Here is a 65,355-nt window from a genome sequence, read left to right as displayed (position 1 = left end):
GGCCCAGCGCCGCCCCGCGGCGGGAGGTCGGGAGTGCAGCGCTGAGGGGAGCGACTCCCCCGGGAGCGGCAGCGTTCGTCTGGGAGCGCGAAACCTGCGCCGAGGAACCACCGTCATCCCGGTCTCCAACGCGTTGGCGTTCTAGTCTCGCTTTCCTCCGGTCCGGTGTGCCTTTCCAAAACTGTATTGGGCTTTCTCGTTGACAGGGGACTTTAGAGTCATGTGTCACTTTTTGCTGGACCATGCTACTTCAGTAAGGAAATATCCCAAATCTACACCTTCCCCAAACCTCTCACAAAAGTATCTGGAAGTATCTTTTTCTAACAGAAGATAGAGAAGGACAAATTTGTTGTGCAAAACTCCAGCCATGTGGGAATCGGAGTCACTGGTTTCACTCCCAAAAATGGGAGCTGACTTGGTCTGTAGGCCAAATAAAACCCAAACCCCCCCCCAAAAAACACAAAAAAAAACCCAAACAAACCCCCACAAAAAAAAACAAACCACCCCAAAACCACTCAAGTATGTTAGATTATAGAATGGTTTGAGTTAAAAGAGGCCATCTTAAAGATCATCTACTTCCGACCTCACTTCCATTGCCAGGGATGCATTCCACCAGACCAGTTTGTGAAGCCCCTCCAACCTGGCCTTGAACACTTCCAGAGTTGGTGCATTCCCACCTTCTCTGGGCCACCTGTGCCTCACCACCCTCACAGTGAAGAATTTCTTCCTAATATCTGATCTAGCCTCTCTTTCATTTTAAAGCCATTCCCCCTTACCCTATCACTATATGCCTTTGTATCAAGTTCCTCTCCAGCTTTCTTGTAGGCTGCTCTAAGGACCCTCAGAGCATTGTCTTCTCCAGCTGAACAGCCTCAAAATGCTGCAGCTGAACCATACACAGGGCAATGGCACAGTGGAGATGTTCCAGCAGCAGCAGTGTGATGTCCCTGCATGTGACACCATGCTCTTCATCCATCTCTGCTCTCTGGGCTGAAACCCTGTCTACATTCAGCACCACCGAGGTGGAAACAGGGCTGACTTTGTATCTCTCACTTGTAAACAATTTTCAGCTGTTAGGACTGTAACTGTTTCAACTGTTACAGTTTAATCAATAAACTTTTCAACAATTACATCCTGCCACAAAAAGTTCCGCTGCAGCCTTTTCAGCCACCTGATCTCTGAGCCAGAAGCATTTCCAGTCTCGCCCCAAGGGATACAATGCAGGCCAGCTCTGCTTCTCATAATCCTTGGTGGTTTAAAAGACTCTTACCATGTTTATCTCATGACAGTGTCAGCTCTTGCTGGCCAGAAATGTATTTTTCCCCTTTTCAATTTTTCCTGTAGCCATTTTTACAGATTTTTATCTTATGTACATTGATGATGTGACGGTGTACTATTCTATAATGGGTGTTTGTGAAAGGATAAGGGTTTGCACCTATCCCTGCTCTAAGTCTCTGAACTGAATCTCTGTCACACACAGTGAGTACAGTGTCCTTAAACAGCCTTGACTGTCAGCAATAGATTAGTTCTCTTTCACTTCACCTGCCCTTGGGAAAACAACTCTCTGCAAAGCCATCCACATGCACGCACAGAGACAGCTCGGCACTCCCACAAAAAAGGCAAACTGCAGTGCTTTCTCTTCTTTCTTTCGACTTCTCCTCACACACGTGGCATTGCAGGTGATGTAGCATTCTCCTCAGACTCACTGCCTCCTTCATCTTGTCCGTGACATTCAAACCAACAACAGACAGCACTCACAGAACTTAAAGCATCCTTCTGAACGCCGGTACCGGCTTTTTCCTCTGGTACTGCCTTGTTCCTCCTCACAAATATAAATCACCGAGCTCATAATGTTTCTGGGTGTAACCCATCAGCTTGCAATTGCTGCAAGCTGCCCCATTCATAAATCAGAGGCAGGAACCCTCCTTCAGGAGGATGGTTGGACCGTGGCTGATTTTTTGTGAATTGGAAGGCACCCCATTCACTTGCTAGGGCTGCTCGGACGAGCACTGGCTCTCTGCGGTCATGGGATTCACCAGTATGAGCAGAGCCTGCATGTGCCTGAGCCAAGGAGAGGGGTTTCCAGCGCTGTCGCCTGACAGGGACACTGGCTGGTCCACGTGCAGCTGCGGGCAGGAGGGGAGGGGGTCACCGAACGCCGCCTGCGCCAGCCCAGGCAGCGCCCGCAGGCGCTTCCTCTGCCTCCCTGCTCTGCCAGCGAGAAGAAAGCGCACCCAATCAATTGCAGCTGAAATATTCACGGAGACTTGATGATCCTTTCATCCCTGTAGGAAAATGTGAAAATCACTGCAATTTCATTAAAAGCTAGTATTAAACAAATGCAAGAGGCATCAGCTATTTTATTTCAAAATATAGCAAGAAAAATGGAGGATGTAGTCTGTCTTGATAGAGATTTCCCTGAAACCACACCAGGGAGCCTGTTTATATTCTAGTGAGGTAGCTAAGCCAGACAAGTCTGCAGCAGTCTATTTTTAGACTCCAGGTTGCCATTTATAGCTTGTGAAAATATTCATCAGCATCTGGATAACCGGCTATCAATTTTTATAAATGCACAGGAGAAATCAGATATTTCACTTCTCTTTGCTCTGCCCTTCTATGTCCTGCCTTATGTGGCTCTTTGGGAGTCATTTGGAATTTGTTTTTAAGGGCTTTACCATGACACCATACATTTGCCTGCTGTCGCATGCAGCATCCTGCATTTTCTGCTGGGATGATCAGGGTACAGAGGAGAAAATCTTTTGCTAGCTACTGTGTCTCCACATGTAAAGAAGCTGCATGTGAGATTATGGTGCACCTTATGCAGTCAGTGATGGAAGCAGCACATTCTGAAAACACCTTTATAATAAAAGGAGGTAATTTTAGAAGGCAAATATGAAGAGGAAATCTAATGGTTTGTGGACATCTTATCGACCTTATTTTCCACCTATGGCATAGCATAACTAAAAACTCATAGCTCAGTTTATTCTTCTGAAAATTTTGTTGTTGGCTATTGCCGATATATATAAGGTACTGAATGAAATTAAAGAGTTTCTGTTATAAGAGAAAGAAGAATATTGTAACAGCCTGATCCTTGCTTTGGTTCACTGTTCTGGTTTAAGTCTTACAACCAAATGGTACCCTCATACCCTCATTTATATCAGTGAAGTTTTAACTAGTCTGATCAATAGACTATCTAGCAGCCAATTGCATGGTTTTCTCCCTTGATCTAGTCCATCATACATTTCCAATGCTTCTGGTTTGTGATGGATGGCACTGATCAAAAGAGTAATTTAACTTATGTCTGTATCTCTTACTTCCTCTACTGCCTTCCTGAACTGAAAGAAAAAAGAAGTGCAAACATAGAAGGGGTGCTGCAATAACTCCCACTGGGGGATATGAGACACGAGGAAATTCAGTTAGGCAAGAGTTCCCTTCAAAGAAACTATTAATCTGGCAGAAAAATGCAGATAGAAACAATCTGTCAGTGTGTTCCCCCCTTCCCTAAAGCTTTCAGCTGTCACGGTCTGCAGAGGCATTAATCTTTAATCAATTGAATGCCTTCTGCAGTGAGGCATCCAGGGAAAGGACAGGTCATAACAAGCATTCGCCTAGAATAACTAAGCAGTCGTGCATGAGCTGTGCCATCAGACCTTGCTGGATAGCAGCAGGGAATAGATGAAGAGCTAAAAATAGCCTTTCCTTGCAGTGTTTTTCCAGACTATTTTTGATTCTTCATTTTGATAAGGTCGACTGGCTATTTGCTAAAAATAACCAATCCCGGCAATCTGAGGACAAAAAGTAGAGTATTTATAACCTCCTCAGACTCTTTAGTACATTTGTTGGCTGCAGATAATCTAGGATCATGTCATCAGTCAGTTGCCAGTGTTTTATGTAAGTCAGTAATAAATAAAGCATTAATTGGAATGGAAAATGAGTCTGTCTTGCCACTCTGCTTTTCTCAGATGGAACACATATCCTTTTGTATATAACCCTTGTAGGTTACCTTGCCCTGTTCTTCACAATGTGGTCTGAATTGCTTCAGAAATAACCAAAACAACCTCATGTTAGGTCAGCCAATCTTACAAAAATAGCTGCACATGTAATTAAAAGTGCAAAAGCGGTTTTGTATGCCTGATATTTCAGATGCAGAATTTTTCAGGCGTGTGATTCATATAGCTTCCTCCATGAGAAGTTTTTTATCATAGAGCCTCTGTGTGCCACTGTCTCTCTGATGAAATGAAACCACCAATCTGCCAGCAGGATGAGAGCAACAGAGGGATTCTGTAACCAAGTAACTGGAGGAGGACTGCAGAGAAATCGCCAATATAAATGATAATTTGACCCCAAGGCAGGTTTCAAGAAACTGGGTCATTATGGGGATGGGGGACACAGCAGTCAGCCCAACTGTGTGACCTGTTGGATATTCCAAGGAAGAAATATAACAATTAAAGGATTAATATTTATTTTTTTAAAAATAGAGTCTATCACAGTACATTTGAGCAACTGCCTTTCTTCAGTTAGGGGGGAAAACTCTTAGGTTATCAGTGAATATTTTCCCTTACAGATATTTTGCTTAGGAACTATTAAATTTCTGTAAGGGAAAACTCATCTTCACAGATTATTTCTTTAAGTACACATGATTCTTCATAAATACTCATCTTGAATAGGCTCCACTTATGCTGTCTGCTTAACTGCAATGTAACACAGGTTAATAATGTGGAGATTTACAGATTTTTCCTTCCTACAAACATGAATATATCAAGTGTATGCCTGATTTGTATGTTATGGAAGTTTCTATGACCAGGAGCAGTGCTGCACAGGAAATTCCCACCTCTACACTAAAAGGCTTAGCTGATTATTTCTCTGGAGAAGAGAGAATGGGGGAGAGTCCTGCATGATTACAATGAGTACAAGCAATGAAGGCACAGTATTGTACTAATTTTGATGGCATTTCTTATTTTAGATGAAATGCAGAAGCTTTAAAAACATAGATCTGACTGGCTTCCTTTGAGGTGCTGCTCTGTTTTCCTATCACTTGACAAACAGATCAAAGGAAATGTGAGGGCAGGGACAGCATGGGAGAGTTCTTAATCTTTTCTCTATACTTTTTTCTGTAGACATTTGCCACATAGAGAAAGAAAAGGCCATTAATAAGAACTACAAGATACATCAAGTAGAGAAAACATCTAACATGAAGGCAGCAGAAAGAATAAACAATTTGTACAGGCAGAACCTATGTTTTTCCTCTCAGGGGTATCCTTAGAGCAAATAGGAATTGATTTAGCTTCTATATATATATACACAGGACTTTCTACATGTTTACTATTTCTTGTAAACCACTTAAGGCCATTTACAAAATTTATGGGGTTTGTACAGTCAAAAAAACCCATTAGTTTTTTCCAACAACAGACTCACGACCACGTTTCTCTCTTGCCTCATTTCCAGTTGAATTTTTATTTTCTGTGACCAAGCTAACATTCCTCAGTGGAGAGATCCTCAGGCAGGTGTTTAACTTGAAACACCCATAGAAAATACTCCATGCAACAAAGTGTGTGTGTGTTCTGTTGAGTTACAGCAAGCTCAGATGTAACTGTGGGCCATACTACATTAGCTGTGAGGATTCTGAAAGCATATTACACCCTCTTTCCTGCAGAGGTGTGATTTACTGGCTGAATCCACACAGAAACAGTACAATAAACCTGCCTTCTGAGCAGTAAATATATATGGGCAAAAAATATTATATTATTTTATTATATTAGAGGAGCCAATGAGGCCCCTGCCCCAGAAGTAGACTCAGGTATGGGAGTGATGTTTTTCTTTAACACAAACTGCGCGCTTCTTCTTCCCCCTCTCTTGCTCTCAAAGCCAATCTTAAAGGTGCAGAACTTAATATATAACATAAACCAGACGATTTGGGATACCAGTATCATAAAGTCACCCCAGGACATTGTTACTACTGTATATTCATATACTCCAACTGTAAGAATTAATAGAACAAAAGAAAATTAGGAGTAATTAATGGGTTCAATTTGTTATAGGGATCCCCTAAAATAACACTTTAACTAATGTCGTACCTGGTTCTTGATTTCAAAGAGCTTGCTCCCTAAAATTTTGTTGTTCAGGTCTTCCTTGGGGTACATAAATAAGGAGGGGTCAATCAGGAAGTCCATTTGTAATTTGGCTGTACATCTCACCTCCCATTCCATTAAGGAGACCTGTCTTCTGCTATAGCTTGCTTTGTGGACTTTAAAATATTGTCCATGGACAAATGCCAAACTAGTTAGCAAACATTATGTTTATAGCTATCCCTTATACTGATCTTACCAATCACCTCACCAACCTTGGCCTCATCACTGAAGGAGGAACTGGTTACTGCTCACAGCAGCCACAACCAGCACCATCTTCTCTTCAGCCACTGCTCAGACTTTCCTTTTCACTGTTCAAGCAGTTCTCTGCCATCACCCCAAAGCAAATTGTGGGTGCATCAATTATTTGTTGCCTATGCTTTGGTAATTTGGTTTATGATGCAGATGTGCTTTTGTCACTCATGCCCATATGCCAAAATCTATGAGGAGGGGAAAAGTGCACTTCTATTCAGTTTTCATGGGCAATTTCCTTCAACTCTTGATTAATATATATACAGGAAAACCAACTCAAATTCCTTTAGGATACCTAAATTTTATAGTACCAGGAGTTAAAGAGCTTTTTATCGGTGAAAAAAGCTTTCCAGTTGAAATACTCTACCACCAGCATATAGAAAACAGTTTCTTAAAATGGGAAATAGAAGAAGGAGACAGAAGAATACCATTTAGTAAAAAAAAATTACCCTGCAAATTGAGAACCAAAGAAAAAAAATTGCATTAATTATTGTGATGATGGTGGAAGGTGCATCCTTGGATGCCTGTGCTAGGTGACAGAAGCAGCTGTACCTGCAGGTACAACTAGCACAGTGGCAGAAGCATTCTCTGCACTCTTTTGCCAATATATGTCATTGTTAACCACAAGGGATGGACTTCCAGGAATAGAAAAAATGCAAAAAGAACATCAGCTTACTATTGCCTCTCCCTTTGTAGCTCTTTTCTGGACATTCTGCCAAGAGGCCAATGGATACAGTTTATTTATGTGAATATGAAAAAGAAGAGTAGAAACAAAACCAGGCATTTCACCAACTGAGGGTGGTGGATACTGTCTGATCTGAGGTCAGACTGGAAACCAACTCAAAATGAAAAGATTTATAGAACTCAGTTAGATGGCCATGATCCTAAGACCTCAATAATGAAGACGAATCTATGCACATGTTTTTTTACCCTTAGGTAGGGCTAAGTTAGGGCTGACACTAGATTCTATCTCCCAAAAACACCTCTTTGAGACAGCTGGCTGCAGAACAGTTGCACCTGATCATCATTTAAGAAGCGGGGAAACTTCACATAACTTATCAATCTATAGTCTCTTTTTGGAAAGTGTGAAGAAGAATAAAAAATTACACCACAGGACCTTATAAGAGAGTTAAGAGCATATTCATTAGAAATGAAATATAAAATACAATGATGCCGCAGAACAGACAGCAGCACATAAACAAGACACCCCCCTGCCCCATTCCCTACCCTCACCCCAATCCAAGAAAACACACCTATATAGTACAAATTAGAGATCTCAAATAGAGGGGAGAGGAGGGGGCCTACAAAGTAATTTTCTTGCTATACAGAAAATATATTATTTGCTGGAAGTCACTGCTGAGTTGTTAGGGGGCCAGGGCCAGTCCCTGCTCAGGAATGCCCCTGAAGGCACACTGACCCCTATTGCTTCCCCACCAGTTTGCTGAACACATCATAGATCTCTGGCTTTTCCTGGGCAAACTGCTCGGCTGTATTTTTCTGTAGCCAGTCAGATGAACGCATCTGTTGCTGCAGGAGGCCAATGAGGTCACCAAGGCTGGAGCTACTGGCACAGGTGGAGTCCTGGTGGCGGGATAAAAAAATGACTTCATCTGTGCTATCTGCTTTGCCATCCTGATCTGATTGACAAGGCTGCTCCTTCTCCTCAGCCAGTATCTCCTGCTCACGTTCTTCCAAAACCTTGCGTATCCGTTGCATACCTGCAGTAGTATAAGGAGGAGAAACACTAGTGGATTAGTTTAAGCCACAAGTGTCTCCAAAGCCATCAGATCCAGAAAAGGATAATGGAGAAAGGGAGAAAAAACAGAGAAGAGGAGAGGATAATAATAGGCTAAATTTAGGATTAAGAAGAGAAGGGAACAGTGCTGCAGAAATTGTGGTGGGAGGAAAAAGAACATTACTCACCTAACTGCAGCCGGTGGGTCTTGTCAGCAAAGATGATGCGGAACCATCCAGGTTCACTGCACTCAAAGGCTTTTCCACAGGACAGAAGGACCTTATTATCCAGAAAACGCTTCCAGAGCAGCAACTCCTCCTCAAATGTGCCTGTCTTAAGGTACTAGGAGAGTCATCAGAAGGGCCAGAGGTTAGTATCATATAGACTACATCACTGAGATCCTCATGAATTTGGGATTCCCATGAGGTCTGCAAAGGCCAAGGGAGACACCTTTTACCTCTGAAGTATGACAGTTGTGATACAAAGGAAGAAATGGGGAGGGAAGTGGCTTGAGAGTAGTAAGATTCCTGCAAGGAGGGAAGTTCACAGACTGACGAAAGGAAAAGAATAGACTGAAACATCTGTCAGTCCCTCCCTCTCATCAGATGACAGATTTATTAAAACAAAATGCTTGTCACTATATTAACCTTTCCCCTAGATGCAGTTGCATTATATTCCTGCCCTCATTCCAGGAGAAGCCTCACTTCCTAAGACTACCAACCTTTCGGAAATCAATCCAGACAAAGAAGCCTGCGTTGCGGTTGAGAAAAGGAACCCCAAGCGTCTTCAGCTCATCTGTCACATACGTATGGGCCGCTTTCAGGCGGGCATGGTTGGCCCTCAGGTACACTTGGTTGATCCAGTCTGCCCAGAAGAAGATAAAGAAAAGAATCACAAACTGAGGAAGTATTCAGATCTGTTCAAGCTTCCAAAACACTCAGTGTCTTTTTCTGCTTCACATTTCACCTCCTTTTGTTTTCTGTTTCCTCAAATAACAAAAAGACAGCCAAGAAGTATTTTGCAGTTGCATGTCTGTGGAGAAGAGTATCTCCTTGACCTTCCTGAGGAAGTTTCCCTACATTTATAGTTCTCAGTCATCATGGACTGTCAGCATTCCACCCTGGGCAGAGTTAGAAGGCATTTCCATTTCCCTTGTCCCATAAGCCTGTATTCCTTATTTCTGCTCATCTGGTTCTAGATAACACTGGAAATTTCTGTACAAATAGCTACCACACTTCTTCCAAGATGCTCCTCTAACTTCTGCTATGCAGAAATGGTCCTTTTCTGCAGAGCTGTCAGCCTTGCATTGCATGGGCAGCTTCAGGGTAATGGAAGACTGTCAATTAAGGTGTACAAAGAGGAGCTCACCAGGGAACATAAGGGGAGGGGAGATCTTCCAGGTACCAAGACACACAGAATGGCAGAGGATTGTACATGGAGTACTGACTCACCTCTGTCTCTAAGCAGCTGTGCAACCTTGTGCTGGACAGGTCCACAAACCCCATGGAAATAACACAAAGAAGCCACTGCATTGACAACATCTTGGTTCTCTGTATATAAGGTACCAAAACGAATTCCAGAAACAGCAAAATCCTGCAGAAGACACAGAAAGATTATTTTATTACACTGAACAGCTGAGATCCTATTACTACTAACTTGATCTTTCCAGCATGAGGAACCTGAGGAGGCCAGACCAAAACCTACAAGTCACAAAGGCACAGCACAGTAACAAGCAGCACTCACCTTGGTTATGCCCCACATCACGTGAGTCCGCTGTGGATCAGGCAATCTGTATGTAGAAGGATGCAGATGGGCAGTTAGTGTCATAGGTGCTGAAGCTTTTGGATCACCAGTGCAGCATTGCAGAAACAGAGAGGCAGCATTACACAATGATAGACAGCGCACCACCAAACAGCAGTCAAGCAGGGAAAATTCAAATGCAACCTAACTTCAGAAGCTAGGAACCCCTTGGAAGAATTTTTAAATATTTCAAAGACACAGGTGCTTACAAGTGCTACATTTGACATGCAGATTGTCGCTAGAGGACACAAAGTATTGGGCGAGAGTCCGAGTCAGATCATCACATGCAACCAGCCTTCCTGTAGCTGAAAAGCCTTGTGGTTGAAAAGCCTTTATTTGGGGTTTTTTCAACCCTTATATAGTTTTTCCAACCAGGTTACCCTGACTGGTAGAAGGAACAACACCCCCTTTGGTCTCATTGGTGGGACCAGAGAAAACACACCAAGGACATCTGTTCAGTATTGTTTTGAGAAATATTATCTATTTACAGTAACATAATTCTGGAGAGAAACTGCTCCCAGGAACTTTCCTCTGGGAACAGATGAGCCCCTGACAGGCCAAAACCCTCTCAGGCTCAGAAATCCTGTCCACAGCAGATTTCCTGATATATGAAACTCATACATTTAATGTTAGAAATCAGGCTTCTGCCAATGTATTTGCCAAGAATCAAAAGCCATGTTCTTTTACATCTAAGCCCGGAAACACTGAGCCAGGACTCAACTGAGTATATTTTATTTCTTTGCAACTGAGCACAAAAAGATATCTAGCACCACTGGTGAAAACTAGAAATTAAAAAAAAATTAAAAAAGAAAAAAAAACCTCAACACCCCACCATATTTTAAGAAATATTTTAAAAGTTTTTCATCTCATTAAGACAATACCTAATAAAAGCCATTATCTAGTCTGTAACACTACTGTAATCTGGAACTACTCCATGGAAAATTAGGAAGTAAACAGCAATAGAAAGCCTTTAAAAGCATCAACAGAAACATGGGAAAAAGATGTTTAGATAGGAGAAAAGAATCACCTTCAACAAATGAAAAAACCTATTTTCAGTTTTGGGGACTGTCATAACCCAATATTGATGCACACATTGAGAAGTATACCACAATAAAAATCTAGCTACCATTTTTTTATTTTCTAGATTGTATTTGACAAAATGTATTTGCCATTCAGAAATATAAATAAATAAATAAATAATAAATGTAAGGTGGATTCAGAATCTGCTAGCTTATGACTTAACTTCCAGTCACAAGTTCTCAGCAAGGCATCATGTTGAATTGTCATTGGAAGATGGCCAGGGAAGTAGGAGCTGCTTTTACCTGTCCATGCTTAGGACACTGTGAAACGTTGCTGATTCATCAAAAACTGACAGCATGTAGATCTCATCTACTATCACATGCAATTCATGTCTGAAAAAGGACAAAATGGAGATTACAGAAGAAGGGTGCTTCTGATTTAACACAGATAAATTCAGGCCTGCAAATACTTGCTTTATACAAAGAAGAGGGGATGCCAAATTTTTCAGAAACAAAGCAATTTTTCTCAACTTAGATCTATTTTGTGTATATTTAAATAATTTGAGGTATGTCTACTTAACTGTCACCCACTGTAACCACGTAACAAGACAAAGATTCTATAATTGTTCTTCTATATTTCACCAATTAAAAATTAATTCCTATACGTACTACCCATCCACTCAGCATCTCATAGAATCTGAATCTCAAAGAGCATTATGATCTATGATGAAACTGGGAACCCATATTCATATACTACGTCTTTACAGATACAGAGAAACTGAGGGGAAAAGAACTCAGCTTCCTATCAGGGAAGCACAGTGCCATAGTGTTTTCTTGGATTACTGAAAAATAAAACTTGCATTCCTTAATGCAAGTTGCTTTGCCACCCCAGATGACTGCATGGTCCATGATCCCAGCACTACCTTCTCCTTTCTTAAGCCCACCAATGTGTGTGAAGAGCAGACTAATTGCCTGACTTAAAAGATATTCACAGATAAATTCAGGGACAGTAAGTACTCCACCAGATTCTGAAGGCTGTATCTGACTCAGGATATCTCAGCCTTCCAAATTGACATACCTTTTAGCAAATTCCAGGTAATCCCGTAGCTCTGTCAAGGAGTAGATGTCCCCAAGGGGATTTTGGGGATTCAGAAGAATTAAGGCCCTTACAGTGACACCCTGCAGAATACAAATATCATAGCATTAAGAGGGTGCCTATCATGGGATGAATTTTTAGTTCCTCTACTTAAGTAGTCTCTCACTTAAGTGTGACACAGGATTCTCCTGAAGCTTCCACCGTGACTTTTCACCTCAAAGGTTAGATTTGCATGTGAAAACTTTCAGCCACAAATTAAGATTTTTCTTTTTACTATTAAATCATTTGCAAAGTGAAATGAGCAAAATATTATAGAATTAATCTATGATTTTGAAAAGATGGAACTGCTACCACCCAGTAATAGGTTGCCATCTGGCCATCCAATTAATGAGAAAGATGGTCTCACATGCTCTCAGTATGGAAGTACTTTTTCTGAGCCACATTAGTAATTGGGAAGTAATAAATTACTGAAGACTGCCATGAATGTGGCGAGAAAGATGAGAATTTGAGTTAGGTGGATGCAAATACTTATTTAGAACACACTTGGCTGGAGATGTCCGAGCTAGTAACAATTCAAAGATGCAACTAAACATATATGGGATTTAGGACAATGCCAAACTTACAGACTAACCCTTCAGAAAAGTCATATTCACGTACATTTTATCCTCTAGAGTTCCCTCCTGAAAAAACTCTCAGCATTCTTAGTGTATTCATCTGCCCTGCTGTGTAGAGCAGTCAGTTTTCAGGTAACTCAGCTGGCCTTTCTGAAGGAGAATCCAGGGTAGTCCCAAATTTTAGTGCATGCCCAAGTACATTTTTTTTTGGGTGACATGAATGGGTTCCAGTGCTTTGTGAAAGGTCTGGTTTATCCTTTCTGCTGTTACCAAAACTGGACAGATACAACACTGAGGGATTCCCCCTAGAACTGCCCCTGACTTTTCAAGCCATCATCTCAGATGTCTACAAGGACAACCAGAAAGCCAGGTGCTAGGTTTTGATAATGCCTTGATCTTTAGGCCACTTCTGGGATGTGACATCTCCAATACATTGTAAACTTAGGTGATAATGTGAAGCTCAGCTCACCTCTGCCCGGGCATCCTGCAAGGCTTTTTCCAGTTTTTCCACCGTAAGCTGAAAAGGCCGAGTGCTTGTTCCAGTAATCTGAAAGACATAAAAAAGATTTAAAAGGCAAAGATATTTCAATAGAGACTCCCTTGAGCCAATCTACTGAGAAATGTTCCCTGAAAGAAACTAAACCCCCAGCAATAATGACCTAGCAACCATCTTCTTATCCTTTTATACTACAGAGAATAAACAAATCAGTAAGTAAAATCAAAGAAAAGGCCATCATAGGCTGGCCAAAACCAGAATTTTCTTGCTATCCTTGAATAACTAAAGCAATGCAAGATCTCCATCTGCTCTTCCTCCTTGTGACCACCTTCAGTAGGACACAATGTAACTTCTCTCTCCAAGGTTCAAAATTATAATTTTTTTTTTCCTTTCAAGGACTTCTATAAGGAGTAAGATACAAGAAAAGGACAAAGTTGGAATCCAGATTAATGGTCTCAAGTGACTTTCTTGCAAACTAGATGCCCATTTTCCCAGCAATAAACTGTGTAAATGTCCACTGGCTGCAGTATACCCTTGTTCTGAGAACTGCTTGCAGAGGTTCCCAAAGCTCAGCTTTCAAATTTAACTACAGAAGTTGTTATTTCCTTCTCTCAGATCTTACCTTACTGTCTAAATAGACATACACCAGCTTGACATTACCATAGAGGAAGATACTCTGGGTAATACCACCATAAAAGGGTGTAGCAATCAGAACAGCTTCTGGAACCAAGAAAACAAAGTTGGTTATCAATTTTGTCATAGTCTTCTCTCCTAATGTGCTTTAGCTAAACATGAAAGCATTTTTACAACTGTGTCCCCTGGAAACACTGTAATTCTACTGCCTCTTTCTTCACTTTATTTTTAAATTAATTCTTTAATCTTCTGGAAGAGCCCAAGTAACCATGAGAATAGCCCATGTCTAGTTTGGCAAACTAAAGCAGGGTGCCACAAAAACAGTGACGGCAGACAGGGCATGCACCAAGTGTGAGTGCATGGCATCTGCAGACCATGGAAATGAAGAATTTCACAGCACAACTTTGCAGGAAACAAGAACTTTGCAACAGGCCAATGCCAATTCCACTACTCCACTTCTGTCTAACAGCATTTAAACAAAGTAACATTACTTCCCAGCAGTAAAAAAACAAACCAAAACAAAACTATGTTCCAACCATCCACTTACCCCCTGGATCACAAAGGACTGTAGCTAATGCAGAAAATAAAGAGCCACAACCATTTAAAATAATCACCTACAGAAGAAAGAGAGAAGCTAGTGGTAAATCCATGCATAGAAAGTCAACGCTATAAAAGAACAATTCCTGAAATATCGCTGAAATAAATTTTCTCCCTAATTCTCCATTATAATTTTCCTGCTAAAATCCCACTTCTACCAGAATAACTTTAACCCTGTTCTTTCACAGACACTTTGTTCTGGTGCCATTTTTGACTCTAACAAGCAATTTAGAAAAATAATAGGCTTAAAGTTGGGGAGCAGTTCTGAGATGCTAGTAAAGCAAAATAATTTTAACAGTTAATATGTGTTATCATTTCTTCGTGGTAACAGCAGTTCTGACCTCCTGCCAAATTTGTGTAAAACTGAAAACTACTGTCTTGTACAGAAGCAGGTTTGACTCTTGCTTCTACAGGACAAATGCTCACAGGTACCATGAGATTCATTCCAAGTATCAGGAAGAATCTGGTGCCTTGAAGAGGCAGTGATCAGCAAACTGATCAGTGGTAACCTCAGTTCACATTAGCTATGGGGGTCTGTTGAATCACTGCAGCCAGAAAAGCAATGGCTGCACCAGCTCCTGCTGCCTTCAGCACTCAGCAGAGACAGGAGCTCCTGACCTCCGCAGGCCCCAGCATGCAGGCTGTATCTCTCACAAGTCAGCAAGTCCTGCAGAGACTCAGGTTCTGATGTCTTTCTAGCAACACTGCCACAAATTTTACAGGTTAAAACTAACTCTTGGTTCAATTACAAATCTTTGTCTTGAGGTATAACAGAGGAATGAGATGACATAGAACTCAACTGAAACAGTGGGCACTCTTTGAAAAGGCTGGAGGATACAGGCATAGTAGGTCCCTGTGCTAAACAGGGAGATCAAAATATAAAGCCTCATTGAAAGTACCAGCAGGAAGAGTTGGCACCCAGAAGTGAAACATGAAGCAAATATACAGTAGACCTGAAGTGTTTTGTCAGACGAGTGCATCAAAAGCTACTGAAATGAAGAATCAATCTCATTTACATGAAAACAGCTTGCATTCTTACCATGTAATTTGTTTAAAAAACAGAATTTGAACCTGTTTCCCAACAAATGTCAATACATTAGAACAGACACCAATGGACAGTGGGTTACCTACATTCTCTGCTTTAAGAGGTGCAGGGGCCTTGCAGTAATAGGTCAAAAATCGAGCCACTTCTTCCCGTAAACTGAAAAATACACAAAAGCAAATACTGATTCAAATATTCTCCAAGAGGCTGGGCTTCCAAACCTGGTTCACATCTTAGGAAAGTCAAGTCAGGGACTTGTAGAGTCTGGTGAAAATAGCTAGAAAACCGGACAGCTCTGGCCGATGGAACAGACATGATTTTTACACCCAGAAGAGGTGCTGCAGACAATGTCTATAATGGTGCATGCATTTCTGATGAGCTTTAATCTGGCACAGAAGAGAAGGATTAACAACCCCAAGTGTTCAATATGTTTCAAAGAATTGTTTGGAGTTACCCAATCTGTTAATGTACACAAGTGCTTTTAAAACTCTGCTTTAGAAAATTTGCATCTTCTCTCACGTAAAAGGATTTTTAACTGTATAAGCTGGTAGGACGGCTAATGTAAAGTTTTACAAAGAAAAAGATGATTAAGTGACCTAGAAAAGCTTTAACAAGAGAATGTAGCAGAAGAGGTTTGTATTCATCCATTCTGTTTATTAAACAAAAAAGAGAAGCATTACAAAAAAGACTTACAACAGATGTCCTTTCCAGTCAGGATACTGAAGCAGTGAAGGGTCCATCACATTCATATCAGCCTGTGTCAGCTGGGAGAAATTAGAAGAATCATTAAAGGCCCAGTTACCAATAATGGAAATATGGAGATAGACAGGATCCATGTACAGGTGCACACCTGCACAGACACTTGTGCAACTTCAACAGTTGTAAAACTGGACTGGGAAAGCTATTGACCACCAAAATTAATGCAGCTCGGAGAAGCAAAGACCAGCAAACTGATCTGTGATACCTTCAGGTTGTATGAACTATGGGCTTCTGCTAAGTTACTGCAGCCAAAACTTCACTGCACAGAAATCTACAACAAGGATGCAGAGCAGACAACACATGATGCCCATAACCAAGGTCCCTGAAAAAGAATTTCTCAGCAAATGAAGCAAACCCAAGAGTGTTTTGCCCAAGCTCTGAGGACAACATCTTTTAGCTGGAAAAATAAGTCCCAGTTGTGAAAACTCAGGTCTAGACTGTCAGAAGGAGTTAGAAAGAAATTTGAATCAGAGTCAGATATGATTTTTTTCTTTAACAAACTTTCAATATATTATTTTTTTTAATGAATTACAGCTTTCATTTATGTCTCAGTTCAAAGTTACTGCAGCTTCTTCATATTTATATTTCTGATTAGTTTGGTAAGTGTTGAAGTGTAACAGGAACTTTCAAAAGACAGGAAAAAAATGAAATTATCTTCCCAATAATTATTCCCCAGGCCAGGCACTTTATTCCTTATGAGAAGTTCATTCTGATCTCAAATACAGATTGACCTGAACTGTGGAGGTCCTTTTTAATATTTATAATTAGATAAAGGTAATGAACAAGTATTATGTACAATGTCCCCTCAAATATTTAATGGCAACCAAATATATGAGTTAATACTAAAAAAAGTAAAGGTCAGGAGGACACAAGTAGTTGATAGTGCAAGGGAGGAGGGAAATTCCACATGCAGTGTGAAGGTTTTGCATATGATAACAAAACCATAACATTTTCTATAGGTGTTTTAATAACTGGTGCCAAGCTCCAGAGTTTAAAGACCATGTCCTATCCAATGCAACCTGATATTACAACCTGATATGATAGGACAACACTTCCTTTATTCAGCTGTAGATGTTTTTGGAGTCTATGTAGCTCCAACAATTGTGACTACTTACATCTCTCTCCCCTAAGCTTATCTAGAGATTGAAACACCAAACATACCAGCAGACTTGGGCAAAAACAACTATGAATTAATAAGAGAACCCCTAAAAGTAATGTGCTAAGTATTCTTTAATTTAAGGGTCAGAAGTTGAAAACAGAAACTGGGTACATTATTCAGTGGCAGCAGTATTTTTAATCCCAAACAGAAAAAAAAAAAAATTGCCTACAATCCCAGCTGATGCTGCATTCAGTGAATCCATACTGCTACTCAAGGCCATGAGGACTGACTGAGAAGCTGGCAACATCTTTGTTCTGCTTGTTGCCACAAGCATGAACAGTATACGTGAAAAAGTCTCAACTCACTTTCACAGAAGGGCTAATTAAGAAGCAGCTGACTACTGTCTTCCTCTCCACTACTTACTGCAGATGTGGTGTTAAAGAGGAAAGGACAGTGAAGGAAGGAAGGCACCACCTACACAGCATAGAAGACGTCTTTCCATGCAGACATCAGCTCTGCCTTACCTGTTCTTTTAGCTGAAAGGTGGAGTGGTGGGGTAGAATCCCCTGAGTCAGTGGAGTAGCAGGCAGAAATAAAACAGGGAACGTTTTGAGGGTGGGAAGTGGTGGAATGGGAGCAACCACGAACTACAAACTGCAGAGACTGACTGTCCAACCCTGAGTCACCTTCCCACCCCGCACACAAGCACACATAGGAAAGACTGCTACCTGCCCACCTCAAAGGCTGCCTGCCACCTGGGCAGTGATTTTAATGGAATTCTAGAAGCATTCTTCTACAGCATAGTTCTGACATTTCCTTTTGACTTTTTTTACTCTTTCAGTTCTGCTATATGTTCCACTTCTCTGCCTGATGCAAAGCCAGCAGGTAGCAGCTGACCCAGTCTGATTTTGAGAGATTTCACTGCTGCCACTTGAACATTTCAGGTGAATTCAGAACCAGGTGTCCAAGTTGCGTGACTTTATAATGGACAGATATAAAGATACTCAAAATTAAATAGAGTTCAAAACTAATTTCAAAACATCTGTATTAAATCATTTACTGTAAGCAGGGGAAAATAAAATTAATCTTATTTTCATCTAGTTTTCTGAAATAAGTACATCCCAGAAGGGAAACCCATAATGTAGAGGAAGAGAAAAACACCCATGTTGCTATCCTCCTGGAAAAATAAAATAAATAAATGTACAAGTAGTTGTATTCAAGAGTGACTTCCACAAAATTTAAAATTCACAATGAAAAACTTTACCAGAGAAACCTGAGTAACAGCAGTATCTTTAGGAAAGTACAAGCTTTGAAGAGGAAGTGCACAGCAAATTCAGTGTTTTATTTTGGAATAGAACTTACCCGCTTGGACATCAGGTCAAAGCAGAGCTTGTTCTCACTGGTGCCGAAGTTTATTATACCCTAGAAAAAGAAATAATATTGCTTATAGACACATAAAACATGTGAGTACATCACCTTAGCTATCACTTCACTAAATTGCCTCCAAAAAGCTTACCAAGGAAAAGTCAAAACACAGTTCACATAAACTTCACCATATATAACTCAAGTCTTGCATCTACGTGTGTACATTTCCATACACATCCCAAGCACTTGGCTTCTTCATCATTAAACTGTCTGTAAATGAACCTGTACTAATAGTTTTTACTTCCTTACAGAATATGTTTAACTTAATCTTGAATTCACTTACTATTATATGAAACTAAAAAAGAAACCCTAATGTAACCCTGAAAAAAACAAGCTTTACCCTTCAACACCAGTTTTAAACAAGGTTTTGGATATATTTCTTTATCTTAAAAGCATTTGTTTACCATTAATTACTATTCCATTCTACTGATTTGCTCAAAAATCATATAAACTTGTAGTCATGATAAGTAGTTTAAATACTGAATTTTTTCCCTCTGGAGAGATGACCCTGAATTTCCAGGTTTATGATTTGGCCATATATAGTATGGCATTAGATCCTGAAGAGTTCAAATTTACTAGTACATTCTCATTATTGGAAGACTTTGGGTAAATAAATTTTGAAAATGTGAAGGAAAATCTAAACAACTGTACACTTCTGATGTTATTAAAGTACAAGTAATTTTAGATATTTGTTTAAAAATCTACCTCCTACATAGACAACAGTTCACAGAAGAGGCAGAATGTACATTGTAACAAAAACTTCCCTGTGTGTTTCTAGTTAAACAATCTAGTTTTCACCCCCACAGCAACTAAAGTCAGGGCAAATAATAAAATACTTCTAAAGTTTTAAGTAATTCAGTATGTGAATGAAGGATCTGATTAAAAGTAATCCACATATAAATTGTTATTTATATTTACTATACTTGTTACTCAGTAATAATTTGCCATGAACTATTAACACAGCCTTTGTGCCACAAGAGGGCTATGATGAGCTACTTAAAACTGAGCAGCTGAGTGTAAATGGACAGAAAAAGTGCTGAGTGTTATTAACAGTAATTAAAAAAAAAAAAAAGGCTACTACTTAGTAGTTCTACTTCCTGCCTTCATCACCTGCAATAATCAGACATAATCAGATAATCAGAGACAGTCCTCAGTGGGCAATAGAGGTGATGAGGTGAAAGGAGGAACATGAACTCTGTTCCTGCAGATTTCTTACATCTTTCAAGGTCTGCTACTGCTATTACTACCCTGATAAAGAAATCAGAACATGCAAACCTGAGCTGAACACAGCATTCATTTTTGGTATCTAGATGAGCCTCAAAGCTACTTTTAATTTCTTTTCCTCAAACAGTTTGACTCACCTTGTATTAGTGAGATCAAAAAAAACCCCACAGTTTCAGCACATCTGTCAGCAAACCTCTAAGAAGCTATTTTTTCCTAACAAGGAAGCCAGGAAAACACTTTGAGGTTCTTACTCACATTGGGGTTCTTGTCTTCATCATACTTGTCAGCGTGATAGGCTTTGTAACCTTCCTCAGTGGAGCCCTGAAAAATGTTGGCAAAGTTGCCACGAGCAGAGAGGTAGGGGCTTCTCTGGAAGCCGCTGGGGTTACAGAAGCTGTGCATGTCAACCCTCTTCTTGGCAAGCGGCCGAACCCTCATCTCTTGAAGGCTGCTCCCTCTTCCTCCCATTCCCTCAATTTCAGACAGTGCCTGGCTGAAGTCCAAACCCTGAGGCATAGTAACAGTGGAGGAGGAGCCACTATGGCTCTGCTTTAGGATGCTGAGCATTTGAGCAAAGACATTGAACATGCGAAACTCATGTTCCCGCTCCAGTTCAAACCGGCGCTGCTCCAGTTGCATCCGACGCTCCTCCACGTCCAAATCTCGCTGAAATCGTCGTTCTTCCATCTGCAAGAAGCGCTCTTCCATGGCCCGCTGAGATGTCAGAGTCTTCAGCAGGAGATCATCGAGTGGGTCCCTCATGCGCTGGCCTTTCCGCTTTTTTCTCAGCCGATGCAAGGCAGAGAAGCCAGGCCGAGGAACAACATTTTGGATCCGTGATGAGTTTGCCATGTTTGGCTCACTGAAACCTGCAAATACACAAAAGTGAAGAAGGAAAAGTGCAGCAAGCAAAGTGGCATGGGCATGCTTTTCTTCCTTCTCCTACCTGACCTAAGAACACCCTTTTATCTACTGTAGTTTCTAAAAGAGCAAATTAAAATCTGTCAGGTACATCCTGAGGTTTGCAAGCATTTTTTTAAGTTTGTTTTTAACATCACACACTGGGCACACCATGATGCTGCCAGCCCCAGCCCCCTACGCAACCTCCATATTAACCTGAATGATCATCAGTTCCCTCCACTAGGCTATGTGGTGTGCAAGCACCACAGCCAAGAGGACATACCAGTTCCTCCTGACCTCAGACATTAACCTCACATTTGCTATCATCTCTTCTTCTCCAACAATTAATTAATAGTTTTCCATCAGCCTGTCCTAGACTGGTTTGAAATCCCCAGGATTCCCAGACTGTACCCTTCCTGGCAGCTAAGCAATGCCAACTGCATTTTCAGTGCAGGAATCTCATCTCCTGTAAACAAATACACTGTTTCTGCCAGTGACTTTCAAAAACATCTTCTTTCCAAGCACACTGAATAGCTTAGAAAATCAGGCAATGATTATTCCCAAGTATTCTTCACTGTTGAGTGGGTTAAAATATTAGATCTGGAATATATTTTAAAACAATGCAAGGACAGTTTCACCTGCAGGTTTATAGTACAACCATGGCAGAAGAGGGTATCCTGATTCAATTCAGCATGAGGACAACAGACAGCTCTGGTTATGTTCAAGTGATACCAAAAAAGCATGCAAATGGGTTTTTTTTAAATAAGGCAATTACTGTCAGCATTATATGCAGAAATCTAACTAGACCAGCTCATGGACCCCTTTGGATTTCATACACAGTATTTTGCCTAGATCAATAATTCTAGACTACATTTACCTGAAGTGAGATACCTGTGTTTTGGGAATGGCCCAAAAAACCACCATAAATCCAGATATCAGCCTTCTACTTAAAAGCTTTTTAGGATGTGGAAAAACAAGGATACAAATGTCATTGAGAAAACCAGGTGTCTATCTCTGCATCAGAAATAATCTTCTCCTTCTGGGAAAATGGGTAGAAACCTTATGCTGGAATGTAAAAGGCTATCCCTACCTGAAGGTGAAACACTGGTTTCAATGGGAATCTCCACCCTGGAGATGGGAGAGTCGTTCTGGGCCCTCTCCAAGAAGGCTCTCTCCATCTCCTGTTCTTCAGGGGAGCCCTGCTGGTAAGACATGGCTTGTGGGGGCTCTGGGGTCAAGCTGTGGTCATCAGAGTTCACCTCCTCACATTTGATTTCCATCAGCTCGGGGTGCTGGGAGTGTCCAAAGGGCAGGGCTGAGGAGGCGAACTGGTGGTGGTAGCTCTCCACCATGCTGCCCTGCAGCACCTGCTGAGCCATCATGCTGCCGCTCAGGGAGCCATAGGCCAGGGCCGGCCGGCTGGTCAGCACCCTGTCCATCACCTCGTAGAACTTCCACGTCCGCCCGCCCCGCGGGGCCTTGCTATTGTCCTTGATCCGCCGGTACTCCAGCTTCATCTTCTTGATCTTCTCCCGGCACTGGTCGCCCGTCCGGTGGATGCCCTTCTCCCGCAGCACCTCGGCGATGCGGTTGAAGACGTGCTGGTTTCGCAAGCAGCTCTCCAGCTCTATCTGCACCGACTCGTCGGCCCAGAGCTGCAGCAGCTCCACCACCTCGGGGTCCGACCAGTTACTGCCGCGCTCATACTTCTTCCCACGGAAATCCATCGCTCCCGGGGTCCCGCCCGCCGCTCGCCCCGGGCTGCGCACCTGCCCCTGCCCCGCCGGGAGGGCCTTTCGCACCTCGGCCCTCGAGGGCGCCCGGGCGGCCCGGCCTCCCCCAGCCCCTACCGGGCTGCAGGCCCTCGGGCACGGCTCGGCACGGCACGGCTCGGCACGGCTCGGCTCAGCCCATCCGCTGGAGCCAGGCGGAGCGAGCTAGCGGGGAGCCGGGCCGGCATGTTCACATCCGGGGTGACGCACATGCGTGCAGCCTTATTCCGGGATAACTTTATCCCGTGCCAGGCGCTTCTCGCGCTCCCGGGGCCGGGCCAGGCTCCGAGCGGCGCCGTGGGGTCCCTCCCACCCTGCCTCTTTTCCTCGCTCCCTGCCTCCTGCCGTCCGTCCCTCCGCACTTCCCGGCCCGGGAGGAGGCAGCACCGACCGTGCCGTGCCGCATCACCCCGTGCCGGGCCGTGCCGAGCCACAGCCGCGCCACAGCCGCGCCTCCCCTCACGGCGCTCGGCGCCGCGGCTCCGCCCCGCCCCGCCCGGCGCTGCCAGCCACGGCCTGGCACGGCTTCCCCCGCATCAGCCCCGGCTCCGGCGAAGCGGAGACCTCGGCGGCGGTGCTGCCGAATGCCGCCGGTGGAGCGGCCGGCCCCGCTCCCAGCGCGACCCCGGGCCCCGGTCACCGGCGGCGCTTTTGCCGGGCGCGGGCCGGGCCCGGCGAGAGCTGCGGCGGCAGCCCCTGACAGCGGCTGTCCCCTCTGCCCCCGTGGCCCTCGGGCAGCGCTCGGGGACACGCACGGAGACGGGGCACTGCCCACCGCCCCTGGACACCAGCAGAGGACTTGTGCCTCCAGTCTGGCCGTCCCGAGCCGCCAGGCATTACAGCAGTTCGTTCCATTGTTTACACCCCACCATCAGTGAGCTGCGTGGTTCAAATCCTTCCAAGCACCCACTCCGTCCTCTGCCACCTCTCTAACTGGGCTAAAGGACTGTAGAGAGCGAATGCAAGATTTCTTCTTTTCCTCTACGCCACATCAGCTCGAATTCCCTGCAGGGGTCTGTAACTGCGGAACTCGACTTCACAGAGCTATCCTGCCGCATCAGCCGCGAAGGTGCCTCAAGCCCCGCTGCAGGACAGAGCCAGCAGCACTGTGCCACAGCGGTGCGGAAATTTCAGCCCAGACCCCAGCCTGGCAGGGTAAGAACTGAGCCCCAAGGCCGCAAACATAAACCAGTAATTAATGAGGAAACCAGAATGACAAGTAGTGTGTCCATATCCTGTATCACCTGTGGCCAATGTACAGGTGGTGAAGCACATACTAAGTTCGTAATTTTTCTCTTAGATCAAAAGATCTACTTCATTACAGCACTAGGTTTTTTTTCCAACTGTTATTACCTTCATTCTGGATTTTAATAAATGGTTCACAGCCTCTGTGATTCCATTTCCCAGTCTGTGAAATGGAAACAAAAGACTTGATCTTTGTTAAATTTCATTAAATACTTTGAATACTGTCTTGTGGGCAGGGGCAATAAAAAAGTTTAAAAAAAAGAAAAAAAGAAAAAAAAGAAAAAAAAGACTTTGCTTTAAAAATCACACTACCTTTCTTAATAAATTATGACCAGAGAGTAGTTTGGATTTGTTAGCAGTCTGCTGAAATAGATCTTGTATTTCACATGCCCATAAGATGTGCTTTTACTTTCCTGGTTGTTTTTTGTTGTTTTTTTTTTTTTCTGTGGGAATGGCACTCCATGTTCTACAAGTACATACTTAATTACATAAGAACTTTTACATAGATTGTGTAGTGGAGTACACAAAGACCAGGGCAACAATGAATAGAGTCATTGATGATTGAAGTTTAGTAATAAATAGAAATAGATTAAAGACATCATGGAATAGAATTTTTAAAAAGCTTTTTAAAGAAGCCTGAGAGCTTGGCTAGAGCCTGTTACACCTGAGGGCCATAACTTAGCCAGGCAGCAGCAGAGTATTCTTAAAGTAACTTGTCACATATCCTGGCATCAGGAAAAAGCACTGTTTCAAAATGCAAACATTAAAAGGACTGGAACCTAGATTTGTGATATAAAAAAATTTAACAAATCTTGAACTATTTTTCATGGTTCAGTTGTTTTTGCCCTCTTATGCCTTGCAAAGCAGAAACTTCATTTTTAAAATGAAAATGAGGGCTTCCATTGTAATCACGTATCAGACAAGCGTGGAGAAGGACCATACCACATTCTGTTATATTGCCAAGATACTTGTTTTACCTGCCAGTTCTTTGAGCTGCTTTTCCGATTTAAATGGAAAAGGGAATTAAAGCGGCTGTGTTCCCAAAGTGAAAGTGATGTTGTTAAATGTGCACAGAGCAATCCACTGAAAATTGCAAAACCAAAAACAAAGACTTTCTCTTCTGAAGTGTTTTGTATGGCTAGTTAAATGACAAAAGTATAGGTGCCACCTAATTTGATGTATCCAAGACAGGTTAATTATTTTAATATTCCTTTGTCAAAAAAGACCCCAACAACTCTACCTTTCTTCTTCATGCAGCAAGCTCAGGAATGCAAACCAAATGCTGCTGTGGTGTTTCTTCCTTGTTTTCAGAGAATTTCATGCCTCAGTTTCATCTCAGCTGATGACAGCCAAGTGCCTTCATTACACTTCATTCCTTCCTAGCAAAGTGCGTATCACAACTCCATTTCTAACAAGCCATGAAATGTGACCCTGAACATACCCCCTCTAAAAAATTATATTAAGCTTCACTATTTCATTATTTTTAGCTTATTATAAGACTACAAGGCATTGATGCAACTACTTAATGATCAGCTAAATCTAAGACAATAATGCTTGCCCTAAACATTGGAGGCCATTGGAGCAGGGGACTGCTCCTCTGCCATTGCCCATTAGCAGTAATATTTAAAATAAAGTTTTGTCAAATCTTTTCCTCAATGGTGCGGTCACAGACGGTACTGAAACGAAAGTCCTAGAACTTCTGTTTGTTCCCAGTACATCTGCAAGCTGAGAGGAGGGGGATCACTGAGTTTCAGGCCCTCAGCTGGGAAATATGACAACCATCATGATGGTTTTGGTAGGGAAAATTTTACAGAAGTCATAGAGGCCTTGAAACTCAGTTTAATGACAGATGGTAATAATAAATTATTTTGTAATTACATAGGATTTAACAATAATAATTATAATAATAAAGCATTAAAACTATATATGCCTTCCTGCTGCGAGGAGGATGGCTCATATAAAGCAGCATTTGGGTTAGCATCCCCATTGTCATGCTTCTTCCCTCTCCTGAAGTATGCCCTTCGCATCCCCTCCCAGAGGAGAGGGCACTTGGAGCTCCCACTGCTGACACTCCCAGAGCCAAGGCTTCGCACAGCAAGACCTCTCTGACCTGTTGTCTCCATCCCCTTTGGCAGTGTGGAGAAGCCGCGGTGGGTTGGAGATGTCCCTTCCAGGCAGGCGTGGCCGGCGCGGTGACGGGAGGAAGGTCCCTGCAGAGGGTGCTCCAGCCCCAGCTACCTTCCTCTGCTTGGCACGGTGGGTTTGCGTGGGAACCTGCGCCTGGGAAGGAACACGTGGGGGACCCTGGCAGGCTGAGAATGTGTTAGCGAAACATTAAACAGCAGGGCCGCTTGCCCAGCAGGCCTGTTTTCCAGAAGTTTAGTGCATGGCTCTCCATGCTTTGGTGCAAAGGGAAGTTTCTGCTGCAGTCAAGTAAAACTCTATGGTTTTCAAGAGTCTCCAGCATGGGAAAGGATGCTGGGTTGGCTCTTACAATGCTGTAGCTCAGAGGAAGGTTACTTCCCAAGGATGTGTAGTGGCTGCTGGCAGCACTGAAGTAAAGCTCAGAAGAACCGTGACCAGAACCACAACCACCTCACCTGGTGCATATTTACATACTGCCTTGGAACCAGACAAGTTGAGCACACTGAGGTCTACTTCCTAAGAGGTGGCTACAGTAAAAATTCATTGTCATAATTGCAGTTTACAAATTAAAGTCCAAATTGACTGTTGAGACAAAAAGTTTCATGCATCTCCCTAGCTGGGTCAACAGTTTAAATAAATAGATATGATATTTTGCCATGCTAACAAAGCTTTTTTAATTCTGCTAGTTTCTCTGGATCTGAACTACTGCTCTGGCCAGTGATGGTGCAGAAGAGCACCCCCAGGGTGCTCATGCAGAACTCTGTTCTGCATCTGATTCCCCAGATTGCCAAGAGGCCCTGAACAGCTGAAGCCAAAGCAGCCTTTATTTTTACATTCTTTAAAAACGGATGATTGTAAAGAAATGGAAAACACCCTTTCTGCTTCACAGACTTTCTAGTTGTGAAGCTTATTTGTAATATTCAGTATCCACTCAATTTCTTGAAAAACCCCTCAGGCCAGCCCCTGAAACTCACAAAATGCTGACTGAAACAAAGCACCTCAACCAAAACTAAGACAGGATCTCATACGTACCAGGATCTTGCTTCCAAACTTATTATTAATTCTTCTATTTCTGTATGTTTATTTGGAGATGAGTTTATTATATCTCACTGGCTTTTAGAAACTTCAAAACCATTTCAGATGCTTTCTCTTAGGCTTCTTATTGCATTGGCAGGCACATGAAGGGGCGGGGAGTGTACAGTTTTCTTTGCTAAATTAAGGTATCAATTTAGTAAGCAGCTGCAGCACATGGGCATGAGAGAAGCAAAAGTTTCTGAGGGAGTCATATCCCAACATATGCCCACAGGGTTATTTAAGGTACTTCACAGTAAAGCCCACAGAGGGCAGTAGGACAGTCTTCAAATATTTTTGTAAAGTGGAGCTGGACAAAGAAAACTGCAGAAGAAGAGTTTGGCTGTTCAGCTCCTAGACTTTATGGGATTCATTATTTTTTTTCCCAAGTGTTAGTTTTGTACACAATTAAACAGCACATTGCATTTCTGATGAAACTCTGAGCAGATCCACAGGACCTGTCCCACTGCAGGCAAACGAGATATCATAGGTGCTGAGTGTTTTCAGCCCTCAAAGCCAGTGTAACAGCTACACAAACAATTCAGGAATTGTGGTTTACACACTTTCTGTGCAAATTACTTTGAGAAGAGCCAAGTCTGCTTACTCATTCCATGCAAATATTTAATGGTATTCCCTGGAGCAGGAAGTGGTGGTTGGACTGGGGGTGTTTAAAGAACTGGCTAACCCTGTGACTAAAAACAAACAGAGATAAAGGAAATCTAAGTGTCTAAATTAATTTGGTAGAGGGATTCAAGAGAAGAAATTGATCCAGATTCCAACGAACTGTTCTCTTCTTCAACCTCTCTAAATTTCTCTAGATTTAGCTGCCATAGTATGATTTCTCTAAGTTGTGACTGAATAAGTGTTTATGTTATAGATGAAATGGTGGCAAATTTCAGGGCAGGAGCAGATTGCACTTCTGCTGAAGTAATGAGCACACCTGAGGGAATGACAGGGCCTTCTCTTTTTCAGGGTGAAGTAACACTGACTGATGCCACAGGCAAGAAATCAAACCAAATATATCTATTAGGGCAAATAAATTTAACTTTCCATATGACACTGACACTTGTCATCCTATATGCAGAGCAAGCTCCTGCAGTGCTTCAAGTTCTCCACTGAGGCTTGCCAGGCACTCAAGTCCAAGGCAAGCAAGGGAAACTCAGCACTTACAGATTCACACGTACATTTAAGTTCCTTGCAGGGTTCATTGAAATCTTCCTTTTCTAAACACAGAGTTTTTACATTGCCCTAGAGAAAGAAACCCTGACAGTCTTCACCATGAAGGACATGTGGCATCTGACAAAGTGACCTCTCTTTGTAGTTTCTTCATAGTTGCTGATTGTGGAAAAGGACTGCAAGGAAAACCCCTGTTCAAGGGAGTAGAGGTAAAGAAAAGCTACTGGCTCTAGCTAGAAAATGGGCACTTAAAGTTGCTTCCATCTTGACATATTGTTTATATTAGTCAGGCATGAATTTTTGTCCGGTTCCTTTCTTTTTTGGTCATTGCTGCTTCTTGGGCTGACTGATCTGGGAGTTTTTTTCAAATGTTTTCTCCCTTTCTGCTGCCAGAATACAACATAGGTCAATTCAGAACCCACAGACAAGAAGCCAAAAACCCCTCAGTCCCTTTTGTGACCTCCAAACTCAGATTCACTGATCACTAAAGTAACTACAATAGATAAAATGCCTTAAGTAATGACACAACAAAATCAGGTATCAATTAATTTCTCTCCCAGTGCGTGGTTGGACTGTGCCCTTCAGTTCCATGATATTTTTTTTTATTTTTTGGGTTTTTTTTTTTTTTTTTTTTTGTCTCTCTAGTTTTACATAAGGCATATTCAGGATCTGTCGCATTTGCCTTAAAAGAGAAAAGCCAGACTCATGGAAGAGTAGGCTAACTGCCCTTATCTGATGCTAAAGATAGACAGAGACCTCCATGTTTGGTCTCATACAATAAACAGTTGGAATTCAATTTCTATATAAAACCATGGGTGAGAATTCTTCTGTGTTTTAATATATAATAGTGGGGAGCTTATACTGCTTTTGCCTGAGTTAACTACATGAGCTGATACTGATGTTTCCTGTAACCAAGCAGGATTCTTCTGATGTCCCCCAAAAGGACCTGTTCATTCACACAGAGCCTTTTCTAGGGAGGGGTGATGGTAACAGTGCAGTTTTTTGAGCCCAGCTACTGCTACAGGTGTCCTTAGTTTTCACAGGGCTCTGCCAGTGCAACACAGTCCTGCACTGACAGCAGATTATCAGCCTCACCCTGACCTTTTTTTTTTTTGCTCTGCCAGGCCTGAGAATAAGAAATAGTAATAACACTTACTGGTAGCCTTGTGTCTGAGGCTGAGCCACAAAACTTGTAATCAGATCAGAGAGCTACAAAGATATCATCGATGTATCCATCCGGCTCAGCTGTGCTCAGCTTCTGCTTTTCTGAGCCATACATAATTCCCAAAAAGGAACGGTCCCCTCATATACTGTCATGCTTTCTTAGCAATTCTTACTTAATATTCTTTTATATATTTTTTTTTCTTTTTAAGCTTTTCTTTGCAGTCAGTTCATGAGAGATAGAGACCTTTCTATTCTCCTTCCCTTATTCTCCCTGTCTTGTGCAAGAGCTTCAGTGCTGTTACCCTTAAAAAGTCAGCAATTGCTCCCAGGAGCATTGTCCTTGTGAAATTACCAGTACCTCAGGAAACATCCTGAGACCCTGTGGCACAGCACTGGCCTGGTGTAATGGCAACTGCCTGATCCTCACAGCTCTTTGGTGTCTCATCCAGCTATGCTATCATTATCTGAACTCGGTGTGGACCAAAAATAAACCCCTGGTTTTAAATATTATTTTAATGCAAACTTCCTGAGACCAGGCTGGGGAAAGCACCATTGTCCAGATGTGCAAGGGAGTGAATGAGAGGGAGGTTTTTGAGCTGCTAGAATAAATTTTTAAGTAAGGCTGGCAGAAACATTTTTGCTAATATTTAAATAAAAATAACCACACTGGATTGATTGCCATCTGGAAAGAAGAGATAACTAGAAGTCGGATTAGCACAAGGTTTTGATAGATGTAAGTAGATATTTGCCAAGGCTGCTAAGAATCTATTTTCCCTTCAAAGTAGTGCATGGGTGAAAAAAAAATTGGTCAGGAAAACAAATGTGGAAGTGGTTGGGATGGAAGTCAAGTCTGCCAAGACTGGAAATCCTTCCAATTTCTCACATGGGTCCAGAACCAGAACTTGAAATCCCTTTAAAACCAGTGGCCCTCAGACACTTAAGTTGAAGCTGGGGAGAAGATCCTCTTTTTCCAACAGTTTTACAACCTGTTATTTGTATTTACAGACTTAAATAAGACAGAAACAGTCAACAGAAGGGTGCAGGTGGTGCTGTTACCTTTGTTTCTAAACAGGCTGACAAACACCTATTTTCTTACTGAGTGATTTCTCCTACCCTTGGCACAGACTGGCAGGGACCCTGTTCTAGCGTAGGATTACCAGTAGCTTGAGACTGGAGAAGAAACTTGTTTGCCCAAAGGCTTGTCTGGTTTGCACAGCTATCCTATCTGGGCTCCCTGTGTTTCTCTTATTATTTACATCTCTACCTGTTGGCAGCACTACCATGACAATTCTTGGAAGATGCAAAGTTTTTGAAATCTCACTTAAAAGACTCCCAAACTCTCCTAAGCATCTTAGTGTTCTTCTACGTTTGGAATGAGAAGGGCTTCCTAAAGGCTAACCCTTATATCTCCTACTACAATCTAAGTTGTAAGGGAGAGTTCTTATCCCATCTAGCACTAATTCAGAACATTATTTTTCTTCTTTCTTTCACAACAAAGTGAGAGGTTAGTGTACAGCCTTGTCAACAAATTGAAAAAAATATAGAGGATATCTTCTCTAGACATCTGATTTTTTTTTTCCTTGTCTCAAGTCTCTGCAACTAATCTATGGCTTTTATGAAACCTGCAATCCGTTATTTTGTTAGGCTTAACACGCTATCCAAAAACCCACCAGTGCAAAGCAGAGAAAGGAGACTGTTTCAGAGACTATATTAATGTCTGTTTGTCTCAGGATAAGAATGGTCTCTTAACAGTAGCAAAGCATTTGAAACATTCATTTTGTGATCACTTAAAATCACTGAAACCTTCTCGCTGTACTGAAAGCTGTCACCTACCTTGTATTTGTGTAGTGGATTATTAAATCCTATTTTGTACCTCTCCATATTTAATATTATTTAATTTGGTCCCCCAGCACCAGAAGAGCCCTTTGAATTCTGACTCTATTCTCCCATGTGCTTGCATGCCCATCAGGGTGACACTGCCATCACATTTAGTAAGCATTATATCTGTTGCACCTGTGAAGCCATTAATGACAAGAGCCCCCTCATTGCTCCCTCCAATTTAATGCAAAGTTCCAAGGAATGTTCAGTGAATAAGCTTTTCCATGGGACTGTGATTGAAATTCCTGGAGTTTCACATGGGATCTGAGTCCATAGCTGCCTTATGAGTATCATGTGAAGGAAGATGGAAAACCTCAGCCAAGTCAGAGTATAGGACATCTCCTTTTTCTTCCCTGGTTGATTCCTCTATCAAAAAACAGAGGGCAGGTGGCTCTGATAGGATTTCTTCTCGACAGGCCTGTGTGCCTGTGTCTTACCACTTTGTTAATTTCTATAGGCTTATGCACGGCTCATTTTTCCCACTTTTTCCAGAAATTGCTACTGTAGCGACTACTACTTAGTTTTCTCCTGTCTTCAAATCTATCACTACATGCACTCTTATCTTACACTTTGGTATCTCATCCCTTTCCTGTCACAGCTCAGAAATATTTCCTAATATTTCTCAGCCAGTTCCCTTAATGCTGGACTTCACCAAGGGTAAGTGAAGTAAATGAAGACATGTATCTAAGCAGTGTCTGAACAGTCCTAGGGTTGAGTGGTATTACACAAAACCATCTCCAATCTCTCAGAGGCCCATTCCTTCTGGCACTGATTGTGAGCCAGCCCAGTCCCCAAAGCACAACAGCCATGTGTACACAATGTTGAGTTTGACCTCTCTGTTTCTTCTCACTAGTGTGCATTACAGGGGTGCAGAACATCCAGGAGGCTGCCACAAAACTACTTAGATCTGCTGATCCTGAGTCTAGTTTAGTTCAACATGAACCTTCTCCATCCCAATAAATAGTGTATTCTTCCCTACCAGACAAACAAAGTGAGTTAACCAACACACATCCCACTACACTGGTCCAGTTCCAAAAAGGTTAGCAGATGGAAATAATTACTCTTAAAAACAGTTTGTGGTCACCCCAATCTCATTGTCTACTGTAGAACAGGTAAATGCCTTGTGTGTTTATGACTGCAATTTTACAACAGAGTCATACATCTTGTTTCCACTTTACAAAGAGAGGCACAGGGAAATTCAGTGACTTGTCACAGGTCAAAAGAAATAATAATCAAAGATTCTTCTTGCGGAAAAGTACCAACCAAAGATGCTGGATATCTTCTCAGAGTTCAGTGCCTTATGACAACAGCAGTTTCTTTTATCCAGAACTATAATGCCCCAGAAATTAACTACATCCATTGTCTAAAGCAAACAAAAATAATTCTCCATACCTTACAGCTGAAGCAAAACACAATTAGAGTAAGATTGTAATTGGTTGCTCTTACCTGTAGACTTTACTGGAAGAAGAAATGCACTGACAGTCAGTCAGATTTTGCCTTATGATCCTGGGTACAGCTGCAGTTATAACTCTGGAAAAAGGCTGAGGAAATGCTGTCTTTGGTGTTTATTTACTTTGTCAGGTACGTTCATCAGATTGCATCAAGGAGCTCCCAGAAAAGCATGTGTGAGAATCACACCCCCCCTTGGAAGGTTTTCCCAGTCAGAGGCCATGTCCTTGTGCCCTTGGTTTTAGTCATGTGGCTTCCTTGCAGTATTTAAAGAGCAGAATGTGTGCAGGTTATCAATCATCAGGTGTATGCCTTCTGAGGTGGAAGGGAACATTCAGAATTCACAGCTATTGCTAGAAACTTTTGAAAATCTGATTCTTTGGAGGCTGACATGTTTTATTACATTAAGGAAAAGAACAGTTTGTTTTGCAGTTTCTGGCAAATCTTTTCTTCAAAAACTCAATCTTAGTTTGAACTGTGCTATATTCAAATAATTTTAACTCTATGATTTTTACTAAGCTGTTTTAAACAATGATTTATTCTAGGGAACTTCATAAAAGTTTTTAGAAACATGTAAGAAAATACTTCTAGGTCTACAAATGACAGATGTTCATCTACTCACTTGTTGAGATGTCAATATCAGATGTTGGTGCCTTGAAGAATGCCAATGCTTACTGTTTTTCAGCCTCTAATTTCAGCATTACAAAGAGGGTTTCTGCAGAGATCATCTCCTAACCTGAGACTGTTGCAGCAAATCTGCACCCCAGGACCTGAGGGAGTACTTGAAAGCCCTCTTTTCAAAGTTAATAAAGCTCTGTCAAGGTGAGGGCCAGCACCCTTTGCAGGTGTGTGTCTCAATCCTACCAAAAGCCAGTCTCTGCTGCTGATATGTTGAGGTCACTTTCCAAATGTGATACACTGTGGGAGCAAAATAATTTCCCCTGGTTTAGCAAGCTGTTTCTTAAAATAGTAGGTAAGTGCAGTGGCAGTCAACTGAGTCAGGGTACTCATACCCTGAGTGCAGCCCAAAAGGGCATGTCATATTCAGCCAACAAAGGAAGATTTCCCCATGCAACTTGCCACCGTTGCTCAGCTTAAAACTGGTGGGTGACTGCAAGAGATAAAATACATTTTTTCAGTTTCCTTTTAATCCTTCAATGCATCTGGAAATACTTCAGAAAGGGAACTGCTTTTGTGCCATGGGAGTTGTGCAGTGAAAACTGAGCAGGGGCCAGTTCCACCTAAATCTCCCCTCCAGACTACTGGAAAGTGTCCAGGACCATCACCACCCTTGCTGACAGACAGAAGGAAATAGAGTTCATCAGTGTTACAGATATGAGCTGCTTGGCTTGAATTTGAGTCAGATGTCTATAACCAAGACTGTAGTGGCAGCCTTCACCCTTTGTAAATCAAGAACAGGTGGGAGAGATGGAACATGATCTCACCTGCAGTACTGTCAAAGACGTATGAAGAAGAGTCTTCACACCATTTTCCCAGTTTCTCAGCCTTTCAGTCTGTCCTGTCTGTACACTCCTTGAGCATCCTCACTCTAAAGAGATTTTGTTTTCACTGAACCCAAACTTGAGTCTACCCTAAAGTTATCTTACTGGTCACGTTTATTTCATGTGCCTTCACCTCTTCCCCTATGCAGTTTTGGCTCACTGCAGCTGAATAGGGGAATTATGAAGGAATACACACATTAACTTTCAATTTGAAATGTGAGCATCTTTCTTCTCTGTGTTTTCCTGGTTTTCAGTTTGAATGAAGCTGCTCTCATTCAGAAGTGACCAAAATTGCAGAAACATTTATGAAGGAAATTAGTTACGCATCGAGTCAATTATTTAGGAATGATGCATACCTAACAGAAAAACCATTAAGTCTGTTGTTGGCCCAGAGGTCATGACTCAAGCAGGCTGTTTGTCCCACAGGGGAACTTGCCTTTTTCCAATTAGAAGAAATAAATATTTTGGCAAGCAAAGGCAGCATACATTGAAATGTGTTCTGCCTGTACCCAGGCTGCTTCAGTCTGATAGGATTTCATTCATTCTATCTCCATGAAATTCCTTAAAATTCACTCAATTCAAATAACAAAAAGACAGAAATCAGAGTATAGCTATGTTCAGAAAGACATCACAAACTTCCAAACCAGTTGGAATTAGCATGCTAATTCCATTATTAGCCCCTCACTAGCATACTTTGAACTTCTTTGTCTGCAAACAGAAGGTTACCTCTTTCAGAAGGCACCAGCATCTGTTTAAGCTAATATTTATCTACTTTAATAATAGCAACTAGTTTTAAACCACCCCACATTTCATCTGCATTACTGACCTTTGATGCAGGGTGTTTGCTAAATGACAGTGGTCACTTGGTACCCCAGAGGCAGAGAAAGTGTTGTCTGTCACTTACATATCTGCAGGAGTGGAGGGCATAGAAGACCTCGGGTGCCCAAACAGGAGTCACCTTAGCCGTGGTGTTTCACCAGGCACTCTCTTGTGCTCCAAACCACTGGGGGAAGAGCAAGATTATTGCTGTCTCACTTCCAAACCCAGGTGCAAGCCACATGCCTGTCCCACGTAGAGAATATGCCAGATGCTCACAAGTGATGCTGGGGAAAAGGCACAGCTGATCTACTGATTAAGTAGTCAAGGCCTGGCCTTCAGTGTAAAACAAATCATAGTTATTTACAGAACAATTTGCAAGAAGGGAGGAAGAAAGGGACTTTTATTTACATCTTTCATGGATTTTTTTTTCCTCCATCAGGTGCTCAGCAAAAAGAAAAATATGTATATTAATAGACACAAAAATGTGTAATTTCTTGATGTCTGTGTATCCCTATTCCAACAAATAAAATTAGAAATTAAACCAACATCTATTTTCTATCAAAATATTTACAAAATATTAAAAAATATTTAAATATTAATAAATAAACACTGATCTCCACAAAGCTGAGGCATTACGGAAAGCAGTAGCAATGACAAGACTGATAGAAAAATCCAGACTTTGGCAACGCAGTGCTGGTTCACTTCTTCTCCTATTTGCAGTCAGTCAAAGCCTTTACCTTAGCTCTTCCCTCTTTCTCTCTCTTTCCTCCCTCTTATCTACAGGGAATATTTATTTGCATATGACCAGGCTTCAGATGATTCCCATAAACTGAGGAACTGAAGAGTACATTGCTGTGCCTGGGCTGCTGCAGATACTGCATGTCTGTGTAACCTGTAGCTCTGTTTCAACACTGGGTGGTAGCCCAGAAACAAACCCAATGGTAGCACTGGTGTGATAGAGTGGATCTTGGGCAGAGGCTGGGAGCAGGTGTGCAGTGCTTGCATTCCCTCTCCCAAACCACTTCAAGGCCTTGTGCCAGCTGACAGAAAATTGATTAAATACAGTGTTGCTCATACTCAATGAAAGAATCTCTAAAATCCTCTACCATGGGTAGGAGGCAGCTGGAGGATGCAGCATCCTCCAGTCACTTCCAGACAGAGCAAGCACAGACAGGCAGCCGGTAGTTGTCTCTCTCATGCATTTAGACATGAAAGACCCTCCCTTTTGAGTTACATCAGCATCACTGAGGATAAATTGGACCTTTTTCTCCAGAATTCCATTTGCTTTCCATTTCCTCTACTGCCTTCACATCCAGGCCGTGTGGCAGTAGAGGAAAAAGAGCTGCTTTCAGGGACATGTCCAGTATGAAGGCTTAACTCTACAAGCACTAAAGTCCAAAGAAGATACTCCAAACCTCTGCTTCTTTTCTTAGACTTATTACTCTGGTTCACAGCCTCTGTCAAAATTAGCTGAAACAGTACAAACAAGACAGGCAGTCCCATCTGTATTCTTTACTTTTCAGCTGAAATTCACCACTCCTATGGGTTGTGGTAACCTTTGGCAAACTTCTGCACCAACTTCTATGAGAAGTTCAGAAACTTCAGAAACCTTTGCAGACAAAGTTGCTGGTGTCAAGTTCAACACTCATAGCAGTAGGTGATGCTTGTCTCAGCTAAGATCAGCAGTACAGGGCCTGCACTCCAAATGAAGAATGCTTGTCCATAATTCCTCTCCATATTCATAGAAAGTACTGAAAGATTAAAAGAGGAATGAGAAGAAGCAGCATAAAGATGCTGATCTTTAGTGAAAGAGGCTGGTCTGTGCTAGGAGGGGCCTGGAATCCTACAGAATTAAGAAGTCACCAGCACACTGGTATTTCATGCTCTGGGGTAAGAAGTGAGTTGAGTTAGGTGGTGTTTTACTTCTGATATCAGACTCAAGTGAGATGCTATGCTGATTACAATGATTCATACTTTGAGTATAAATCTTTCCTAATCTGATCCAAGACTTTTCATAGAAATGGTGTGATATTTCTACTTCTGCTTACACTAAATTATATCATTTTATTCTGAGGGATATTTAGAGCTTTTTGGTGACACAGATTTGTTGCTTTCTCCTAAATATTTAGCTGTACAAGCTTATGCTGTTTAGGTCTGGAATGCCTCAAGATGGAAGAGGGAAATGAGACTGCCTGGAGCTAAGCCCAGCATTTCTCTGGCAAACATGCATCAATAAAACAAAACATTTACACACATGAATAAGAGATCATGGGGAAAGAAGAACGGGGAACCCAAATATCTCTCCCACTGTGTCCAGCTTTAACTCAAACACAAATATTAGAGATGGGGGGAAGGGGGCAGAAGAAGAGGATAACATGATAGACAGAAAAGAATGTGAAACAGCTCTATTCCAGCACAGTCTAAAACTTTTCAGGGAGCAGATGGGGATAAACAGGTAACACTCTGTGGCCTTTTATTGGAAGTCTTACATTCATGGGAATTCTCTTCATTTCTCCATGACCATGTCTCATTGCTCTTTTTTTCCCACCACTGTCTGATTCTGGATTCACAGGTCTTCTCTACAGTTAATCACAGCAAATATTTTGAACACAAGTCACTTTGCATCTCAGAGTTTTGGAGAAGAAAGCTAAGGCAGACCTACCAAGGCAACCTCCAGAATTAATAATTTACTTTAATAATAAAACAGTCTCTTTAAATCAGCATGTTTCAGGTAAGTGGAAAGGGATGCAATCTTTCATCTATAGATCAGAAGGCAATGAACTCCATCTCTTTCTCAAACTTCACTTTCTGGTGTGATCAATGAGACACAAGCAGTGGTGGTTTCTGTCTGGAACAGAACTTCCCCAGGAAACATGACTGAGATATGCCACCAAACAACACCAGGTGAGAAATTGATTGCTATGATCTTAAGAAAGAGTCAAGAAGGGGACAGAAGCAAAAAGATCATCCTTCATTCCAGGACTACCTTAAGATAACAAGGTTCTCATGATCTTTGAGTTAATCTGTAGTGTTGTAGTATTCCTTCAGGGAAATTTAGCTTTAACTTACTTTCCATGAAACCAAAATATCATTGTAGTCATATTCCTTCTAGAAAGCAGGAATATCTGTGAGTCACTCTCAGAGAGGAATAAACAGGTTTCCCTAAAAGTAGGTGGTATTGGGATAGGAATTCTCATCCAGATAATTTCAAAATACCCATTTAAGAAAAAATGCAGCAGGTGGAAATCTGGCATAAGCAGTCATTTTTGGCCTAGAGGTATCTGAACTAGGAAGCATGTCAGTTACCCCTGATATTAAGAAAAGGCAACCGTAAGAATTCCAGAAGGTCCTAAGAGCACTTATTAAGAGCACTGGGCAAACTGCTTTTGCTGGTGTTTCAAAAACAAAATTACCCACTTCCACTGAAATAATAGTGTTCATTATTCTATTTGAGAAGAAACAGCCAAAATAAAATTGAAATTTGTGAAGGAACAACTACAAAGATTTGAAAAATACATACAAAAACACAGAGAGGGTTCTAGAGAAAAGGTTCTTCTACAAGCAAAAGAAAGCAGATGGGCAAGAATAGAAGAAGGCAGACTTTGCTTATGTAAGAGATCATTTAGGCATCCCTAATGACCTCACATTAAAACATAGCTCTACAGGAATTTGAAAGACGCGGCTCTTGTCTTGAGATCTTGCTTGAGAAATAGTGCTCACAAAAAAGAAAGAGTATCCAGGAAAGATTTATGGAAACAGAAGAAGTACTCTCCATCAGCAAACGTGGCTGTTAGCATAGTGCTACCCAATGTCTGTTTTAATGGTGTTTTGTGCTGTCCTCTGAAGCAAAAAAGTTGGTCTCAATGACAAATCTTTTGTCTAAACCAGTGTGGCAATTCCTGTGCTAGAGTGCTGCACCAATGAGATGCTGATATGTATTTCTTGTTCTAATCCACTTCCACTAAGGGAAATCCATTTTTCCTTTCCAGGAGTCAGCGGTTTTACTTCATTTTTCCCACTGAGAAAAAATCTCCTAATAATTCACCTGTACGTTGCTCAAGAAGGAGCCTGCAAGCAGTGCTTGCTGCAGTACCAGACAAGGGGGAGCCTGCTGCCTGGCTTCTCTGAAGCAGCTGAATTTCTGGGGCCACAGCCTCACTTTTTCAGAAAAGATAGCCTCACATGCCAGGTCAGAGAGGCTGCCTCTGTTCACTGCTGAATTTGAATTGAGGCTTTTTCTATTCATCATTGTTCAATGACTTTGGAATTTTAAAGAATAGAACAAATTGCAATGGCCAAATTTCTGCATTCAAAATAAACCAGCACCAAGAAGGGGGTAATTAGTCAGATGAATTAGTCTGTGGAGAGGGAGTCAATCTGGGAAACGTGTACTTAAGAGAGCAATCACAGAGCTCTAGAGATGGGCTCATGGGTGGGTTTTCCAGGGACTGGGAAAATTACTGAGGCAGCCAGACCAGTAACAGCTGCTGTAACAAAAGCACAAACTAGATGCCAGGCCCTGTGAGCTCAGGAGAAAATACGAATGAGGATCTAACACTGAACGCATGAGGTGCTGACGTCAACAGCGTTGCACCGGAATGTCTTGGCCCCTGCGCAAACCTAGCTCCACCAGAATTCACCCTGCAAATTCCCTGTGACTCCCATCCAAACCCTCTGCCCTTTGAAGCCACTTGGACCCCTTTGGTGTTTGTCTGTTGAGAACACAAGGGGTTGAAAGCCTGTTTTCCACTTTGTATCCCACTGCACAGCGTAGGCGTCTGCAGCAATTAAAGCCAACTGGCTGAGGCTGCATCGATCCCAGCTGGCGAGTGAAACCCAGGCTGGAACCAGGCGACGAGCTCCTGGTTCAGGGTTTCATTGCAAGCTGGAGTGAAGGCCAGGTCTGCTCAAGTTCACAAATGCTTTGTCAAACCGGGTTATGCTTTGATCACATCAGACTGTTTGGAGAGGAAAAAATGTGCCGTGTGGAGAGATCAAGGGTGTTTTTTTTCCTTTTTTTTTTTGGGAAAAAAAAACTACTTTGTGTGTGAGAGCTCAATAAATATCCAGGCAGATCAGGGCAGCCACAGTTCTTGGGAATTTCACTCCCATTTCCTTGTGTGGGCTAGGTTGTGAGCCAGGCTCTGGGCTGGAATTTCAGGCCACAATTTGGATGGGCGCTTGAAAATTTTGATCTCAATAAGAATGAGCAAGCAGAACTTGCCCAAAACCCCCTTCCAGATACAACTGTGTTGGAGCAGTAACAAAACCCTGTATGAGAGTTTGAACTTGGCAAGTTCAGCCCCATCTCTGCGAGCTGCCTAGTCTGGGGTAGTCTCTCTGGAAGGACAGAACTTCCCCTCTAAGACTTTTAGCTTTCTGGATCCTGGTAAATATTGTAGAAGGTGGTATACCATGTACAGACTCACACCTCTGTGTCAGATCCCTGAAGACAGCACACACTGAGAAGAACAGATATTTTTCAAACCTACATCTGTAACAAACAGTGAGCATTTTATATTTTCAGTGGAGGTTCTGGCAAGAGGGAGCAGCTTTACACCCATTCCTCATAGCACAAGGCACTAAGTAACAAGGGATGTTTTCTCTACAGAGACTCTGTGTTTCAACAGGTCCATTGTAGGTATAGCCCCATGGAGCATATCACAGTACAAACAGGGAGCAGATGGAGCCTCAGTAGGCCATGAGACTTTTCCAGCTGTGAGTCTACACTGAGCCAAAGAGCAAGCCATAACAGCTGCTGTCTCCAGGGGACCTGCCAGACCCCCAGGCATCACCTGCAAATATGGGAAGAGCTCAGCTTGCTCTGACCACCCCCCTCATCACCCCTCTTTTACTTTTTGCTAAACCAGGCAGAAAAGTTTTCCCTTTTCTACTCTATTCTTCATAAACCAGCCTGCCTTCTGCTCAGCTTCTACTGTCTCTTCTGTCTTCTGTCAACTTCTCCTTTGGTTTGGATTTCACCTATGTGTTTGTCATGGTTTAGGAATGCTACTCCCCAATTCAGTGCCCCTTCTGAGATACTCTCAAATCACATTCCACTCTCTTGCTCCCCTTTCTCCTCCCTGATCTGCTCTGGTGGGATGGAGTTGAGAATTAGGACACAAAAGATGAAGATCATGGGATGAGATAAGAACGATTTACTGGAAACAGCAATGATATAACAAAAAAAAAACAAACCCAACAGTAACAGCAACAATGTTTATTACAAAAGTATACAAAAGAGAGGGTGATTCACATGCAAAAATGCTCACCACAGACCCCAAGACAATGAAAAATGGAGGACAGCTTACCCTCCCCCCTGCCCACCACATTTTTTTGGCCAGAAGCCACACACCCTTCTTTTACTAACCCATCCCTTTCCTCCACCCTCAACAATCATGTGAGGTGGTATAGATTAACATCTGTGTCAAGACCAAAACTAGGACAGATGCTACTTCCTCACGGAAAATATCAATGAGTGCATGCACTTTCCTAGGATAACGTGCAGGGGCAATTCTTCTTCATCACCTGTGCACCTCAGCCTAAAATCCAGGGCTCATTCCATCTGAAACACAGCCTTTGCACTCAACAATTCCTACTGCAAATAACAACCTGGAAGATGCTCTGGGTTATATAGGCTGCTAGAGAGAATATTCTCAGGGATTAGGCATCTTGGTAAAGCTAGTGTTTGCCTTAGAAAAAGGAAAATCTATAGGCCTTCCAAGTCCATTAGTCTGGAGGAATTCATCCTCACTCACAACGGATTAGCTGTTATAAGAATTACAAGCTACAGACATAGAACTTAAGGAAAGTGTAGGGGGAAAAAAAAAGGTGGAGTAGGCATACTTCTGACCTACTCTCTAATAATTTTGAGAGTTAGAACATTGAATATTCTGCTAATAATTTGTTAGCTTTTTATTCTTATATGCTTTCTCAAAATATTTGAATATTCTCTACCATTTTCATGCACACTTTCAAGGGTTACAGAAATAGAAGGGTCTTCATACAGAGTGATATCACAGCCAGCATGGAAAAATCTCTGCAGCGTGGGAAGATTGAACTGAATTAAAAAAAAAAAAAAGTAACTAACTGAAGAAAAAGGGGCTGAACTTCTTCTGCCATGAGAAGAGGAACAGAGAAAAAGGGATAAAGGAAGGAAAGAAAGTAGGGCAGAGCTCACTGGGGAACACAGTAACCAACCTGACTCACCAGTACTCTGGCGCAAATGCAGTGGGGGTCCACAACCTGATTTGGTATCCCTGGGGGTCTCTTGCCCTAGATCTGGCAGGGTCAAAGCCTTCCTCAGGTAAACCTGAAAAAGTCAAGTCTGTGGTAGTCTGTGGGGATGAAGCTATTCTGCAAAAGTTTTTTTGACATAATCTGAGAAAACATATCCTGCCCTGAAGGACAGAAGGGACAATCCTTCTGGATAAGATCTGTGGGTGATATTCTCTGGGATACTTCTACTTAGCTGTGTGTAGCACATTGGTAGTAAGACATTATCAAAGTGCAAATTCAGAGAGGAGAAACAATCTCTAGCCAGACTCTCAAAATTGAGCTGTATCTGCCATTTGGCAAAGAGACCAAACAGATAGGCTCCTAAGTCTGCAAATATGGCCAAAAACAGGTAGAATAATTTTTTAATGCATGTGAAAAGGACTTAACCTGAAAAAAAGACAAATATATGAGTACGGGAAAGGTAATGTAATGCAGTCTGAAAGATTCAGTACTGGAGTATTTTTCAAGTCAGACTGGCCATGATGCTAAGAAATCCAGCAGAGGGACTGGGTTTGTTTTAGCAGAAAGGACAGGAGGGAAAAGGAATTATCTGTGATGCTGGGAAATCAGAATAAATTAGATTGAAAAAGACCACTGAGATCATTGAGTCCAACCTTTTATTGATCACTACCTTCTCAACCAGGTCATGGCACTAAGGGTCACATCTTTCTTGATGTGATCACAGTTTCTTCTTGAATACCTCTAGGGACAGTGACTGTACCACCTCCTTGGGCAGTCTATTCCAATGTTTAACAACCCTTTCTCTGAAGAAATTCCTCCTGATGTTCAATTTGAAGCTTCCCTGGAGCAGCTTGAGACTTTGTCCTCTTGTCTGGTTGCTAGTTGCACCCAAAGACTTTCCATCTTTCACTGGGCACGTCACCAGGTCATAAAAGTCAATCAGGTTGGTCAGGCAGGGCTGCCTTTCTCAAACCCATGCTGGGTGGTCCTGATGCCTTGGTTTTCCTGTGTGATCACACTCAGAATTATCTGTTCCATAACCTTCTCATGCACCAAGGTGAGGCTGACAGGCCTGCAGTTCCCTGGATCCTCCTTCTGGCCCATCTTGTGGGTGGGCATCACACTGGCTAACCTCCAGTAATCAGAGCCCCTTCCAGTTAGCCAGTACAGTTAATAAATGCTGCAGAGTGGCTTAGTGAGCCCTTCTGCTCCCTCAGAACCCGTGGATGAAGCACATTCAGACCCATAGACTTGTGAGCCTGGCAGGAGGTCTATTCTGCTCCCTGTCATTGTCTACCAGCTCAGGGATCCAGTTGCCCTGAGGATTACCACCCTTAAAGACTGAGGCACAGAAGGCATTAAGAACCTTGGCTTTTTCCTCCTCCTTGGTGACACTTTTCCCCCACTCCTTCCATCCAGTGAACAGTACAGATTTTTCTTGGCCCTCCTCTTTTGATTAATGTACTTATAAAAACACTTCTAATTATTATTTTTCACAGCAGTGGTCTGATGGAGTTCTAGCTGAGCTTTTGCTTTTTTAATTTTCTTTCTGCATGACGTAATGACATCCTTGCATGCTTCCTGAGAAATCACAGAGATCCATTTTGTGATGTGTGAGGAAAGGCTATCAAGTCCTTGGGTACTGTCAAAGACCTAAATGCTTTTTCTGGAGTACCCGGCTCTGATGGTCTGGCAAAACTACTCTATCTCCTGAGTATTTCTTGGAAAAGGAAATGTGAAGAGCAGCATTGCATCTAACTCCTGCTCTCCAAAATCTTCACATTTCCACAAGAAACATGACATTTCTTAGTTGCCTACTGAATGCCACCTCTCCACACTACTGCATGCTAGCCCATCAGCCTGGAGCTCACAGAAGTTACTAAGCCACTCGAGTGTTTAAGCAACATAAAAGAACATGCAACAGAGGAAAGGTTACCTGAAGCCAGATTTTATCACTAGTTCTGTTCACCTGTCCAGCACTTCTTCCTGTTCTTCACTCCCCTAATTGAACCTTGACCTGAAACAACCTGTGTGTTTTTTAAAAGCCTTCCACCCAAATGATCAAGAAATCCTGCTAGTTTCAGCACGAAGGAAGAAACCACTTAAAGTAAGCAATAATAATGAAATCAAGACCTAAAAGTTTAGATTAAGCTATGGAAAATTGCACCAGTGACTCATTCTGCCTGGTGACTTCTCATTTAGGATGCTGAGAAGTACAGCTCTGCTTGGAGATGATCTTTGTATGTGAGGGTACAAAGAGGAAGCATAAAGGGTGTACAACACCATCTTGCAGACAAGAAGAGATAAAACCTGCAACACACGTTGGTGTAATGGGACAGTGAAGTGCAGCAGTCCTGACTTCTTCCCAGGGTCTGTCCAGATTTCTGTCTCTGTGAAATCAGAGAAGCACAACAGATCAATAACATCCCAGAAGCAGCTGTTGTGTATCTGAACAGCTGAGCAGTGCAGCCCATCTACTCAGAGTTGAGCACTTTGGTGTGCCCTGGCAGCACAGCATCAGGTGGAACAGGAGAGCTGGACAGACAAGTGGTTATAGCATGGAGCCTGCAGCAGAGTTCTTTAAATCACGTAGAGAGAGAGAATTCATAAAAAAAAAACAACTTAAAAAATAGCTAGGAGTGGGGAAAGGCCTGGACAGCCCTTCCAAGCCCAAGTAGCAAGCAAACATAATTAAAACCTTTGCAGTGTGCCTCAGAGCCCGGCTGCATTCAGTGAGTTTCCCCGAAGCAGGGTCCTGTGCTGGTCAGTGCCTCGCAGCAGTGGTCAGGAAAGCTGGAAGACCATCCCTCAGCTGAAGGCAGGCAGGGTGGCAGGTCACCCAGCCCTGCCAGGATAGTGGGGACAGGGGGATGTGGTGGCAGCCACTCTGCAGAGTGGGGAGGGAACACTCAAGCACCCATAAAGCACTGCACTGAGGGTGGGAGCTGAGAAAAGCAGAGCGTTTTACTGACTTTCACAAGAAGGGAATAAAAGTGACAAAATGAGAGCCTTAATTGCAGAGTAGAGACATATCATCCCCTCTGCTCTGCACCCCTGTGGGGATGTGCCACGCAGATGTCTCTGTCTGGGGTGGCTGCCAGCAGGGCTTTGCAGAGGCATTGTCTCTGGGCTGTGCACTGGCAAAGAAATTATGGCTTTTATGTGCTCTCTAACTGCAATTGCAGCTCCAGCTTTATGTTCCTGCTTTGCTGGAAGACAGTTTGTCCCTCCTCTCCCTTATTTAGCCCTCCTGAGGAGCATAGGGACGTTATCATGGCCCAAATGACAGATCAGGAGAGGAAAGACTGATGAGTGAAATCACAGATTTGACATTGGAGGCTGAGGTGAAGGTATCCCCATAGCACAGACACACATCATGCCTGCAGGCAGAGTTGCTGGGAAACAAGAGAGCCAGAGGCAGCAGCTGCAGGGGAGGAATGTAACTGAGCCCACAATCCTTCCTTGGACACTTTCTGTGGTGCCTGGAGGAAGGTCACTGTCATGACAGCAGGAGCTTTGGTCCTTCATACACTTCAAGCAAGATAGACAACTCGAAAGAAGGAGCACTTCAGTGGCCCCAGGGCATGTGAAAGGAGCACTTCAGCTGTCAGTGGCCAGAGAGAAAGGTGCCTGGAGAACAGATGGTGTTGTGAAACTCATCTGTCTGAGGACAGCCCTGAACCTTTGAACCATTTACATCTCTTATTGCTGGGCTGCTATTTCACTGGGAAGCAAACAGGCAGATGTGACTCACTCAAACAGGAGCTCGACCTCAGGAATGGAGGGTGCCCCCCTATCACTGCCCCCACTGTTTCCCTCAGCCTGAGCACATTTTGCAGGGCAAGGGCAGATAGTGCTGCCACTTTTGCCACCTCGCCTTTAGCATGAGATGAGGTGAGGCACTAGTTAATTAATTCTATTCTGTCATGAAACAGAAAAAAAAAGGAAGTGTTGTTGTGGGTCCCCCTGAGAATTACTTCTTTTAGAATATCTGGCAAATTGGAAACATTTGGCTTCAGATTAAGTGAAATGTTTTATTAGGTGGAAATCAAGTAATTTCCCTTGGGAGGTGTTTTCTAAAAGCCAAAGGAATCAGACAGAATGGCTGGAATCCCAAAAAGAACATAAACTGTTCCCAGGCTACAGAAGAGAGGTGGTACCGCTTGGGCTGAGCTAAGCACCTGGCCATGGAACCCACTTTGACCTTCAGAGTTACTGGAAATGAAGAGGAGCAGCTTCAGCAGAGACAGAAGGCAGAGTAGCCCCAGCACTGGTTGTTCATCAAGTAGGAGAGAATCCCAGGTTCATGTACTTCTGTCTGCCCTAATTACCCTTCCTCTTAGAGGGTCTCAATCAACAAACCATCAGATATGCTCCCTGTGTATTACAGGCTTCTCTTCTGAAGCCATCCCCCATTTCTGCCTCAAAACCTAATGTAGACCCCCCTGGTAACTGAAGCACCTGGGCATCAGCCTTTGCCAATGGAGGCTTGGATGTGGGTCTCTCACACTAAAAGATCTTCAGCCCTAGTGGATGGACTGGGAAACCCAGCAGTAACTGCTAGCTGGTTCTGCATAGGAACCCAGTCTGCAAAACATGAAACATTTTGTTACAGAAACATCAAAAAATGGATCAGTCTACATTCAGCCATAGATAGACAAAACAATCTGCTTGTTTTTACATAAACCAATCAATCATTTTGAGCAATTTGGTACTGCAGTCTTTGGCAAAATTAAAACAAAATCTGGTAAGGTGGAGTAAAAAAATGTAATATGCACATATTTCTGGATTTAATTTTTCTCATATCTTTGCATTAATTATTCTTTCCTTTGTTCAGTGATGAAAATTGATATATTTTTTGTCCATATGAAGCTTTGTCAGTAACATTTAAATAGGCAAACCAACTGTGTGGCAGAACCCAAAGTTGTGTGGTACCAGGCAGATGTGCAATGCTCCAGGAGACATGTGAGCAAAGCCTCCTATGTTCCACTGGTATGTGGGATCAACAAGACTATTTGGGATCCATGAGGGTGCTGTGAATACTAGAGAGAAGGGCAACCAGATTTTGCATAAACATCATCAAGGTCTTTTTGTGTCAGCAGTCAGCACCTCAGAAAATTACCTCCTGACAAGGTTTTCAGGGACAGAAAAGTTCTGCACAGATTTCTAGCTTCCTTGACGTAAGTGCTTGCAACACACACTTACTGAACATGCTCTTCTTCAGGGCCAATTTATGCTTGTTTTAATATCCTTTCCAAAATATCTTACTGGGGTCATGGGAAGTGCTACGCAGCCAAGTCAAGTGACAAGCATCAGCATGTTGTCAGCATGTGAAAGCAAAAACAAACTTTTTTTAAAGGCATTAGAGAGTCTAATGGCTGAACTAATCTGAAACTGTTCCAGGGAAAAAATGCATCTGGTAAAGGAGAGAAACTAGGGGTTTTTTACTTCCAGTTACTCCCCCAGGTGAAACATCTCTGCACCTCAGATGCAAAGCCAAGCATAGCAGAGACAGCGACAGGATGGCCAAAGCAGGGATCTGGCATCAGAACATGCTGTTCCCAGACTACACTGATTAGTCCATCATTTCTAACACAGCCTCTGACAAAGCCAGCTCCCCATGTTGCCTTTGCCATCTGTAAAATCAGGAGAACAGGTGGATTTGTCCTACTTCCAAACCAGTAATGACCAAGCCTCACAAGCTGTACTGTATTCCCACGCCTGTGAGACAGAAAGATATTACTGCCCCCGCTTTGAAAATGAGGAGCCAAGAATAGGTGAAATGTAACTGTTTGCCCAAATTTTCATATAAAACCAATGTCAGAGCAGCTGACTCAAAAGCAGTTGTCTGATCAGGACTTTCATTCTTAGCACCTTACACCAAACCTGACCTGACATTAAACCTAGAAGGTAAATACTGATGGCTATGGGTGAGTTTTTAATTTTTCTTATAGGACTGTAGTTCTTGGAATTCACTTCATTAAGATCTCACTCTCTATTTACTTACAGGCAGCAAAATTGCACACAGAGAAACTCAAGCATCCCACAGGTACAATGTCAATATCCTGTGAAGCCACTTGGAAAGGAAGCAGTAGGCATGCCAAGGCTTTATAGGCATAATATTTCAGATTTCATAAGACTACACAGAATGGGGTAATAGGATCTCTCCAGCCAACAATTAAACTTCCCTAAAGATTTGGTTCTCTGGAGTGTGGTTTTATTCAAGCCCTAAGTATACCTGTGGCCAAATTTTCAAGAAAGGAGCATCTCCTGAATGTAGAAAATACTATTTTTTGTTGGTGCTGTTGAGCTTCAAAACTCATTCTGTAGAGACAGAACAGACCAATATCCTATTGAAACCTGTAAAACAATTTTCTTTCTTGCAAAGAATTTTAGAAATGGCCGAATTTGTTCTGCCCTTAGTCTCCAATGGATAATCCTCTGGAGCCTGTGTGCAGCTAAACCTCAGTGTAAATTATATTTTAAACAACAATAAAAGCAGCTGCTATCTAAGAGTATACTAGCTGTGACAACACCTCCAGACACATCTGCTCAAAATTTCAGCACCAATAAGGAGGAAGTCAGGTCTCAGGCTAGCTGACTAATGGGATTTCCTTTCTGTAAACATTATCAATAGCCTGAAATGTAATTTCAAATAGGCATTAAAAAAGTTATCAAGTTTCCTATGAAGCTGAAATTTTGTAAGATTTTATTTCTGAAATGCTGATACAAACAAAATGTTAGATGCAGGCAAGGACTTCAGTAGCTGTTGAGTAAAATGACCATAGTTGGGGTTATTTTCCAATATCATGACTGCTGAGGTCTGAATAAGGACAGGACTGACTACAGGGCAGCAATTCCTGGGCAAACCTCAGCAGCTCTGTTTCTATGCAGTTTCCAGATCAAACATGTGATACAACAGACAAGTTATCCAACATGAGACTGACAATTAAAATTTGTCAAGCCACATATGTTTCCATGAAACATTTCTGCTTCAGCACATACACATTTTCTAACTGCATCAGCTTTGTTGAAATGTTCCTATTCAGCTTGTGGAAACAAGCTCTACTTAGTTCTGCTTGGTCCCAGAAATACAATTTCTTCTCATACAAGCAACAGGAGAGCTGTCATTAAGACTTTATCAAGATCCTTTGAGCATGCAAATGGTAATTACAGAATTACAGGGTAATTCCGTTACTGTCATTCATCAGCTGTCACAAATCATGTACGTGCGCTCCCTTAACCAATTTGTCACAGTACTTAGAAACACACTGGCCCACACTAAATAGACAGCACTGACCAGCTCTGCAACCCTTCATTAATTACTGTGCAATCATAAGCTAGCACAGGTAGGTGCTTTTCAGAGTGGAGCCACAGAGACAAACTTTGTTTTGGAAACAGGCACCTGCAGAGTCCATAAAAACCCAGCTAAGAAACGAAAGCATGTTCCAATTAATCAGTAATAACTGAGTTTTCTTTGTGTTGAACAGACTGTGCTGAACAAAGCAAACCTAGAGCTTGGAATATTTAAACAAAAACACAAAGTGGTGCATTGAAAGACTATAAAAGAAAGCAATATATAAGAAATCACATTTCTCCATGTTTTCACAGTATCACCTAGGAAGGCACAGTACTGGGTACAGCCACAATACCGGGGCTGTGAAGTTTTCACACTTCAGCAGGCCACGTAGGAGGCATCAGATACTCTGCAGATTACTGAATTCTCTATTAGAAAGAATACAGTTCTTTCTGTATAACAGAAAACCCAGTCACTTTGTTCCCACAATCAAAGAGGTCCATCAGTGTGTGAAGACCATCAGGTCCCTGCTGTCACAACAGTCAAGTCAAGCCCCCGTTGGCCATCAGGGATGCTGGTACCCAGACTAAAGACAGAAATATCGGGACAAAGTGATAGGGTCTCCTAGAGACATGGTTACATCTTCTCATATGATATGGGTGGCTACAAGCACAGTGTGCTCAGTGACCTGCCTCCTCATCAGCAGCTCCCAGCCCAGCTGCAGAGTGGCCTAAACAGATGTGCTCAAGCACAGAACATCCCAGGAGATGGCCTCCAAACCCAGACCGAGATGGCATCAGGGTGCTCTTCAAGGAGTCCCTCAGCTGTGGTGTCACACTTCTTGAGTTCTCTTTGGAGCAGGGATCGTTTCCTATATATAACTTGTATCAGGTTTGAAGCCTTTGGATGTTACTGACATGGGGGTGACACAGACCAAGAAGGCTCAAATTAACTTCTACTAGATGCAATTAAGTAGATGTGTAAATGCACTAAAAAAAATACTGTGGCTCATTAGTGATCAGGGCACAGATTTACTGACCTGTGCTCATCTGTACTACCCATGTATCAGGCACCACATTTCATTCAAAAGAACACAGAGCCACCATGAGAGATTTTCTCTTCCACAAGTTCAAACTTAGAAGAGTTAAAACAAAAAGGACCTCTGCCCCAGCTGCATAAATAAGAATATTTCCACTCAGAACAGAACTGAAATGGAGGTTAGATAAGCAAGGCCTTGGCAGCAGGAAAAACAAACAAAGCCAGTCCCTGCTACGCCCACTGAGAAGCGGCTTGTTTTGCCATGAAGCAGTTTGTCACACAAGATCTGTAAAGGCTCACTGGAAGGCAAGAGCAACCCATCTAGGTTTCTCTGAGCCCAGACAGAAAGAGGAATGGCTCCCAGTTAGGCTATTCCCAGTGTTGTTACAGGAGGGCAAAGCCATAGCCCATCCAGGCACTCAGCAGCACACCTCCAGCTAGATGTTCCCTGGGCAGAGGGCTAACCTGGAGGCTACCCTGGTTCCAATACACCATGTCACTGAGAACAGGAAGCCAGTTTAATCCATTAATTAGACCATGGAATTCCCTGGCAATCCTCACTTCCCTTAAAGAGGTTTTCCACTAACAGCAGCTCAGACAGTGGTGGGAAGCTAGGGTTCTACTGAGATCTCAACACTAAGTTGGAAACAAGAGATTTATTAGATCTAGGCAGACATCAGAGCGTCACTTCCACACACATCTCCAAAGGATCCCAGAGGTTTAGGAGAGAGGTCTGAGTTCACCCCAACACCCTCACAGAAATTACACTCTTGCAGTCCCTCACTAAGGAGCTTCAGCCCAGCATCCTCATGCTGATAAGAAGCAGCATGGCTGTGCTGAGCCCAGCTGCACCCACTAACCCCCTCTGCCCTCTGGGACACCTTGCCCTTTTTTGCTTTGGGTAGGCTAGCTGATGAATAGCTCCTTGGCAGAAGGGATGATTCAGATACAGCTCTAGCAAGAAGAAACTCTTGTGCTATGACAACAACACAGAATGCAGCATCTCTGTTTTTGTTGCTTGAGTGTCCTTTCCCCTCCTGCTCCTCCCTCAGCTCTCTTCCTCTAATTTTTTTCCCAGAGCCAAGCAATTGCTTTTAACAAAAGCAAAGATGGTTGAGTCACTTCCCAGCTCTGATGTGCCATCTACCAAATGCTTCAGATGACTGATATCTTAAGAAAGAATCCTGCCTGTTCCCTTGCTGCACATCTTAAAGCCGCCAAAATGGAGCAATTATACCCAATTTCTGTGACAAAGAACAAGTAGACCTGTCATTATCACAGCTTCCCCTTGGAAAGGCAGTGGGTGAGAGAAGGAAATACATGATCAGTGTCACAACAGTAACAGGCTGATACATGCCAGGAACCGCAGTCACCTGTGAGTCTACATCAGGAAGGTGTCTCTTCATCTGTGCAAATAATAAAGCCTATGAAAGATTGACCTGGGCATTACAGGAAGGCACCTCTGTTCAATGGTGGGCCCAAGGGAGCAATGGTGCCCCTGCAGTGTGCCCTCTGCCAGATAGCTGCTGCTACACCTGTGGTCCAACTCTGTGCCCTCAGCACAGACTCCAGAGGACATTAGGCATGGTACATTTGACCACCCACACCACACAGCACGGGCTCAAGAGCATACCCAGGACCTCCAGAACAGACAAGGCAGCTCTCTGGGGAGGTGCATTACTCTGCTCTGAGTGCTCAGCAAACACCCTCCTGTAACAGGGACAAAATCCTGTCAGACAGCTACCAAGTAACCTTTGTATGAGGCTACAGGATATTTTTCTGTGGCTTCATACCCGCCACAGGAGAACATGTGTACATTTGGCTTTTATTCCCTCCTGTACACAGTCCCATAAGGGATGCTGAAGGTTAACAGAGGAATGGCCGAGGCTACAATCCCCAGGCAACATTGGCAGCTGTTGTGGATTTTGGCAAGGCAGTGACACAGCACTTTGCTGGGTACTTCCCTGCCTACGTCAAGCAACCAAAGCCACAGAGTGCAGCCCTCCCTCCCCACACTCCTCATGTTCATTCCCATAACTTCCCCATACTTTCTTGGCCATTAGTTTCTCGTGGACATAACTGTTCAGCTGTTGCCTGGCTCAGAAGATGCCTGACATGCTCCAGTGTGTCTCACAGCAATGATAAACAAGGAGGGGAGGAAGGAGGCCTTATTCTCTACAGAAGACTCATGTGCAGAAGGCTGGAGACCTCCAGCTTTGTTCAGCCACAGTGTGAGGCTGACAGATGAAGGAAGAACATTGTAGAAGAGACAAGAACATGTAGAAGAGACAAGGCAAGTGGACAAGTCACAGTCCTCAAGCCTGAGCTTCCTTGCATGTCTCTTGTGTCTGGCTGCACAATTAATATTTAGAACTTGGATGCCATCACAAATTTCAACAAGCAACACAGAAAATCTTTCACCTGCCTGACCATTCTGTTTCAAGAGGTCTGCACCACTCCAGCTTTTCCCTTCTTTCTTTCCCATCTCATTTTCTCTGCCCTCATATTCTCATCCTCACCCTTCTCACTTTTCACAGCCTGTAACTCTTCCAACTCATCACATGGCCTTCTAAAATATAGGACATGAGACTGACTACACCTGAGTCAAGCCCTTTCCATCTCATGGCTAAAGCTGTCCTCTCCCTACTCCTCTCTTATGAGCCCAGCAAAGCCCCTTTCCCCACTGACTGCTGTCTCCAGTCAACATGGACATGTTACACACTGGCACAACCCCTACCAGCCACTGCTCCTCATCCTTTGCTGTTTTAAGCTCAAACCAACACAGTATAACCATGCAAATTTGAGGCATACTTTCCTGCTCCCATCTAACATGCATCAGATGCTGTGATTTGCTAAGGTCCGAACCTGAAAGTCAAAGACCAGGGAGACCTCAGTTGTCCCAGCCCTTTCCCTGCATTCAGCCTTCAGACTCCTGATTGGGTCCAAACAAAACAAATCCATGAGGAGCCTATGGCTTGAGCCTGCCCTTTTTCTGGTTCAACACTCTCTATGGCTGAAATAAAAGTGTGACAACAGCATAAAGGTAAAGACCTACACTCAGGAGTCTAGAAAGCAATATACTATCTGTATTGTTGACAGGAGACTGTCAACAGTAAGTAAATAAGTAAGACTTACTTGTAAGTAAGTCAGCCCATGCTTATGTTTTGAGCCTAGCCTATATCCCTTGGAAAAAAAGCTGTTCACACCTTCCCATCCACAAAGGACAGTCCAGGGAACAGCTCTTTCAGGCATTTTGTACATGTTAGCCTATGAATGCTCTTGGACAAAAGTCATCATTACTCTGTGGCAGGGTCACTGATCCAGCCTTGCCAAAAGTACAGCAAAGTTTTCTCTCAAGCTGAGTGCTTGTCTCCCCAGAGCAAGTCTCTGCCTCAGATACAACTGCCTGTCAACTCATTTCTCTGTTGTCATCCAAAAGAAGGAATAACAAGTGAAAAACACAAACTAGTGTGGCCTGGGAAAATTCTGACAGCCTGACAAAGGAAAGCAAATGAAGTATCTGCTCGTTTATACATTTTCAGATCTTTGAATAAAGATTTCCCTGAAAAAACATCGTGACTTCCTCTAACCAGATGAAGAAAAGAAGATGTCAGCTTGTACCTCATCAGATTTTCTGGTGTAAAATCTAAACCAGGTATTTAGATGGATAATGCCATTCAATGACAGTAATTTTCCTTCTGAGAAGCACTACCTGCATTTAAAAACACAGACTAAACCAAACCCCCTAAAAGAACAGAGTGTACAGAAACTACACACCACCCACTCAGCCTTACAGATGCAAAACTGAAGCCGCAAGGAAGAAAACAAACAGGGAAGGGAGCCGGAGCACAATGCCTGGCTCAGGCAGCAGCAACCAAGCAGCAGCTGTATCACAGAGGTGGGTAAATGGCTGCACAAGCACAGCCCTGGGCATGTGGTCCCCTGTGTCACCCCAGAGGCCCCTCTGGAGCTGCCAGGGGTTCCCAGCTGCCTCCCGCTCTAGCACCAGAGCACATTTCTCAATATGAAAAGCATTTGCAGAGCTGTAGTGCCCCAGACTGCCTCGAGTACAATAAGTACATGCTTGGCCCCTGTTAGTTCAGACACTTCAGGAAGGGCAGAAAAACTAATATGGAAAACGGAAGGGAAAGCTGATAAGGGAATACCTTAGAAGATCTCAATATAGAGCACAACAATAGGATTACATAGAGTCTAAAAAGGACAGAGCAAGAGAATTTTCCTTGGGTATTAAGACACAGAACAAATCCCAATGAAGCTGGTCAAGCAGTGCAAGAGGCTCTTGGAGAGGCTATGAACTCACCATCAATGAAGATATTCAGTAATCAGCCAGATGTGGCCCCGAGTGGCTTTGCAGTTGGTCCTGCTTAGAGTGGATGGAAGGACCAAGTGATCTTCAGAGGTCTCTTCCAGTCCAAATTAAAACAATGGTGTTCGGTCAAAAGATACCATTAATAATTGGAATAAAACAGAAGCTTGAGAATGGCTATTCACAGTATTTAAGAAGAGAACTGTGATCAGGGGGACAAATCAAAAGCAGAACAATTTGGAAATACTCTGTTATTAAAATGAACTTGATCAAATAAGTTTTATTGAAATCACAAGCCAGTCATATGCCTGACATTCCTGAAATTGCTGGATGCATCTAGAATTGGAAAGCCAGACTGAGGAGAAAAGGTGAAACACCTTTAGCCACCTTCAAGAGATGTCTTTCCTGCCCACCCTGCTTTGCACGCTGCAGAGGCGACAGTACGGATCTGCCCTAGGAATAGCCAGCTCCCTGGCCAGTGCCGACAGGTTCTGGCAGGCAGGAGTGACCTCTCCTGGAGACTGCCAGCCCGGTAGCCCTGCTCCAGGGACAACAGGAGCCCAGCCACAGGCTCTGGTTGCCTTTGTTAGGCCAGAGTGCAAGAGAGAGGCCCCTCAGAAATCTCTCCAGGCCACCAGTGTCAGCCCCCAAGACACACTTAGAGTAGACACCCACTGTAACATTGTCAGCCTGCAGAGAAACACATCTTTGGAAAGCACCTCTGTTTTGTATTTGGCATGAGCAGGATCACCTGATGATGAAGTGCTCTCTATTTCATCCATAAACACAGCTCTTTCAGTAGATTTGATACAAAGGATATTTAAATCTGAAGAGCCTGCTCCAGTTAACCTGTCTTTTGAACAGGGTGAAATGCAGAAAGGTGACTGTAGACAACAGTGACAGTTATTAAAAGTAGTGGCCTAATTAGTCACATAATTATATAATTACAGAAAAATTGGAGTTGGGAGGGAGTTCTGGAAGTCACCCCATCCAAGCTTCTGCAGAAACAGGTGTTATTAGGTGGTGAGGTTGCTCAGGGACTTGTCTGGTTCAGTTTTAGCATCTCCAGAGACAAAAATTCCTCTTTCTCTCTAGGAAAAGTGTTTATCTTTTTATGGCATCAGGTCTTACTAAAACACAGTCCCATATTTGGTGACATCTCTAGCTTATTTTATGTAGATAACTCCATCAGTACATTTATGTCAGGAGTGATTTTACAGCCTTGCTTGACCTTGTCATATGAAAACATCAATCCACATTAGTATTGCTCATGGAAAGCAGGTAGCATTAACTATGATACAAAAATGGTGAGCTTGGAAAGACAAGGAGCATGCTCAGATGTACAGGCCCACTTAAAAGCCTGTCCAACATGACATATTAAGTTCTACATTACGGTAGTTAATGCATCTAAATTTGGATCACTCCTATGGTAGCAAAGGATGGTGAGGGTTACATGGTTACAGTGGAAGACAGTCCCTCACAAAATAGCATCTCTATAAGGGATGGTTAAAATCTGACTCTACCCAAGGGTCATGGTACATAGTTAAACATGATCCTGTTGCTAGAACAAATGTGATTCTTGGACCTAAAAGCACAAAAATATCCTGCAACAGCAGAGATGTGGCATTATCTCAGTATACACTGCCACAGAAATGGCAGGGGAAACTACTCCCCTGTATCAAAAGAAAATGTGTCGTTTTATGTCAGTGTTCACAGTTTAAAAACAGCACAGAAATGTTCAAGGGTTCAGGGAAGAGCTTCATGAAAGATACAGCATCTGGAAAATATATTTCTAGCAAGGATCTTAAGAAGGTCAATCCAAGTTTACCCAACAGAAAGTCAAAAGATGATTTGTAATTACCAGCACAGGAAAAAAATTATAAGAAATATGGCTTTTTAATCAAGTAGAGAAAAAAAAAACACCAAAAAAAAAAAACCCAAAAACAAAAACAGGAGTATAATTTGATGCAGTTCTTGTAAGCCAAGCAAATTCAGAGGAACTATAGGGAGCACTGTTTAACAAAAGCCATTAACTGTTAGAACGATTTACGTAGGAATGGGATATGCTTCCACAGTTTGAGGCCTTGAATTGAAGACAAGACAGCCTTTTTTCAAAGATACAATGCATCTCAAGAAATGTTGGAGCAGAAATTATTGGGTGAGATTTATTGTCAGAACAGATAATCATAAAATACCCTCTGGTCTTAAAAATATGAAAAGTGCCCAGGAAGAACAGAAAAGACCTCTGAAAGCACTGAAATACATCTGAACAAATTGTTCTGTGTTATGAAAGAGATTTTAATTACTATTAGAAGTTGCAAAAGAAAATGAAATATTTTTGAAAGCCACAATTTCTTTAATAAATATTAAAAATCCAGTGAGGAAATCCTTCACATAGCTGCCAACAACTGAAGAGGAAGGACATCTGTAGAAAACAAAAAAGAGGTCACAGAAGTATTCCTTATCTGCAAAACTTGATTAATTTTGGTGTTACTGAGAACAACACCTGGCCTCTCATTTTAAACAAGTAAGGGTTTTGTAGTCTTATAAAATCAAACACAGAAAACAAAGGAAGGTGTAAAAATTACAGTCTAGAGATTGCTCAGTGTTGTTGAGTTTGCCCAGTTTTTGAAATCTGGCCCTGTGCCTTGTGTTTTTGTATATTTGCAGAGGATTTGTGGGTGCAGAATACCACCAAACCAGCCACTTTGTGCTGATGCCAGTGACAATGTGCAGTTGCAGGCTGCAAGGGAGACTCAAGCTGTGGCAGAGGATGCCTGGGAAGTGCTGTTTTGATGTGAAACCAGATGGTGTTTCAGTGGTGTTTTGCTTTGAGATTTCTGGGTTTGCTCAAATCCAGGAAACTCGGGAGGAGGGAAACCATAAGCAGATGAAAATATACCAAACTAGCAAACAGAGTTTGCACAAGGTCCCCTGTGCACAGTCTGGGGAGAAACTTAACTCCAGCCTTTCCCACTGGAGCCACACTGGGACCCAGCACAGAGGAGCCATGCCGTGAGTGAGGACATGCAGACAGTGGGAGACCTACAAACACAGCTCCTTGGGCAGATGGGAAAGGAAACAGGAACTCAAAACAGAATAATGCTTTACAGAAGATTTTGTTTTTTCTAGAATAAATCCCAACAGCCACCAGCTGGTTCTCATTTCAGTCTGCAGATGAATAGATTTTGAGCAGAAAAGCAGCAACAGATGCCTCGGTGCTGCTCTGCAGGAAGCAGAAAGGCAATTATCCACATGGAACTCACCCCTGGGACTTACAGCCCAGGAGGCTGTGCTATGCCAAGCTGGCCCACAGCCTGAGAGCTGCACCCTGCCAATGCCTACCGCTGTTGCTCTTCCAGCCCTAGGTGCATCCCTCTGGGGCATCACAGGGCATGGCTGTGCTCTGAGAGCTGGAATAAAGGCTGTCCTTTCCTTTCACATCCTCAGAACCACTCCTGAGCTGGGGAAGTGTGGAGGGAGGCACAAGAAGAGAGCTGGGACAGACAAGGCAGAACTTTCACAGGTGTCCCCAGGAGGGAGGACTCAATGGTCTTTTGGCAACAGAAAGCAAAGATGATCTGCCAGTTATAGGTTTTACCTACTTGTGGCCTCATGGCTTTTCACTACTTAGATGTAAGGGAGAATAGCTGAAGGGCACAGCCTTTCAGGAAAGAATGTCACCTCCTTCCATGTGCACCTTACTCTGTGTGAGAAAGCCCCTTGAAACCAGCTGCACACAGGCCCTGCTGGACTCACACTGAGAGCCTCTCTGCTTGGTCTGCAAAACTGTTTGACCACAAGGGTTCAAGTTGCATCAAGTGACACACAGGAGCCCTGGGACACAGTCCAGATGTCCAGCCCCACTGTCTGGGGCGTACCATCTCTCACACCACCACCCCATCCTCAGCCATAAGCACCTAGCTGATGGAGCAGCAGCAGCCTGAGCAGCTTCAACCATAAAGCACATAGTGGGAAGTCCACTAGGTAGGAAAATGGCTTTGCAAGGTGGCTGCAGACTTCCTGCACGTCAAAGGACCACCCCTGTGCCAAGAAGGTGATCAGGAGGCTGGAGCTACTTCCATGACTTTTACAGAGCCTACAAAATCCTTTCTCCAAGGAGATATATATATAAGGAAGCTGCACTGGTGGATTGGTTGCAGCTGAGCCTGGAGGAGGAGAGAACAGGTTGGGTTGATGTTGGGGCAGGACACAAGTGTGTGCTGCAGAAGCAGCCTCAGAATGGTGCAGCCCACCATTCCTGCTCCCCAGGGCTCTTCCTGGGGCAGCTGGCTGTAGGTGTGCTGCAAGGTTTGTTGATACCTGCTGGGGCTGGTGTCAAATGAGAAAAAATATGGGTAGGGATTAGCACAGTGTGTTTGTGGCAATCACTGTCTCTTCTGAGGGTGGGGTCCTGTGTGTTTTCCAGCCATTCCCATCTGTGCCACAGTCAGCACCCTTTAGTGCTAAGCCTAGATGATAAGCTTCCTGGGATGGACTCCACGTCAATTTGTATATAAAACAAAGGGACAGCACATACATGCTTTATATAAACGGATATCGGAGTAAGGAACTCTGCCACAGTTAACATTTCCGCAGGTCAGCCCGAGTCCTTGTTATGATTGCAAATGGTTTTTCAAGTACAGCTCTTCCAGCCATGGAATGTGCATTTTAAGTATCCGTAACGTATCGCACACAGACACATTGCTATGTCAACAGTGCACATACACACTCAGCACTCCAGTAACACATGCTTACATTTGCCTCATGCTCCCTCCTGATCAGCAATCTTCCAAAAGCCAGAACACTTTTCAGGTATCCCATTCAGAGAGTGACCTGGACTTGCTAGTTAATGTCACATCAGCTCATTGTGACAAATCAAGAGGATTGATTGGCTTTCTGTGATCCTGGAAAAGCAACTTAGGATTTCTTTCAGACTAAATAGACCAATTTCTCTAACTGTTCCTGCCACCTTACAACTGAAAGCTGACAGCCCTGGTGAGGGAAAGGGCCACAGAGGAACACAAGACTAGCAGGCAGTAATTCTTGCACTTGTTTAGAACTGGACTAAAAATAGAGATTCTTGAACCCGTTTCACCATAAAAAAGCCTGCACAATTCTGACAAGTTTTACCAGTAAATTGCAGCTACAAAGGAAAAGCCCCACAGCCTTAAAAGGTCTCTGGAAGCCCATCCAAAACAGTGTTCTGTCCAAGTGCCCTTTACAAGAGGCCCGTGGAGGACAGGGTGGGAACTCAGATGCTAAAGACAGCTCTGGCCTGTCGGGAAAAGAGCAAACTTTGCCCCCTGTCTCTGGTGTGTGCCTGCCACCAGGACAGCATGTCCAAGTGCTCTGAACTCAAAGCAAGAGACAGGCCTTTGCTTACTCATTTCTGCATTGCCACCCCTAGAATATGTGCACACTGTGTACTGCCTCTGCCCTGGGAGCTGACTTCAAGGAATTACGGGAAATGAGGAGGAATCTTTGCTTACCAGACTGCAGTTTTACGATAAGTTCTACCCCTGCATTTATATAAATATCCAAAGACAAAACCAAACATTACGTGCATTTTCAAAAAAAACTAAATAAATACAACCCCCAGATACACAGACCTTGCTCCCCTCATTGCTAGGGTAAGATCTCTCCTTTGTTTCTTCAACACTGTGAGTGTAAGGAGTTGACATTCTCTACCAGTCTCCTGCCTTCAAGTGTCATTTATGGTTTCTTCTCCTTTCATTCCCTAAACCCCTGCTTGCTTCCTCCTTCCTTCTCAGAGTCTGCCCTCAGCATTTCCTCAACACAAAATTGAGCCATTGACCTTCTGCAGATGGTGTAGTCAAATATGAACTGTCAGAGCTCATCCCTTCTCATTTGGCCTATACAGAGTTTCCCCACAAGTATTCCGTTTTATTTCTTCAGCTACCACTTTTAGATGTTCAGAGAAGCAAACTTTGTTTTAATTCTATATGCTAAATTTTCTACTTAAATTCAATATCTTGAATGCCGCCCTCACTAGGCGAGGAGCAGCACCTATCCCTGAAAATGCAGGGGAGGGAAATCAACTGAGCCAAGATGAAAAAGATGGGTTTATTCCCCAGTTGAAAGCATTGCAGAGCTTTTAGTGGTCACAAGGATGCCCAAGCTTTACTACACAACACATATATCAAAGCTGACTTCCATGAATAAGCTGCATCAGGGTAAATTCATCTTTGTCATGAGTAGGAGAATAGCTGTGACGAGGCAGTTGGCACTTCAGGCTCTGAATTCAGGAGTGCATGAGTGGAAGGATATCTGTGACTCAAACCTGTTGGTAAGATCATAAAATGTCCTTCCCAGCTTTCCATGCAACTATTTGGACTGCTGTCTGACACTCCTGGCACCAGCCCTCCTTGAGAGGGGGATGCTTTCATCTGTATTTGCACAGGGGAATTTGTTGAATGATTAAATCAGCAGCAGCTCCCCCAAGGCTCCAGCTGGCACAACTAAAGCACCACGGCAGGAAGCAGCCAAGAATGTGGGGCAGTGAGCCAGGAGCAGCTGCTGTCTCCATGGGACTTCAGGTGCTATCCCCACTCTCAGCAGAGCGGTCTCTGACGTGTCCTGGGCACCCTGTCATGGTGCAGGGCCTGGAGTCACGCAAGCAAAAATTCTGCTGGGGTTTCCCATGTAGGCCTGCAGCACCATCAGAGAGACAGGTGCACCTACAGATGGCAGACCAAATTTTTCCATTAAAGATCCACCTAGAAATAATGGAAGAAGCCCAGGCAGGGAAAACGAGCATGGTGACATTCAGCAAAACTCCTCCAGTTTCATGATAAATTAATTAGTCTGGAGGCAGCAAGCAGAAGCATCCCCAGGTTGCTGCAGCAGAGTGAGTCATCCCCTGCTCTTTCCACCGTTTAAAGACTGCCCTGCTCAACAGCCAAACCCATCTGTGGAAACAGAGTGAAACAGAATTGACACAAGCTAGTAGGTAAGGGCTGCCATTTGGTTTTCATTGTAACTCTTATACCATCAAGTTAAAGGAGTAGTATTTAATTGGAAAATTGTAACTGACCTACTGGTGTTGAGAGGATGACACACTACTGGTAAGCCAGGTTTATTGGCATTTTCCATGCAACAAATGACAGGTCACAAGACCCTGACAGTGCATGGATGGAGGTCAACAGTAGCCACAAGGATTGTCTAGTCAGCCTTCAAACTTGACAGAAATATGATCTGCCTGCTCACCTCCGGCCAAGTCTTCTTTCTTCTCACAAACAGTGAAATAAAATAGGGAGAAAGGGTTTGGCTAATATTCCTTGAAGGCTTATTTGCATCTACATATTAACATGTCTGATGGGTTCTGTTGCTACCAGGCTTTACCCTTTAAATAATAAAGAAACAAGAACTTAGCAACATTGTGAAAATTCCCATATCATCCTGAAACGTTTATTGTAACTGTCAAAACATATGAACACATATTTTGCACATCATAAAGCATACAACTGGGTCTCAGGTTGGAGAGAGGGAAAAATGGATCAGTACCATTGTATTATTGAATAGATGCATCAACTCCCCTCATCATAGCAAGGAATTTCTCATTATTATGCTGATGCAAGGCCAGGATCATGCATCCAAAACTGTCTCAGGTATCACACACTCAACAGGCTTTCTGCATAGTACTGCTCATGAACCCCTTCTGATCTGCATTTCACATGCCTGGTTTTGAATACAAGAGATATAAATAGATCAAGGCCAGATCAAGTGGTCTTCAAAGTCATTATGACAAATGCTAGAGGACAGCAATACATCATGAATGTAGCAATATTTACCTACATTTCTCCTATGGCAACCTCTACCAGACCCCAAGATCTCTCATGTTACCCCCAGCCCTCTGTCAGAGCTTTCTCCTTTGCCTGCCAGCCCTTTCCCAGGGAAGTTGGACAGCAGGTCACCATACATATTATTCCTAAGATATGTTAAAACTGATTTATAATTGATGAAGGATGACAACCCCAGAGTCCAGGACAGAGCAATAGGGCAAGCTGCCCAGGTACTGCCTGCTATCAAAATTTCTCCAGGGAAAGGGGGCACTTAATCTTTTAAATAATTAAACATTTAATCTTCAGTCTGCTCCAGGTTTCCTTCGCTGGGAATGCCAATTAATGTTCAATATGGCATTTTCTAAAATATAAATTTGAGCAGTTTATGAACTTGGGAAAGATGGTGAACTCACTGGAGATCATGGAGTGGCCATGGCATGACTGTCAGCGAGGATTTTTGAACACAATTAGCTAGGGTCACATTTTAAGCAGTGACTCAGAAATTATTGACTCTCTAACCTTCTTGCCAACCTTGCTTCTTTGCCTCCTAATGATTGCAAAATTGAATCTGAAGCAACCCCACTGATGACAGGAACAAGAGCTCTGATTCCTGGGAACAAGTGTTGATGACAGAGGAATCACTGGTTTAGTAAAGCACTGGTTCCTGGGCTCTGCTCCATCAGATGAATGTTTCCTTATTATGTCCCCAAAATCCCCTGGGCAGGGGAACATGCAGTAGAAAGAAGCACACTCACTTATTTTTCAGAGACTTGCCCCTCCGGGCTGTCAAAGATCTGAAGGAGCTGGCAACCAGCCCACACTTATTCTGATAAATGTTATTTGCAACTAAAAATGGATTAAAATAGCCTCTGAAAGCTTGTCTGAAGGGGAACAAGCAGTCTTCTTCAGAGATGCCATTAGCAAGAAGATGTGGAGAGGGCTATTCTGAGGGCTGCTTATTTTTGGCTTTCTCCCCACTTTGTCATTTGCCCTGGCCAAATATAAAGAATAAGGAAATTATAATTAGCACTTGGGGCACTGTCGAAGGGAGCAGCAAACAGGCCATGGCCAAAATTCAAAGTCTAGCCTCCTCTGTCTCTTCATCCATTCCCCTCCCCATGATACAGACCCAGGGAATCTGAGCTTTGGCTACTGTGTCCACCAGACAGCATGGATCCTCCATTTACCACAAAATGGTGATATATCAGGAACTAGGCACTGGCCATCTTTTTTGATTGCCTGATCCTGCTCTTAGTCTTGTGGATATCCAAATATCCCTTCACAGCTATCTGAAATGAGAAAAATGTAGAATTTTGAAGGGAGAAGTTTATGGAGTTAACAGAAGGAAAGTTCCTATTTCTCTTTACATTCTTAATCACTAAATAGCCATATACAATTAAATGGTCAAACTGGGAAGAAGAGATGAGCTGATGCTGTGAGAAGACAGGTGCACAGTGAAAAAAAGAAATGGAGCCTTTGGTCTTAGAAGGCAAGCTGATAGGCCAGCATTTCCAAAAGCTCATCCCGCTGCTGTAAGACAGTAGCTGACAACAGTGGTAGGAGCTTTGCCATGCACTACACTGGGAGCAGAGTGAGTCTCTTGGCCCTATATCCATCACAAATTCAGGAACTTCTGCTGTTTCCAGAATTAGCTGTTGCAGCTCAGCTCTCCAAATTAATCCTTCTCAGAAGGAACAACCCCACCAAATCCCTGGCATGACCAAAGAGAGGAAGATGAGGATCCTGTCTCCATCTGATTAGCTGATTGGTCTGTTTGCCCACCTCCTCAGCACCAGATGTCCATTTCAGTCTCAACAAACTGCTTGTTACTTCTTCCCAGCCTCCTGGGAGTCAGTGTACCTCATCAGACATCACAGGTCACAGGCAGAGCAATATATTTTAGCTTCATTGTGAGGTGGGATACAGTCTGTCTTTTAGAATAATCCTAGAGTTTTGTACCCCTACTGCAGCTGGGACCTACAACACCAGGTTTGCTCTTAATCCTTCACATCCTGTTCCTGTGGCAGCTTAAAACTGTTGCAGGTTTTATCCTTTATGCTATAGCTCTAAAGTTCATTTGCAATGAATGCACTGTGCTCAGGAAGTGCTCTGTGATCAGCGGTGGGAGGGATGCAGGAGTCAGGCAGGAAATTCTAGTTGTGCCCTTCCAGACATCAGGGTACCCCGCGCAGTGGAAAGTCGTCTTTAAGGTACACTATGACTCAACAGCTTTGCTGTCTTTCCCTGCTTTCTACAGACTCCAGACTCTTCCTAGGCTACAGAAGTCTGTAATAAACCTACATCACCAGCTTTTTCTTCTCGTAGTTGATATTCTGGTAATCATCAGGCCATGAACAAAAAAATGCAGTTATAGTTGATACTGACACTCAACCCAAGGTGGCAAGCTTACTAGTGCTTAATAGGAATGGCCTTCTGCCTCCATCTAAATATATTTTTGCATTGAAAGACTTGTGCTTTCTATATTTATCAGTTAATTGCAAATAAAGAATTAGAAAATTAATCCTGTGTATGTAATGAATCATAAATTAATGTATTTTCCCTTAAAAGCATCATGGGTAACCGTAAGGAACTTGTAAGAACTTAGCTGTCTG

At 43.0% G+C, this 65,355-nt stretch overlaps 1 protein-coding gene across 4 annotated transcripts; it reads right to left on the bottom strand.

Moving 5' to 3' along the window:
• Positions 1 to 5,430: 5,430 nt before the first annotated feature.
• ACCS (1-aminocyclopropane-1-carboxylate synthase homolog (inactive)) lies at positions 5,431 to 35,327 on the bottom strand. 4 transcript variants are annotated; one of them, XM_033515059.1, is made up of 15 exons: positions 32,714 to 32,818; positions 20,172 to 20,785; positions 18,630 to 18,689; positions 16,103 to 16,173; positions 15,499 to 15,568; positions 14,318 to 14,384; positions 13,760 to 13,857; positions 13,111 to 13,188; positions 12,010 to 12,110; positions 11,235 to 11,324; positions 9,856 to 9,901; positions 9,564 to 9,705; positions 8,834 to 8,976; positions 8,301 to 8,454; positions 5,431 to 8,095 (listed from the first exon to the last, which is right to left on the bottom strand). In XM_033515059.1, exons 2-15 carry the CDS (start codon positions 20,766 to 20,768, stop codon positions 7,797 to 7,799), a joined length of 2,016 nt encoding a protein of 671 aa, XP_033370950.1. In that variant the 5' UTR covers positions 20,769 to 20,785; positions 32,714 to 32,818; the 3' UTR covers positions 5,431 to 7,796. The 4 variants fall into 4 exon arrangements, with proteins under 4 accessions (XP_033370950.1, XP_033370949.1, XP_033370951.1 ...); XM_033515058.1 differs by lacking the exon at positions 32,714 to 32,818 and adding an exon at positions 35,123 to 35,327 and having other exon boundaries at positions 6,659 to 8,095; XM_033515060.1 differs by lacking the exon at positions 32,714 to 32,818 and adding an exon at positions 35,045 to 35,240 and having other exon boundaries at positions 6,659 to 8,095.
• Between the last annotated feature and the right edge of the window lie 30,028 nt (positions 35,328 to 65,355).

The sequence above is a fragment of the Parus major genome, chromosome 5 (genome assembly GCF_001522545.3).
Source record: "Parus major isolate Abel chromosome 5, Parus_major1.1, whole genome shotgun sequence".
Classification (NCBI taxonomy): domain Eukaryota; kingdom Metazoa; phylum Chordata; class Aves; order Passeriformes; family Paridae; genus Parus; species Parus major.
Note: the sequence above shows the minus strand (reverse complement) of the source record. Positions and strands in the feature narration are given on the sequence as shown.

What these genes read in the sequence shown, in the direction of transcription:
- ACCS (XM_015631179.2), bottom strand. Translation starts at nt 22,543, where the DNA reads ATGGATTTCCGTGGGAAGAAGTATGAGCGCGGCAGTAACTGGTCGGAC. An exon ending in ATGTCTATTTAGACAGTAAG is followed by an intron (nt 13,189 to 13,759) that starts GTAAGATCTGAG and finishes TATGTCTTTCAG; the next exon opens with ATTACTGGAACAAGCACTCG. An exon ending in GACCCACCGGCTGCAGTTAG is followed by an intron (nt 8,096 to 8,300) that starts GTGAGTAATGTT and finishes ATACTACTGCAG; the next exon opens with GTATGCAACGGATACGCAAG.